The sequence below is a fragment of the Ochotona curzoniae genome, unplaced genomic scaffold, assembly GCF_017591425.1.
Source record: "Ochotona curzoniae isolate NIBS_2020 unplaced genomic scaffold, NIBS_Ocur_1.0 contig_3498, whole genome shotgun sequence".
Classification (NCBI taxonomy): Eukaryota; Metazoa; Chordata; class Mammalia; order Lagomorpha; family Ochotonidae; genus Ochotona; species Ochotona curzoniae.
The window spans coordinates 31,329,738-31,401,826 of NW_024465885.1; the positions used below are offsets into that span (position 1 = coordinate 31,329,738).

Genomic DNA, 72,089 nt, shown 5'->3' on the forward strand with positions numbered 1-72,089 from the left:
TAAAGAGAATTGGGGTTGAGGCATTGAATTGTGGGCTACATGTGCTTAAGTAATTTACAAAATGAGAGTTTTGATAACAAAGGGATAGATTTATTGATATGCATCAGAATAATGGCTGCAAGGACAGGATCTTGTCTAGAACCTTTGAAGCATAAAGATCATCTGTGTTCTGGTTCATTTAACTGGTATCACATGACTTTTTGGATTTATACTTTTTTCATTCAGACAGAAATTCTTCAGCACAAAGACAGCCTCCAGGAACACCTGCTGATGCTTATAAACCTGGATGAATGGGACACCACGTCAGAGTAATAATAAGAGCACATCTTGTAAATAGAACCTGGAGTTGCTGAGTGCTGCAGTTAGTGGTTAAGAACCCAGATTCTTTTGCCCAGAATGCCTGATTTCATACCACTCTCGCAATGTGATCAACTCAGTCTTGTCTTGCTTTGGTTTCCCATATACAAAGTAATGTTTTCTGTATCATTTACATTTGCTGAGAGGACAGACTCTGGTAATGTTTGGGACGCATTAGAGCAACATGTAGCACATGATGAGTGCTGTATAACTTTTTGCTGTTACTGTTTTCCATTTATTTCAAAGTCCTCTGGATTTTCTTTTTGTACTACTGTTACCCAGAAAAGATCTAATCTATGGGTTCAAATACATTATTCTGCTGAGGGAGAGAGAGAAAAAGAGAGAGAGAGAGTGAGTGTCAGAGAGAGACACAGGCAGACCCAGAGTGAGAGAGAATTAAGTGTATGTCTCTAATGAAGCAGTCTCTCCTTCAAATAATGGAAGGGCAGGCACATTCAAAGAGGTGTTCATATCTTCTTCCCTTGCGGATGGCTATCCGAGCTACTGCAGGTGCCTCCTAAGCCACCAAATTCCGCTCCATGCCTGGAGTGAACTTTCATGGTACTGTTAGGATCTCTTTGGGTTAAATGTCTAAGGTCATCAGATGTAGTCAGTAATTTACATTTCTCAAAGAAATGGTTAGACAGGATAGATTGTTTTAGGCTCTGTTGACACAGGTCATCTCTGACAGATTTTGGGGTGTGGTGACTCATTAGCAGGTATAATGGTCACAGACACAGACTCTAGGCCAGAGAACAGGAGTGCTTCGCCAGAAAAGGTACTGTTTTGATAGTGATACTAGGTTGCCATTCCTGATCGCAATCGGCATTACATTTTCCTTTTGTAAAAAAAGATTTTTTTTATTTGAAGGATGACCCCAGAGGGAGGGTGGGGTGGTGAGAAGACAAAAATTTCCCATCTGCTGGTTCACTGCTATAATGGCTCTATGGCTGAGCCTGACTTAAGCTAGGAACCAGGAGCTTCATCAGGCTTTCCCATGTGGGTGGCAGGGACTCAAATACTTGGCTAATTTTCTGTTGCTTTTCCAGGCATATTAGCATGGTGTTGGGTTGGAAGTGGAGTACCCAGGACTCCAATCAGAGCCCGTATGTGATGCAGGTTTTATAGCAGTGGCTTAACTCATTATGCTACCACACTATTCCCTATTTGTTTATGTTTTAACAATCTTGCTAGGCCTGCGGCGTGGTTCCCTAGTGGCTAAAGTCCTCACTTTGCATGTGCCACGATCCCATATGGGCGCCAGTTTCTGTCCCAGCTGCTCCAATTCCCATCCAGCTCCCTGTTTGTGGCCTGGGAAAGCATTTGAACATGGCCCTAGGCATTGACCCTGTACCTGCGTGGGAGACCCAGAAGATGCTCCTGGATCCTGGCTTCGGATCAGTTTAGCTCCAGCCATTGTGGCCCTTTGGGTATTGAATCAGCAGACGGAAGATCGTTCTTTCTGTCTCTCCTTCTCTCTATAGACTTGCCTTTCCAATAAAAATAAACAAGTCTTTTTTATATATATAAAGAATTTTGCTGTTCTAAAACAAAACAAAACAAAAACATCTCCTTCTAAAGCTCAAAATGTGAACATGTATGTGCAGTCTCCACAGGGCCTGAGTCACTGTAGGTGCAATCACAAGCCCCTTTGCAGCTTGATATTTGATCAATGAACTGTATATAAAAGTGCAGCAGGTCTGCCATGTAGGGAATTTAGAGAAGCAAGAATAGCTCTAAAAAATCAACTACTTCTCTGAAGTTAAAGGCTACCAAAATTTGCAAGCAGTTTATTTTCAAATTCAATTTATTCCCTCAGCATACGTTTAGTGAGGCCTTACTAATTACTTATCTCTGTGCAAAAGATAAGGAAACGAAGAGAAGGGGATCCTGTTCTTGGTCCTAGTGTGTTCTCAGTCATTAGCTCAGACTAGCCCTAAACAGAACTATGTAGGAGCTAGAAGCAAAGTGTTCAGAAGTACAGGTTTTTGAGGAAAATCTTGGACACTTAAAATAGGTCTCAGGAGGGAAAATTAATTTGTGGAGAGAGAAGATGTGGCAAGGAATTCCCAAAACATCCATAAGTTCTATATAGAGTTGGAATGAAAGGATGGTGTGGGCTGCTCTGGGGAACTGACTTGGGGAGCACCTCTCAAAAGGAACGGTACTGAGCTTTGAACATCCCCCTCGATTTTATGCAGTCCAACCCAAGGCAACAAACACTGTGATCTATTTTTTTTTAAAAGATTTATTTATTTATTTATTATTGGAAAGGCAGATGTACAGAGAGGAGAGACATAGAGGAGAGACAGAGAGGAGAGGAAGATCTGTCCGATGATTCACTCCCCAAGTGGCTGCAACGGCCGGTGCTGTGCTGATCTGAAGCCTGGAGCCAGGAACTTCTTTCCGGGTCTCCCACCCGGGTATAGGGTCCCAAGGCCTTGGGCCATCCTTTACTGCCTTCCCTGGCCACAAGCAGTAAGCTGGATGGGAAGTGAGACTGCCAGGATTATAGAACCAGTGCCCATTTGGGTTCCTCGTGCATGCAAGGCGAGGACTTTAACCACTACGCTATTGTGCTGGGCCCTTGTCATGTATTTTAAAGTAGGAGCTTGACATAGATAAATCTGTATTTGGAGCTTTCTGGGGTAGAACTCATTGTGGGACCGCTTTGTCTAGCGACAGGAATTAGATGGTACCAAATCATCCTGAATTAAGTGACAAAGTTAGAATTAAGTTTAGATAGTCATGGTGAAAGAGAGAAGTCTCAGAGGTATTTCAGGGGACATGGTTAATACGACTTAGATATCTTAAAGACAAGAAAGAATAAAATTAAGGATTCGATTTACAGAGTTGAATTGTTTGTGTATTGACCAAATATGCAGGCACAAGAGCTAAATTATCTAGGGGTTTGGGCCTTGGGGTTGGGGATGGCTTGCAGCTCCCTGCAGTGTGGCAGCTGAGGCGGGTGCCACTGCTGGGCCGGACCCAACGCTGGGGACTCGAACCAAAGGCACTGCTGAAAGGCAGTGAATGAGTCCTTGGCTTTCTCCAGGCCTAAGAGTGATCTTCCCTCAGGGTAAGTCCACCATGAGGGAACTTGGAAACTGGATTAAAGTCCTAGCTCCGCCTGGCACCAACACCTTGTGGCAGGACCAGTCTGGGAGGGGTTCAGTCCTTGGAGTTGGGGGTGGCTTGCAGCTCCCTGCAGTGCGGCAGCTGAGGAGGGTACCACTGCAAGGCTGGGGACTCAGACCAAAGGCACTGCTGAAAGGCAGTGACTCAGTCCTTGGCTTTGGGTGGCCAGTGCACCAAATGGTGCCAGATTCTGCCTGCTGGCCGCCCAGTGGCAAGCTCTGGGGTTTTCAGGATATGAAATTGCTACCTTGGGACACCCATGAATAAAGCCAGTTTTAGTGTAGGTGAGAGATGAATTTCGGGTGATTCCCAGGATCATGAAGCTTTCGGGCAAACCTGGGGACTGAGACCTGATGGTTTGGAGGGGGGTGTCCTGTCCATAAGTTCTATTTGGGCCAGATTGATTCACCAGCCAAATTAGGAATCCTGAGGTGGGCTGTTAGCATAGAACATTACTGACTACCACACACCAGTCCACACCAAAGCTATGGATGGGGGTCAGTCTGGCAGGGCTAGGTACCATTACTTGACTGGGTGGTGGAATAGTGGACTGGTCACATTTGGCAGGGTCAAGACACTAATCAGCACACAAGACAACTTGGCCTGGGGGTAAACTCTATGGGGGAAGTGTGGGCCCAACCCTGTGGAAATACAAGTCCTGCAGGTTAGCTTGCAAACTGGGGTGGCAATGGGCTAAGCTAGGAGTGACCATGGCATCTGCCATCACTTATGGGTAAAAGAACTGATGGTAATCTGGGCAGGTCAAGGCAGCACCTACATGCAGGTAGGATTTTATTATATACCCATAAACAAAGAGCTTTATGATTTGACAATTTAGTCTCACTTCATTCAATTTGCTAATTTTTGAAATGCTAATAATCAAATATTTGTTGAGGACCATTATATGATTATTTTTTAGTAAAAGCTTTATCATTTTTCTAATTTAAACCATTGCATTATCACTAAATAGTTTTAGTTATTATTTTTTTTCTAAATTCTATCAGTGAGGTCCAGGAATAACACAAGGATTTTTTACTGTTTTTCCCAAAAGAATGTCTTTGTAAATGTCATGCAGTTATACCTCCACAGAATTTTTAAAAATGAAAGTAAATTCTTGCATAATACAGTTTTAAAGGTGTAACACTCGTTCTCTCCCCTTGCTTCCTTCTCGTTTTTCCCTCCCACTGTTTCATGTGAATTATGATGCTAGTATAGTCCCTATGGTTAACAGTTACAAATTTAACATCCTGCTATTTAAATGTGTGGTGGCATGGTAGGTAGAAAGTAAAAGATCTAGTATCGTGCTATAACGGTGTTATTAAATGTTTCATTCAAAGTCCTGCTTTATTTGAGAATAGTACAGTATTGCTGTGTACAGCAATATATCTAGTATCCGGTATGCTATTCTCCATTATATAGTTTATCTATGAGAATATATACCTATTTATTTTGTACTTTGCATGAAGGCTGTCTTACACCAAAAAGAACATATATTTGTCCTATGTTATTGGCTTATTCCATGAAGCATAATGATCTCCAGTTGGAAACAGTTTGTTGCAAATTGTACGATTTCATTCTTTTCCATGGCTGTGACGTATTCCATGAAGTAGATATACCAGTTTTTTTATCCATTCCTGTTTTGACAGGCATATGGATTGTTTACATGTCTTTGCTCTTACTGGTTGTGCTGCTATAGATATAGGGTGTCAGGTCACTTTCTCATATGTGAATTTCACTTCCTTTGGATGTATTTCCAGGAGTGAGATGGCTGTGTCATATAGCAGGTCAATATTCAATTCTCTTAGCACTCTCCATAGTGATTGTACTAGCCTGCACTCCCACTAACAGTGAAGGATGCAACCTTTTTTCTCATACCCTTGCCAGCAGGTGTTGTTAGTAGACTTTTGTATATGGGCCATAGTTACTGGAGTTAGGTATGCCTTAGTGTGGTTTTTCCCTAACAACTAACCTGATCATTTTTTTTCATATGTCTATTAGCCATTTGAATTTGTTCTTGTGAAGAATGCCTGCTCATTTCCTTCACCCATTTCTTCACAGGATTGTTTGCTTTGAGGTTGTTGAGTTTCTTTTTTTTATTTATAATTTTTTATTATAGTTTTTTCAATCTTTACATAGTTAATTGGGGTAAAAAGGTTCAAAGGCTATAGGGAAGTGGGTAAGACTATTATTTCCATATTGTTTCCTTCATGTATCTGAGGTAATGGGGGATATTGAGGGAGAAGGCCCACCCAGTTTCCCACCCACCCAAGTCCTAGATGTGGGGCATGCTCTGAGATACTTGCTTAAGTGGTTTTGATAGTTCACCAGTTATGAATTGCTGCAAATCTCACCACTCCAAGCACTATGAGGTCTTTGAAGAATCCATTAATTGACACAGTCCCTCACAGAGTCTCCATTTGCCCAGGACTAGAACCGGCACCCACATGAGATCCCGCTGCATTCAAGGTGAGGACTTCAGGCACTAGGCCAGGATGCCGGGCCTATATATAATTTCAAAATAACTGCCCCTAAGTAATTATTTACAATAGAAAATAGAATGACTATGATGATGAAGGCTGGTAGGGTGTACTTCAATCAAATAAAGTTGGTGTGGGAGAGCAAACATTAGGATGGGGTAGGGAGAGGCATAAGATTACCATTTGCAAAATTAAAATTCACATTCAAACATAGGAAAGATTCTATAAGACACAGGTATAGGCAGACTTCTTAGAAAAAAAAAAACATAGACAGTTAAACCAAAATAAACAAATAGGACTACAGCAAACTAAGAAGCTTTTGGAAACAGCCAAAAAACAGAAAAGTTAGCTAGCATAACAAGAGAAAATCTTTGCACACTACAGAACAGTTAGGGGACTAATATCTAAGATTTAGAATTAGCACTAGAAACTCAACGACGAGGGTGGGTCTCAGGACCGGGCGTCTCATGCCTGGATCCCAAACACCAGCCATCATGTGCACATGGTGAGCTGTCCCTTACCGTAATGATATAATTAGCTCAAAGTTTTTGTGGAGATGCAACCAGTAACAATATTGGTTATCTTTAGCCTGTGTCATTTCTAAACCATGAAGTTTTCTGGTGTGTGGAAAACTTGGGATTTGATTAGCCTTCTTTCAGGTTATTAATCATTTCTTTCCACCCTTGGCCATTTCCTGCTCAGATGCTGTTTCCAACAGAGTCTGTGGTACCATCAACAAGACACCATGTACCCCTGCTCTTCCTGCACACATATCCTTCTCGTATTCTTGACCTGAAACTTGCATCCCCTCATGACCCCCTCACAATGTGAGGCCCTCTGTCTACTCCTGCTGTGGCACCTCTCAGTGGCAACCCTCGCCCGATTCCACTCCCACACCCCATGGGTTCTTGTTTTTCTTGTGTCACTTGGTTGCTCTAGGATTTTAGGACTGAACTGCTTTAGAAGAAAAGGAGAAGCAGCAACTTTTGTGTTGTTCTTAGGACTTTTTGATGGTGCTATTTCTGGCAAAACCAGTAAGGAGATTTTGTCTAAGCTGACTAATGAAAGCAGCCTGGTACACTCAGAGGTGCGGGAAAGCTGCAAGGATTTCTACAGGCAAACACCAATTCTTGCTGAGCAACAGCTTCTGTTTCTCTTCCTGTCCATCAACACCACAGATAAATGGTCAGTGGGTAATTGCACAGGTCCTCCTTTCGCTTCTGATTAGCATTAAGTTAGCAATAACAGCTAAGAAGAGGACTAGTTGACTGACAGTTTCTGATCTTGTTCTCAAGTTCTTGTTTATAACTTGGTTTCCACTTCGGAGTTACTTAGGTGTGAGATTGGAATTTGGCTTCTTTTTTAAAAAATTTTTGTTATAGCTTTTTCAATCTTTACATAGTTAATTGGGGTAAAAAGGTTAAAGAGCTATAGGAAAGTGGGTAAGAGTATTGTTTCCATATTGTTTCTTTCATGTTTAAAGGGGGGTATTAAGGGAGAAGGCCCACCCAATTTCCTACCCACCCCAGGTCCTGGATGTAGTACATGCTCCAAGGTTCTTGCTCAAGTGGTTTTGATAGTTCACCAGTTATGAATCGCTGCCAATCTTGCCACTCCAAGCACTATGAGGTCTTTGAAGAATCCACTGATTGACATAGTCCATCATAGAGTCTCCATTTGCCCCATATTTTGTTACCAACATAGAGCTGAGATGGTTGATTGACCTGTTCTGTCTTCTGTGTTTTCTTGGTTAGGGCTCTGAGTCCAGCATTTCGATTGGGGAGATCTCCAAAGAAACTTTGTCTGAGGTGTTCTCAGATCAGATTCTTATATGTGCTAGCAAGTACAGGGCCCGGCACAGTCCATCGTCCCCATCAGTTGGTGGTTGCAATTGCTGGGTTGGTTCTGTTTTCAGACCCGACTTTCACTGGAACCAATGGGTGTTGCAGTCCAGCCTGGTTCTGCCCAGCACATACTCAGCCCATGTATAAACAAGTGGGAGCTGCAGCTTAGTTGGAGCGATCCACAATAACCCCCACCAGGCCCGCCCCCTACCCAGGTTTGCCAGTATGTATAGCAGTAATCTATTCTGTCCCACACCCCATTCCACCCCAGCTGCTGTCCTAGTTGTGCCCTCCCGTGGAAGTTATAACCCAACAGGGATGAGCCTACTATTTCTCTCCCAGGCCTCTCCCACTCCTGGGTTATGCACTCTCCAGGTAGTTCTGTGGTTTGACTTGAAAGAATTAGCCTCCAATACCAGCTTCTGCCAGCTGATGCTGTGGCTAAGCCCAAACAACCCTCACCCATTCTAATTTGTTTGCACCAGTAGGAATAATCAGCCCAGCCTGGCTTTTCCCTGATCTAGTCCACATGAGGCGCACAGGTGTCGTAGCCCTGCCTAGTCTGGTCTGCCCCCATCCCAGCCTACACTCTCCAGTGGGAATAGCTGTCCAGCAAAGGAACCACCCCTTATTCCCCCTGCTGGCTCTGCCCCCTCCCTTCCTGGTTCTCATGCATACTGATTGGACATTGCAGTCACATCTGGTATAGGCAACCTCACCTTGGAATTCCGTATTGTGCACTAGTTTTTGTTGCAACCGAACCTGGCTCGACCCACACTGTTCTGGTGCCTGGATTTGCCAGTGGATGACGTGGACAGATTCAGCCTGGTCTTTCCCCAACCCATGCCAAATGTATGCCAGTGGGTAACTTTCCATGCCCTACTCTGGGCTGTTTCCTGTCATGTTTCTTGTGCTTACCTGCCAGGTCTGTATCCTGCCAGAGGAGTTGCCCAGGCTACTCCATCAGAACCTCTCCCAATGCCAGATTTTGCACCTACCAGTGGGTCCATGAGCCAGTACTACTCAGTCTACCTCCTGTCATAGCAGGAACAGTGGCTTTTCCTGACTGGCCTTCAACCCAAGCTGGTCCTTGCTGTTGGATGGTTCAGCCCAGCTGTTGCTCATCCATACCCACATATGGCTCACACATGGCTCAATAGGGGTTGAGACCTTGCCTAGTCCATCCACATCTACCCTGGTCCTCCAGGACACCAGAGGGTGTTGGAGTCTGGTCTGGCTCACTGCATCCAATCACAGTTCACACTTGCGCCAAGGGAGACTACAACTGTTTCCCTATCAGAACGCAGCCGCAATTGCAGCCCACGCGCCCCTTGGTGGGAACCTCAACCTAACTAGGGTTGTCCCCTTGGCTCCCCAACCAGGCCTATTCCCAGTCATAGATCACTTACATGCCAGTGGTTGCTCTGACTCAGCTTGGCACAGCCCCTCACCTGTCCTGACCTGTGCCTTAGACACTATGGCTTAGCGTTCCTGGCTCATGCAGACCAGTAGGTGCAAGAGCCTAGCTCGGCATGACTTATGCTCCATCCTGGTTTCTAGTTTCACGTGTGGACTAAGGTTTGCTCAGTCCTGCCAGGTTCACCCTGTTCCATTACCAGTTGACATATTTGCCAGCTGTTGGAGCTACTTTTCCCAGCTTGTCCGACCCCCAGGTCTGGACTGCATGTTCACCAGCGGGAGCTATGACTCGCCAGGGGGTTTCCCAAGTGCCTTCACGTAATCCACTCCCAGACCCAGTTTTCATACATGCCATTGGGTTTAGGCTAGTGCCCGGCACAGTCTGGCCTTCCATTTGGCCTTGTATGAGATTGTGAACGTTGCAGCCCGGCCCACCCCACACTCTATTAGAATGTACATTTAGGTGCTGCTGCCTTGACCAGTCCAGACTGTTGTGGGTTCCTTTACCTGTTATTGATGTCAGGCTCCTTGGTCACACCTACATCACCATCCCAACTTTTGAACTAACCAGTATGGCTAGAATTTCCACAGGGCATGGCCCACACATCCCCCACAGAATCTACCCCCAGATATGGTTCTTGAGTGCTAGTTAATGTAATGGCCCTGCTTAATGTGACCCTTCTCCTCATCCATCATCATGGTAACAGGATATGATTCTGATGGACAAGCCCCGAGTAATAGCTTCTGCATGGACTGGTATTCAGTGGTCAGCATTGTTCAGTGATTACAGGTTCTACGAAGGAAGAGTTACTGTCTTAGGATTGATTCACGTCCTAGAAGCATATTGGGTTCAACTTGGAGCTATCTAAGCAATGAATCAAACAATCAAATCCCTGGAGGTCCAGGCCGGGTGGCCAACAGGCAGAGCCCGGTATCAAATGGCGCACTGGCTGCCCGGGGACAGCTCACCATGTGCACGTGGTGGCTGTCTGGGATCCAGGCATGAGACACCCTGTCCTGAGACCCACCAGCAGCCAGGAGACTACTGGAAGTTTAATCTTCCAGGCCCATGGTGGCACCCCTCCCCAGTCCCATTCACTGCCTAATGAGGGCGGCGGGTGGGTCCTGGACCTGCCCAGTCACGGAGACGTCCCCCCTTGGTGTACTCCTTCTGTTGACACAGGAAATCCCACCTACCCGGTGCACAGGTCCTACCTGGTGCACAGGTCCTTGAGTGCATGATTTCCATGATAGCTGACTGAGCTTCTGGGTATGGAAGAAACCATCAGGAACCATCAGGAACAGCAGCATGTATGTTTTCTCCTCCGTTCTCTCCTCCAAGTGGGCATTTACAGGCTTTGAAATTCCCAAGAGATGAATTTTGCCGAAACCGGCATTTTGATGTAGAAAACATACTTGCTGAGGCTCTAATGTGACGCACTGTTCCCATCCCATTGTCTGTGCTGGTTGTCTTCCAGCATGAAGCTGACAGAGGCACTAGGAAAGTAGAAAAAGCACTAGAAGCCTGTGGAGACACTTGCATGCTGAATTCTTTTTCCAACTGTATTGACCTTCCCTGGCTGTTTCCAAGATTCATCAGAGTACAGAAAAAGCCCATTGCAGAGAGGATCTGGAATGATAAAAAATAAAAACTATAAACTCAGTTGGAGATGGGATCACGGTATGGGGGCTCTGGAAACAATCAGATTTGGAGTGATTTGCTTCTTGACTCCCTTTGGTTACCTAAGAGAATTAACTAGGTCAACAGTTGCTGGGTAGTGCTTTTTAAGTGCCCAGAACCCTACAGGTCTCTCAAGCTGCCTCAGAGGTTCACAGTGGCAGTGCCATAGTGACTGAGAAATGCAAAAAAGTTTGACTTCATTGCTTCTCCACTACAGCAGCGTCAGCTCTGTTTTCATATTATACGTTCCTACCGCATTCAATAAGTGTGGATTTCAGGTTTTTCTCATAAAAAAATTATCTTCTCATTCCATTTCCATGGGCTTTGTGAAATTTCCTCATAATAACTGTTATGGAGTTTTTATTTTTTTGATGAGTATTTTTTATTTATTTATTTTTTTTTTTTTAAAGATTTATTTTTATTATTTTTTCATTGGAAAGGCGGATATACAGAGAGGAGAGACAGAGAGGAAGATCTTCCGTCCGATGATTCACTCCCCAAGTGAGCGCAACGGGCCGATACTATGCCGATCCGAAGCCAGGAGCCTCTTCCGGGTCTCCCACGCGGGTGCAGGTTCCCAAAGCTTTGGGCTGTCCTCGACCGCTTTCCCAGGCCACAGGCAGGGAGCTGGAAGGGAAGCGGGGCTGCCGGGATTAGAACCGGCGCCCATATGGGATCCCGGGCGTGCTAGGCGAGGACCTTTAACCACTTGCGCCACCGCGCCGGGCCATGATGAGTATTTTTTATATAAACTAAAAATCAAATCAAAGCTTGGACCTCTCAAAGGCTCCTGTAGAGACCTTTTGGTTTCCTATGACATTTATATGAGGTGTTTTTGGAAAGTGCATGGAAAATGCCTTTCTATGAGAAAAACTACACAGATTTTGTTTTGCACCAAATAAATCTACTTTCTGAAATGTTACTTTCTCCCTTCAGTGCACAGCATGTGTGTGCACACACGTGCACACGCACACACACACACACTGATTCACTTGTCTTCTCTAATCACACCATTCTGTATCCATTTGGGAAAGAAATTCCTTCCATGCTTTGATGAAAAGAAACATGTCCCTGCCGACTTTGAGTGTCCTCTGCCCCACACTTTATTCACAGGTAGAAAGATGAGAAGGAAACAGCAAAACAAATGCAGCTTTGTGTGTCACTAGCTCAGCACCGCGCTGCCTTTCTTTCAGATGCAGGGCTGCCCTAGTGCATGGGACCCCTACATTTTCCTGTTCACTGGAAGAAGTGGTGAGGTAGCAGCAACTGTGGAGAGAAACTTAGCAGGAGGCCTAATACTGCCTTTTCTAGTTTCAGAACTACCTAATCAAGATGAAAGCAGGACACCTGTCTTTGGTGCAAGTCGGCTGTTTAGTTAGTTCTGCAGTTAGTCTTGGGGAGATTTAGAGGTGTTCTAGCACCCAGGACTATGGAAAACTCTCGTAGGGGAGTGTGGGCTTTGGGTGGTCATGGCTGCAGTTGAGTGGTGTCTTTCTCTGAATTGAGGTAACTCTGTGGAGAGGCTTTTGAGTGATGATAGGAGGCTGTGAGGAGAGTATGAACAAAAGAGTTATTCAGTGATTTAACAACCTGCCATCATGTTTTCTAAAATGGCAGAGTATTAAATCTACTGAGGTCTGTGTGTATCTTTTATGTGTTTCCCCAAACTCAGATTTTAAATAATTGACCAATAGAGTTAAGAAAATAAAAGGATAATCAGCATGGAGATCATTAAAGAGTAGCGATAAAATACTCATTAAAAACACAGAAAAATTCAAAATAGTTTAAGAGTGTCTTGTGTCTGCAGAGATCATGAAAAGCAGAGCAAGTGTGAGTTGTTCAGTGGCAACCTGTCTCTGTCATTATCCCATTCATTTCATTAAATAACAATTGTTCATCGCCACCAAAGGAAAGACAAAATCTTAGAATAAAATCCAATTACATTGGTTGAATAAATTGTGTCTTATTAGACAGCTTACCATTCTATCTTTACATTTCTCATTTTCCATGCAGATGTGAAACTGTCCCCTGGACCAGCCGCTGGGAGTTGTGCTGTAGATGGCCTGACTTCTGCATGGGCGAATCACTGTCAAGTTGCTTCTACCACAGCCTTCTCCCCAGATACTTTTCCTTGATATAAGGATGTGTGGAAGTGACAAAGTATCAAAGCTTAATCAATACACAGGTAATACATGGCTGCGTGTAATCAGAGTCAGATTGATGTGGCTATCCTTTCTTTTTTTGACAGAGATAAGCATAAAAATAGTTTCCTGTAAAAGCATCTTAAAGTTTTTTTCTTAAAGGAAACCACATTTCCTTTCTATCTTCCTAGTTTGGCTCTGTTGTTCATGCAGGAACTGTGGTGGTTGTACACTGCAGATATATTAACATTGACTTGTAGAAGTTAGGTCCAGTACATACTAAATTCAATTGTGCTTTTTAAAGGTGAGAAAATACCTCAATAGTGGCAAAGGAGAATTACAATACAGCTTCCTTAACCCCCTGACTCATTGAAAATTCTTCTGCCTTCATCACTTTTTCAAGTCAATTGCCTGTTTCCCAGGATATGTCTTTTCCTTTTACATTGCTTGTGCTTTGCTTTAAAGATCCCACACCCTGTAATTAGTTGTGCCTTGGCTTTCTTCCACCTTCTGCCTACTGACTATCTTCTCCTTTTATCTAGGTCAGCGATTTCCTGATTTTGTTTTGGTGACCTTTGGTAGCAACTGAATTATGAGGCCTTGACCTTCTAAACAGTCTGAGTTTAGTTTTCTTCATAGGAACAGTTACAGAAGGGATCGAAAACAATAAGTTTAAAGCTACAGAATTTGTTTTTTTCCTCCACACAACATTTAGAGTAACTTTTCAAATTTCTTGTTTATCCTACAAGTGAAATTTTATCTGGGATGTGGAACGGGCCAGTCTAGTAGTCCTCAGAACCTACTGAGAGCTGGGTCCAGGGGTGGGCCAGGCTGGGCTAGACTGTAGCATCCAGTGGTGAGAACCAGAATGAGTGTGGGGTAGTCAGGCTAGGCCATAGTACCTGCTGGTGAGTGCCAGGACTGGGGGCAGGCATGTCAGGCTGGGCCACAGCACCTGTTGGCACAAGTGGAATCTGGGGCTGGGAGGGGGCTTGGCAAGGGAATTTGTGGAACCTCCCTACTAAGTCACAGCTTCTGCTGGTGAGTGTGACAACTGGGGCTGGGCTGGGCCTGGTCAGGCCAGGCCAGGCCAGGCTGGACTGCAGAACCTATCAGCATATATATGAGCTGTGTCTGGGAACAGGCTTGGTCAGCCAATAGAGCTTGGAAAGATTTTCTCAACCTGGTGGAACAAAGCTGATTATGTCTTAGTACTATGAAAATCACTCAAATAACACCCTTGGAACACTTTTCCTCACATCAAGGTCTCTAAGGCATCATCAGATGACTGTTCCTCCATCCCTAGATGCTGATGTAGTTTGACAGCAAGGAGCAGGCCCCTACTCTGTCAGCAGACACAGGAGGAAAAAAAAGGAGCTGAAGCATTTGTCCCACCCATCTTCCTCCATACCTCGATTCCTACCCTAATTGAAGACCCACACGAGTGTGCAGCCCTCTCAGTTACATAAACATTATTAAAAATAAACGAATAAAAGGGAGGAGGTGGGAGGGAAGAATCTTATGTTCTTTGTTTATATCTCTGAGCTACATGCTCTTGTTATATTTATAAAGAAAAAAGGGAACAAAATAAATTTCATCTGTTGGAGAGGTGTTTTCTCAGTTTCCTTTTCCAGTCACAAATTGATCTAAGTTTCATATCCTATTTTCAGCCATGCTCTGCTTACTCCATGTTGTCCATTTGCTTATTTATTTATATTATTGCTCTGGTTGTTTTCCTAGTTTTTACTCCCAATGTAGAATGAATCATACTTTTTTCTACTTTCCTCTCATATCTCATCTACAGCAATTCTCATGTAGTCTCTTATAGTTTTTTTTTTGCATGTTTCCTATGGACTTTTAAAATTGAGAATGATGGAAGTATCTGTTATAAAAAAGGGAGTTTCAGTGTCTTGAAAGGATTGAAGCAATTAGCCTTAAATAATATCTGAATTTTCATATAATTTAAAAAAGGAAATGGTTTTACTTCCTCTCAGATTCTTCTAAGTGCAGTTTTCTAAGTCAGTGAAGAAATGCAAGCTCACATTTCAATATATACTTAATTATTTTTTTCACTTTATTTGGAAATCCATCTATCTACTTACCTACTAACTTGCCACATTGGTCTGCTTATCTACCTTTCTATTTGGAAATCTTTTTCAACTGGCTCACTTCACAAACACCTCTAATAGCCAGCGCGGGACCAGATGAAATCCAGGAGTTAGGAACTCAACCCATGTCTCCTGTGTGGGTGGCAAGAATCCAAATACTTGAGCCATGACCCGCTAGCTCTCATAGTATACATCAGCAGGAAGCTACAATGAGAAATGGAGTCTGCACTCAGCTGCATTCTGATATGAGATGTGGGCATTACAAGTGGTCTTTTAAGAAACACTGTGGTGGGCACAGCGTGGTAGCTTCGCAGCTAAAGTCCTCTCCTTCTAGGCGCCTGGGAAAGCAGTCGAGAATAGCCCAAAAGCCTTGGGACCCTGCACCTGCATGGGAGACCCAGAAGAGGCTCTGGGCTCCCGGCTTTGGATTGGCACAATTCTGGCCATTGCGGCTGCTTGAGGAGTGAATCAACAGATAGAAGATCTTCCTCTCTCTTTCTTCTCCTCCTCTACATATATCAATAAAAATCAATAAATCTTACCAAAAAAAAAAAAAGAAAGAAAGAAAGAAAGAAACACTGTGTCAAAAGGCAACCTGCATTTGTATTTATGATAGTTTTATCTGTGGTCAACATTGGCCGTTAGTTGCACAATGAAGATAACTCCTATCAGTTTCACAATTCTATAATTATGTTTGCTTGATGTATTGAATCTTTTATACTAGATGTGTGTATATACAATGAATATTAAATTCACCTGCTGATCTGTATTACAGTGACCTTTTTTATGTAGCTGTAAGTATTTATACTTTTGGTTTCCTTTTTAAATAATGTATCTTTTTCCATGTCCTTGATTTCAGTCTATGTATGGGTTATTGGTGAAGTTTCTTGTGGACAGCATGTCTCTGTCTTCTGTAAACACAGCTAGTTTGCACCTCTCAATGATAGAATTTAATGCGTATGCTCATACATATATATATATACACACACACACATACTGCCTACATACAACATTGTAATTGATACAGAAAAGCATTCTCCTGCTGGTCTGTTTCTTTTCTGATTATCTGTAGTACTTGCTCTTTTATTCCTCTTGTTCATCTTTGTGGTTTGGCAGTTTTCTGTATTAACAGAATTTTCTGTAATAACAGGGCCTCAAATCACATCATTTTTCTCGTGTATCTACTGTAGAGGTTTGAACTTTCACATGTTTCACATGGTCATCATTATTCTTTCACTCTGCTTGTATAATTGCCTTATGCATTTCTGAAGTGGTGAATTCCTTGAGAATGTTCTGGTTTGCTATGGAGTTGCTTCATTTTCTGAAGGAGAGTTTTACAGGGTATAGTATTCTTGGCTTGATTTTTTTTTTCTTGCAAGGTTTTGGATATTTCATTATAGTCTTTCCTGGAGTATAAGGTTGCTATGTAGAAATCTGATGTTTTAACTGTAAAAAGATTCTCAGTGACTTAATGCATTTCTTTTGCTGTTTCCTCAGGTTGATTCTATTAGAGATTTTTTTGGGATTCTTGGAACTTAAGGTTGAATTTTTCCTAAAGTTTTTAAGTTTTCAGGAAATTATTTTATTGAGTAGGCTTTTTATGCCTTTTCATTCTCTTCCTCATGTGTAGGATCATTAAGATTGACCTTGGTGAATTGCTGGTTGCTAAATGCAGTGAGCATTTTAAAATTCCTACTGTTTAAGTCACCTTTGGCAGAACTTTAGTTCACTGAGTCCAATTGAATTTTGTATTCCTTGAACCCAAAGCTTTGTGAGCTTGGTGGAGTTCCTAGCACATAACCAAATCCCTTGCAGAAATAAGAAGCAGGACCCCCACCTGTTACCTACACAAAAATCAGCTCTAAATGGATCAAGGACTTCAATCTGCAGCCAGAAACCATCAAACTACTAGATGAAAACATAGGAAGCACGTTACAAGATATAGGCATTGATGAAGACCTCTTAGGAAAGTTATCAAAATCACAGGCAAGTAAGGCCAAAATAAACAAACGGGACTACATCAAACTAAGACTCTTCTGTACCACAAAGGAAACAGCCAAGCTAGATAAGAGGCAACTAGCAGAATGCAAGAAAAGTCTTTCTACATTATACAACATTTAGGGGACTAATATCCAAGATCTAAAAGGAGCTTGAGAAACTCAGCAACGCTGTGAAGAAATGGGTGAAGGAAAATGAGCAGGAATTTTTCAAAAGAACAAATTTAAATGGCTAATAGATACACACACAAAACAAATTGTTCAGGCTCCTTAGCTGCTAGGGAAACACAAATAAAAACCACAGAGGGTGCATGTAACTCCAGTGAGAATGGTCTATATACAGAAATCTACAAACAACACCTGCTGGCAAGGATGAGAGACAAAGGTACCTTCCTTCACTGTTGGTAGAAGTGTAGGTTAGTACAATCAGTATGGAGAGTGCTAAGAGGACTGAAAATTGTTCTACTGTATGACACAGATATCCCATTCCTGGATATATATCCACCTGAAATAAAAATATGAGAAAGCAACCCGCATGTTTCTATTTATAGCAGCACAATCCATAATAGCGAAGGCATAGAAACACTCCAGATGCCTGTCAAATGAAGAATGGATAAAAACTGGTGCATCTACTCCATGAAATACTTCAGAGACATTAAAAAAAATGAAGTCCTACCACTTGCAGCAAACTTTCCAACTGCAGTTTATTAGCCTCAGTGAAATAAGCTAGTCCCAAAAAGACAAATAGCGTCTATTCTCTATGCAATAAGGCAACCTTCATGCAAAATGCAAAGCAGATATGTAGGTAAATAAGTATATGTTTTACATGAGGAACTGTATAATGGAGGTTAGCATTTCCATGGGGAGTGGAAAGTGAAGATATGTTGGCAGTAGGCATCTCTAGTCTAGAATGACAGGACTCCCAATGAAAGTTAAATATACCTTGAAAATGATAGCAGATTTTCTACCATTCCTTATACCTACATGCCACGATGCAATTAAACTCAACTTTAACATTCTATACTATACTATACTATACTAATACTAATACTAATACTATACTATACTATACCATTCTACACTATGCTATACTACTCTAAAAACAGTAGAATATGGTAGGAAGGGGAAATAGGGAGGCAGGAAAAGGAGGGGAGAATTCTTGTTCTCTGTAATTCATCAGCATCAACATCACTCGGATACTTGTCAGGTGTAACGATTGTTGGGCTGCACCCAAGGGTTACATTTTCAGGAAATTCTGGAGATGAGTCTCAGTAACGTGGATTTTTGATAAAATTCAAAATTAGAAAATGAAGAGTCTTAATTTATCTTCAGAATCTTGCTGTAGGTTTCAGTTAAGCTAAGGCCATTACATAGTTCTGAAGGTTAACTTAGATAATGCAGTTGTTCTCTAAGTTGTGCATTTATAGAAACTGATTTCATATGATCCTGAGGTGGAGAGGAATGGCACTTGGCATAGTGGTTAAGATAACACTTGGGGGTCCAGTGTAGTAGCCTAGTGGCTCAAGTTCTCACCTTGAACGCACTGGATCCCATAGGGGTACCAATTCTAATCCTGGCTGCTCCATTTCCCATCCAGCTCCCTGCTTGTGGCTGGGAAAGCAGTAGAGGATGGCCCAAAGCCTTGAAGCTCTGTGCCCCTTGGGAGATTCAGAGGAAGCTCCTGGCTTTAGATTGACGCAGCTACGGTGGTTGTGGCCACTTGGTGAGTAGACCAGCAGATGGAAGATCTTTCTCTTTGTCTCCCCTTGTCTCTGTATAACTTCCTTTCCAAAAAAAAAAATCTAAACAATAATAAAGATCCCAATTGTAATGCCCACATTCTGTGTTGGAGTGCCTTGGTTTGAAACCCTGTTCCATTTTCAGTTGCAGCTTCTTGCTCACGAAACCTGGGAGGCGGCACGTGATGGCTTAAGCAGAGTTCCTTACATGCATACAGGAGAGCTGGATTGAGGTTAGGCTCTTGGTTTCAGCTTGGCTCAGCTGTTGCATGTGCTTGGTGAGTGAACCAGCAGAGGAAAATCACTTTCAAATAAATGAAATAAAAAGTTAAAAAAAATCGGGAGGAATCACAGACATGAAGTTGGGGGTAACAGAATTCTCTGTTACAAAGTTAGAGAGAGCAGCTAACTGATTGAGGCTGAAATGTAATTTGTTCACAGGGCAGAGAACACCCAGAAGGCTGCAAAACCGAGTAGGAACAAAGACAATTAATCCTGTACTAGATGCACAGTCACAAAGCAATGGGCACTGAATGGCATACATCAGTTTGCTCGCAGAGTTCGCCGAATCCTTGCTGTTTGCACTGACAGACATGAATATCAACACGACTCTGTCCTACCCAGTTTCTTTCTTTTTTTTTTTTTTAAGATTTATTTTATTTTTATTGGAAAGGCGGATATACAGAGAGGAGAGACAGAGGGGAAGATCTTCTGTCCAATGTTTCACTTTCCAGGCGGCCACAACGGCTGGAGCTGAGCCAATCCGAAGCCAGGAGCCTCTTCCGGGTCTCCCACGTGGGTGCAGGTTCCCAAAGCTTTGGGCCGTCCTCGACTGCTTTCCCGGGCCACAGGCAGGGAGCAGGAAGGGAGCAGGAAGGGAAGCGGGGCTGCCGGGATAGAACCCGCGCCCGTATGGGATCCCGGGCGTGCAAGGCGAGGACCTTAACCACTGCGCCACCGCGCCAGGCCCTGTCCTACCCAGTTTCTTCACTTCCCTGCTTAGAGCGGAGGGCCCTGGATGCAATGTAGTTTTAGATAGCAAGTCCTGCTCTTAGAGGTGAGGGAGGTTTATATCATCCAAATTTGGGACTGGGATTCAGATATGAAGGGACAGGAAGTAAAACACACAAAACAACAACAAAGAGAACACAAAAGCCTCCCCTAAAAGAAAACTGAACAAGAAAGAAAAATCTATTGACAAAAACTTGTAAGTTATTTGCAATTTTTAGGAAAAGACCTAAAACATTAGACTTCCACCAAACAAAACCTTTTAAAACATTTTTGTGAATCTACAATCTCATTAAATACATTGCATAAAGAAGGCATTTTTCTGCCTGTAGTTTCCCTCAAATTTCAAGCAACACAGTGACTCACCTATCTGCCACCCTTCAAGATACCTGAAAACAATGCTGGGTCCTGTAATAACATTAGAAAATACAAACAAAGAAACCATTTTGTCAAGTTTGGAAATCCCCAAGAGGCCAAGAAACTAAGTGGCAACAGAACTTAGTAAATTCAGGTTTGGAAAATTTAACATAAATTTCCTTTAATGGCATAAAGTACTTAAAGCTCAATGCGAGAACATCAGCTGTGCTCTGGAACTCTTTTGAAACCAGATTTTCTGGGTCTTCACTTCCTTTCCACAAAGTAGTATGACTTGAACTGTTAAATAACTCAAGAAACTTTCAAGAATGATTAAGCTTCTTCCAACACTCCATTAGATAAGTGCTTCAGCTCTCAAATCTTCCTTATTTTGTAATATGTCCTTGGTCTTTTGTACAGTTGTCTTTGTTTTCTAGTTTAAATTATTACCACCAAAAACCAAATTACTTTAAAAACTATTCATTGGAAAATGGCAATTAAATACTAGGGTTCATAAATGCGAACCACAGTTGATACTGATTACTCTTCTCCTCCTATTTTCATTCCTATTTTCACTTGATCTTAGCCAACAAGCGGAACAGGAATGCCTCATTACTATTTTTAAAAATATTTTATTTTCATTAGACAGTCATATGTATGGAGAGGAGAAGATACAGAGAGAAAGATTTTCTGTCCGATGATTCACTCATTCCCCAAACGGCCCCAGTGGCCAGAGCTAAGCTGATCTGAAGCCAGGAGCCCAGTGTCTTTTCTGGGTCTCCCACCAGGGTGCAGGATCCCAAGGCTTTGGGCCGTCCTTGACTGCATTTCCAGGCCACAAGCAGGGAGCTGGATGGGAAGCAGGGACATGGAGCTTCCAGGACTACAACCCATGCCCATATGGGATCCCGGGCGTGCAAGGAGAGGACTTTAGCTGCTAGGCTAAGCTACACTACTGTGCCAGACTCTGGAGTTTTCATTACTATTTAGAAAGCCAACCTAAATACATTTGTAACTGCTTTGTTCATTGCCACCAATTGAAAATATGAATGTCTGACAGGTGGTTTGATACAGAATATAGTATAATCACACAATAGACTATTAGTCTACAAAAACAGGAAGTGAACCGTGTTGATCCTTGCACTAACATGAATTTCAAAAGCATTCAGTTCAGTGAAAAAAGTCAAATAGATAATGGTATACACTATTAGGCTACACTTGTATAAAGCTCTAAAGCAGACACATGCAAATCAGTGACAAAGAACAATGAGTGAAAGATGGGGACAGAAGAGATCCATATAGGAGCCAAATAAGTGGTGGCTACACAACTATGTAAATTTCACCCCAGTAATACTCCTAAAACCTGTGTATTTAATGCACAGAAAGTATATCCCAATTTATTTTAAAAATGGCTACTATGACTGTCGAGATACTCCATTTGTTGGTTCAATTTCCTAGATGGCTGAAATGGCCAGGGATGGGTCAAGATGAAGTCAGGAGCCAGGCACTTAATCCAGTTTATCCACATGGGTAGGAGGAATCCAAGCACTGGAGCTGTCACTTCCTGCCTTTGAAGAAGTACATTAACAGGCAGCTACATTGGAAATGGAGGTGTTGGAACTTGACGGATACGCTGATATGGGATTTGGGCATCCGAAGCTGTGCCTTTATTTATTTTTAAGATTCTCATTTTTTTTTAAGATTTATTTTTATTATTTTTTATTGGAAAGGCAGAGATACAGAGAGGAGAGACAGAGAGGAAGATCTTCCGTCCGATGATTCACTCCCCAAGTGAGCGCAACGGGCTGATACTATGCTGATCCGAAGCCAGGAGCCTCTTCCGGGTCTCCCACGCGGGTGCAGGTTCCCAAAGCTTTGGGCCGTCCTTGACTGCTTTCCCAGGCCACAGGCAGGGAGCTGGAAGGGAAGCGGGGCTGCCGGGATTAGAACCGGCGTCCACATGGGATCCTGGGCGTGCAAGGCGAGGACCTTTAACCACTTGCGCCACCGCGCCGGGCCCAAGACTCTCATTTTAAAAACACTTGTTCTCAACACATTCAATATAGTTCAGATACAATCCTAAGAATATAATTGTATTCTTGGGGCCAGTGTGATGGCTCCTCTGCCTGTAAGACCCAGCATTCCAAATGGGCTCTGATTCGAGTCCTGCTTGCTTTGCTTCCCATCAAGCTTCCTGCTTATGGCCTGGGAAAGCAGTGGAGGAGGGCCTAGTTACTTGGAACCCCATACCAGCATTGTAAGCCTGGAAGAAGGTCCTGACTCCATGCCTCAGATCTGGTCAGTTCTGACAGTTGCAGACATTTGGGTAGTGAACCAGTGGATGGAAAATTTTCCTGTCTGCCTTTGTCTGCTATTTTGCTTTTCCAATAAAATATATATATATATGTTTCAAACTAGAATATAATGATATTCTCAGGCTGTCTAACCACTGTAACAAATAGGTGCCTTTACTCTAATGAATCCCATACACATCCAATGAGTCACCCAGTGTTTCTGGAGTTTGGGGACATGGTGAATATTAAGAATCATAGATAAGACAGGATTTTCACAAAAATTAATTCTAAGTATGGATTCCTAAGCTAGTAAAACAAAATCTTTCATTATACAGGTGAACCATGTAAAAGAACTGATATCTAAAAAAAAAATCCACTGAAACTAGTACATATCAAAATATTTGTTTTATTTTTGTAAAATTAAAAATAGTAAACAAGCATATATAGTTATGCTTCCAAAGCAGAGATACAAATATATAAATTATTGCAATTTTCAAGAAAAACAGCCAAATAATGTCTAAACAAACTTAAAAAATATTTTTTTTTTTTACCATGGCAGTTTTACTTTGTTTTTCCAAATGTCTTAGCACAATGTGAAATAATTTTGTGATATCAAAGAGAAAATAAGTTAAATAAGCACAGCATATACTGCTCAGATTTAAAGTAAGATTCACATAGAAACAAGACAAAAGTTGGAATGGCATTTGTAACAGAAATCACCACTGAATACATTATTACTTGCCTCTTTTGGAGATAACAGGAAGGGGAAAAACCATGAATGCAGACATGAAGTAAGAAACAACCACTCCCTGCGCTGTAGGTACAGCTGAGGGAAATAACCAGCTTCTGGCGGAGGGGCACTAGTCATCTCCCTGACTTTTTTCCTGTTTCATCTTGTTGAGATTAAAGTTGTGAATCAATTTTGAATGACTAGATTGTGTTAATAATGTGGGCTCTTAAAAAAAAATACTGCTGGAAGTCTCTACTGCTAGCTAGGTGTTAAACACCTGATAAGGTATGGGGCGGTGAGCACATGGTTCATATCAAGGTAATCACAGGCTGAAGTTGCTTACTAGATTAGCCTGCACTGAAAAGTTAGCGTAACAACAGCAACAGTGAAAGGCTGAAAATAGTGAGCTCCAAGAAGAACTCTGAGATTGCAGACATAACATTTAAACCTTCCTGCTAGCTTTGCTTTTACCAGACACCTTGTTATCATGGCAAATAAACTCTTTTCTACCCCATCTACATAAAACTTGGCAAGAAAAATTTGTTGAAGTTGTTATCTTTTACTGGTTTTCATCTCATTCTTCTTCACATACTTAACTGCCATTAACCTAAAGTTGAAAATGCAATCAAATGCTTAAATGAAATTATCTTTGCTTTACATCCATATTAACACAGGTATTTAAAGATTTTTAGCATGTTAAACTTTTGAGGTACTTAAAAATACTCAAATATTTTACTTTACATTATAAGCAATAACATTGTCAGTTAATGGAACTGACATTAAGTCTGAAAAAATAACACGAAAGAACTTTGCAATATATATACTATTTAAGTTTCCATGAACATGTGGTCACTAACCTGAACCACCTAAAAAGCTACATAAATAATTTATTATTCAAAATTCCTACATAAGTATAGAGCATATATATTTTGCATTACATTTTGCAACAGTAACAATGAAAGCAAATTTCTTCCAAAATAAAACCCAAACTGGTAAACAAGACAGAACAGATCCAAAAAGCTATTTAAAAAACTAGCAAAAATTAACTGGCAAATCCCAACAGTGTAAACACCTAGATAAAAAAAATGAACGACAACAAAAAAGTGAAAGCATTTTAAACCATTTTCAGTAGCAAAGGAAATGGAAAAATGAAATCCTAAGAAATGCCAAGGCATATTTAAGATGACAATATATTTTAAATATACTTCTGAATTCACTTTCCAACATAAACTTGACATTTAAAAAAATAATCCTTAAATGTATTATAAAAATGGGCACTTCTTGGTAAAAATAACACATATTTTTGAAAAATGAAGAGTATCTCTCTGTTCCAACATTTTGTACACAAGAAACGAAAGAGAACAAAACCCTATCCTGCTGCCTGAATCATCATTCTTGGCTTCCCAGTGCACACTTTTTTGAGATGAATTTAGATACAACATTAGAATCAAAGGATAAGATGATAACCTCAAGGTAAACATAACTGATTTTTAGTGGAATTATAAGGCTGAGCAGATTTAAACACTAATCTTTCATAATGGTCAAAAACACTTCTGATTCCTTTTTAAACTCCATTTTTCTAATTATGAAATATATTGAGTAAAAATTTTCTTAGTTGTATAAACTCTGAAAATATTAGAAATGTTTGAATCATACACGAGATTCTCTTCTAAATTGCCTCAGAAAGTACTAACAGCTGTATGGAAAAACAGCCAAGTATAGAAAGAAGTATTTGTGATATATCATGTTCCTCAAAGTTGGAACTCAACTCTATACCTGATCCTTATTTTGCATAAAGAATAATTGCATATTCAATTAAGAAAATTAACATAGGAATATGTTTATGAAATATTTGGATAAAGTGCTGTGCAAAACACTTGAAGAAATTTTTCTTTTTTCCTAGAAATTCATCTGAATAAGTACTAGTGTGAGTACCAGCACCACACATAGTTTTCAGGAGCACCTTTCCTTTGAAAAGCATAAGTAGAAATACTTATATGGAACAAATCAGTCACTAGTTAAGACCTAAGTACATGCACAATCCCACTCATTTCTTCCAAACTCATTAGAAAAGCTATATATTTGCCAGAAAACTCTTTGAAAGATAAGCAAACACTGTCTTTGGATAACACTGTTGTAATTTAGGCCTATACCATATGGCTCATATTCTGGAAATGTGTTACTACTGATATCAAATGCAAGAGATCTCAAACTTTTATGTCTGTCTCTAAGTCATCTAAACAGAAGATCCAAGGTATTTAAGCATACTGGCTGGTAACATTCTTCATGACTCACGTCAGAAAGAGTCAAGTCAAATATGAAAATATAATCCTAACAAGTAAGTATTGAGATACTTACTAGTACACTCTGGAAATATCTTTATTCAACTTGTTTATTTGAAAATTTCCATATTGTACACATCTCATTTAAAGCTTAACAAAACTGAGACATTTAATCCAATTCTACTCCTCAGATTTTAAATTCATTTTGGGTGACTGAAAGAATTTGGAGAAGTGAAAAGCATCTTTTCAAAGTTCTTTCCAAAAGGCTTGACAGTTAAGTCATAATCCCAGGAAAAACAAAATAAAATCAGTAGGATATCAGTTAATATTCTCAGCTCAACATAATGTATCTTGGTCTTACAACAAACAGCCTCTGACTAGATGGGAAGCATTTCTTAGTCAAATACTATTTGTGTTCAATCCAAATCCGACCGCAGCCAGTGTAGGTTGCCAAACTGAAGACAGAAGTCATTCTGTCTTTATGTGTGAAGCTGCCAGGTTTAATGGCCTTTCTGTGGATTATTTTAGGCCAAGGATCTACCTCCTACCTACGTTCCAAGCACCAGCTGAAAACAGAATTTAGAGCACATTTGAATTTTTACATTGGTTATACTTATATCAAAATATAACTAGCTGCTTATGATGATCTGTTAAGAACTCTTTGCAAACATCATAGGCATCATATTTTTTCAATGTGGGCTTTTAAAGCAATCTCCTTTGGATCCTGAAATTTAGAAAACTACCTTAAAATCTTAAAATGTTTTCTTTGAATAATAATTTCAACAGTGCTGATAACAAAATCTAAGACAGTTTTGGATTCTTGAATCTTCACCTGAAATGGTACAGAGATTTTAATGTTTCTCAAAATGGGACAATTCTGCAGCACTTTCAACATGAAGACAGGTACTAAATAAGATTTGGAAGTGGGACTTGGTTACTGTCCAAAGTCTAAAAGGTCAAAGTCAGTAGAAGGAAAGTGACAAAAAGCACAAATTTCCACTTCTACAGAGATAAATGGACACACATGAACTAGATGTGCATTTTCTTCCGCACTAACTCAGAACTGCTTTTCTTAGGAAACAACAGTGTAGTTTAATCTTCATGATAACTGCTTTAAAAAACATTAATTTTGCTTTCACAAATTATTAGAAGCTGAAGTAATTCAACTAGACAGGATTCTACTCCAAAATGCATTTTTCTTTGGAAAGCAAGAAAACAGTTGTAAAAACATTATATTAAGGAGAATAAAATGAGTGATCTAAAATAAGAGCAAACATATTCACACATGTGTATGAATATGCAGCTATTCAAATACATATTTATAAAGAGGATACCTAAATAGCATTTTATATATAAATTTTTTATATTAAAATATTGCTCATAATAAATAAGAGGTGATATTATGAAATCCATTTCCTTCTTAAAAATGATCTTTAGTAGTTCAGAATTAGTTTACTGTTTTGGCAGGTGAATTACATTAAAATATGGGTAGTAAAATCACACTAACAGTGTATTTAAGTAGTCACATGTGGTAACAGATGGGAAAGGATATTTAGCAATTTTAGGAAAGATTCTCAAAATGAAGTTAAATGATTAACCCTAAAAGACTAGACATAATGGTGATCTGCTTTATTGGAAAATGATGTTAAGTAATGCCTGTGTTTTGCAAATGTAATGACCACAAGAAAAAAATGGGCCCTACTTTCTTCAAACTTTTCAAAGCTTGCATGCCTGGCAGACCAACGCTGGTGGAGAAAAGGAAGTCAGGTGTGCTGCTGTCCTCAGTTGTTTATCGGTAGGTGTGACTTCATTCCTGCTCGTCCCACCTGCAGACATGGTAATTTGGAACAGTTCTTGAGAAGCTGTTCAATGGCAACGTGGCGGACGTGGAGCTCTGAGGCCAACGAGTCTTTTTCTTGCACTTGATGTGTTAGTTCTTCAAAAACTTCTGTACAGATTTAAAAGTAGTTTCATTTTTAGTGCATAGAAAGGTAATATTAATGTTTATATATTTCCAGTACTTACTGAGCCTGTTTTCACAATGAAGCTGCGCCAGGCAGACACTGTGCTCTCTAAAGCCTAGCAGCTTGATCGTCCTACTGGCAGTGGTATACTGCATCCTTCTGCAGCAAGTGAAACTTAAAAAAGTTCCTAAGCCATGACTATACAGATGCATAGTACATACTGTGGTTATTACTGCAGCTAAGTCATTTCTCAACTAAAATCTATAATTAGGACTCAGTGCAATGGCACAATTGACTAATACTCCTCTTGCAAGCGCCACAATCCCACATGGGTGTCAGCTTGTGTCCCACTGCTCCACTTCCCATCCAGCTCCCTGCCTGTGGCCTGTGAAAGCAGCAGAGGATGGTCCAAAGCCTTAGGACGCAGAACCCATGTGGGAGACATGGAAGAGGCACCTGGCTCCTGGCTTTGAATTGGCTCAGCTTTGGCCATTGTGGCCACTTTTGGGGAGTGAACCATAGCTTGGAAGATCTTTTTCTTTGCTTCTCTTCTCTGTAAATCTGCCTTTCCAATCAAAATAAAATAGATCTTTAAAAGGAAAAAAAAAGCAATAACTAGATTCGATCAATTTTTTTGTATGACTTATGGCTAGGAAGTATCCATCAGTATTCAGGTCTACAAACTTAACAGGCCTTTAGGTTAGATTATCTGGATTTTTGGATTCTTACTTTTGCTTGTTAGCATCTCAGGCAATTAGTTCTTATCATGTGAGAAACTGTATGGTCAAGAAACACTACTAGCTTTGTAGCTAAAAGGTAGGGATTAGAATTCTTAATCTTCTCCTGACTGAATGCATGATCTCTGTAAGAAGGTAACACTGCTGAAGTGCAATTTCCTCATATAAGTGGGAATAAACTGTAAAGAAAAGGAATCTGGAGAATTTAAACACTGTTAATGTCAGCATCATATTTGATGATGTAAACAGATTAACTTATTTTGGGGATAATAACAAGGTTGTGATTGTTTTATCAATTAATTATCCATTAGAGAAAACTTTGAAGGTTTTTGGGTAGAATAACATGTTTTCAGGGATTGTTTCAAAAATAATCCATGATGGCTGTGGGCAGGATAAGAAGAATGAGTAGAAGGCAAGAAAAATCGGCTCTGTTGGGTTAAGGTATCACTGGGCTCTCTGTATCCCATATCAGAATGCTGGTTTGAGTTCTAGCCACTTCTCTTTCAATCCAGATTTCTGCTAATGCACACTTGGGCGAGGGCAATAGATGATGGCTCAGGTGCTTCTGTCTCTGCTGCCCACACAGGAGACCTGGATGAAAGTATACGCTCCTGGCCTCCGTTTGGCCCATTGCTGCTGTTACAGGTGTTTGGGGAATGAACCAGAACACAGGAGACAGACTTCTCTCTGTTGTTTCTGCCAACAATAATATGGAAGAACAATCTCTCTCCATTGTTTTGTCGTTCAAGAGGAAAATGAATCAACACTAAAAACAAGCCAACAAAACAAAACAAAAACCCAGGGCATTAAAGAAATTAGCTATGTTTTCAATAACCATTAAAACTGGCAAAGAAGGGTCAAGGGTCCATGAATTAGTTGGATTACCTTACTATGTGTTTGAGCTAAATTCATAATTTTTTTTTTTTTAGAAGTCAAACAGGGCTAATACGATCTGCTTTAAAGAACTCTTAAGAAACATACCAGTACATTCCTGGTGCAAAAGCATACAATCAATGAAATGTTAGTAAGAGATAGACATTAATCTAGTTTAAAAAAAATTTTTTTACTTATTTCAAAATCAGAGTCACTGACAGAGAGAGAGAATCTTCCATAAACTGATTCACTCCCCAAAGAGCTAGGCTGATGAAACTAACAGGAGCATCTTCTGGGTCTTTCATGTGGGTGCAGATATGGAGAGCAGAGCCGTGCCTCAAAGATGGCGCTTGTTGATCATTGCTTCGTGGCACAAAGGTGGTAAACAGGTTTCGGGAAGTTACTGAGGATTGGGTTGAGCATGCAGGGAAGCTACATTATCTAAGTCACGATTGGTGTGCTTGCCACATGCTGTGAGGAGCTGTGTATGGATTGGTTTGTGTAATGCAAAAAAAGCAGTGGGTAAAAAATAGTTAAAAAGGAGATTCCCCCGGCAAGCTCCAAGGCTATGTTGTAACTGCTTTCACTGCGATAAATTTTACAACTGTTGTAACTGCTTTCGCTTTACCGCTAGCTTGAAGTCTGCCGCAATAAACTTTTCAAAGAGTCTATACCGTGTCGGAGTCTTGCTTGCGGGACAAGGGACCCTGACATGGAGGGACAGCTTCCACTGCTTCTCTGGGAGCATTAACAGAGAGCTGGTTCAGAAGTGGAGCAGCTAAAACAAGGAACCTGTGTAGGATGCCAGAATTGCAGCCAGTGGCTTAACCCTTTACGTCACAATGCTGCTCCAATCATGGTCAGTTTTAACTCAGGAAAGAAAAATAGACTTACTCTGCAGTTTACAAAGAAGTTTTTTTTTTGTCCCCTTTTTCTTGCTCTGGAAATTCTAGCAAACTACAAATATCCCAATTTGAAACTGAAATGGCACTGATGCTTTAAGGATATGCTGTCATAGAGGTTTTGGGTATCAAAATGTTTCTATGTAAGAAAACATTGAGATTGATTTTTTTTTTACCTTGGATTTGCTGTTGGAGCTTTACAGTCAGTTGTTCCACTTCATCAAGGGTCATCAAATTCACTGAAACACACAAGTGTACACACTTAACACAACAACCTGGGGAAATAAGCTGGCTACATCACTAACACAAAGTCCTATTAAAACCCTTTTTGACTTATTAGGAGACAACATTCAGAAGTACCCTAGGATTAACCAAATAAAGTTTTCTTTTCCAAAGTTGTTTTTAAATCTGGATCACAACCCACAGTTGGAAATGGGGCTTTCCAACTTTACTGGTGTACCACCACTTTCCACTTGAAACAAAATTTTATCCAAAAATTATACGGTAGCGGGTCTGCTGGTTTCTGATTATCTCCTATTCTGTCCTGCTTTAGAGAAGTTCAAGTCACTACATGAAACAGATTTTGATTAAGTATTACATAATACATGGCCTACAGTCTGAGAAGTACATGACCTGCAGTCTATGAAAAACATGAAAAATCAACCTTTCTTTCTAAAACTATCTCAGTTTCATAAGTTTTTGTACAAACTGTCACAGACAGAATAAGTCTTTGTCTTCAGTATGCAAATTACCCTTAGCCTATAGGAAACCAAAGATTTTTGCTTTTGAAATGTAACTTGAGTCAACTGGTCTTCCAGGAATATGCAAATTTGCAATATGACAGTATATATTAGCCATTCAATAATTGAGGCTGCAATTCTAAACTGGAAACTTCAATTCACAGCTTGCTGATTCTAGTCAGCAATAATTTATGATGGCCAAACAAGAGGAGTGCAGAACTTCAACGCTTAGGACATATTCCAAGAGAATGGATGGAGGATTTTAAGGCATCTCATGTTTGCCAAGGTGAACTTATCTTTTAGTTACTATGATTCCTAGATCTCTATCAAAATTCTTGACACATCACACACATAATGAAATAGCAATAACAACAAATCCCAATACTGAAACCACTCAATGTTTCCCTTTCCTCTCATTTTACTTACATTCCTCTCTGCTGTAATGTAGATGCTGAGACTGGACACTGGCCTCTGGACTGGAGATGGTTTCTTCTTTCTTCTGTGCCTGGTTGTGACCATGAGGCCACAATACATTGTTATGGCAGATAGCAGCACCTGCACCTTGTAACACAGCCAGCCCAAAGGCTGAATGGTCCCTCTGATCCAAAATCCGCTGAGTACAGTTTGAGATGCCACCTGTACTTCCATTTATCCATTTTGCAGAATACTTTGGTACTTGGGAGTCAAACTGTGGGAGGAACTTTTTATCTGGCTTATGTCTGAAATTGAACAGATGATGTTGGGGGGTTTTAGAACACTCTGAATCTGAACCCAGATCCTTATTCTGTGCATACTGAACAATCCGGTTTATCTTCTTACTGAAAATAGTTTTAACTTCTTCATAAGTACTTTTTGAAAGCTTAGATCGAGGACAATCCTGGTTTGCAATTAAATGGTATTTTTCAAAGCAGTCTTTATGGCCCCTTAATGATTTGGTGTGTAAAAGATTAGATTTTGGTACTCCTAAGGGTAAAAGAAAAAAGAAACAAAAGATGAAAAAATATTAGGCTTTCATATGTCACTTTCAGAATTTATTAATCAGTAATATTAATGGAAAATATTAAAGAATATTGGCATAAAAACACGATGAATTGATTTGTTTAAATTTAGCTACTCACTGAACAATACTAAATTCTTGTGGATAAGAAAACCTTTCTAAAAACTTAGTGATTCAATTTTAACCTTAATTCATAGGCATATTGTTATATACAATTTACAAAAACACTACCAAGTCCAGCAATTTATCTTTATAGACTTCTGGCCTTTATTTAAAAAGTGCTTTCTCCACTAATGCTCCTAAAGTGCATACTTACAAAAATTTCCAAAAAAATTTCAGTAACTCATGTTCTTGAATGTTATGTTTTTACTTGGAAAATATAACAACCAGAAAATTATACATTTGTAAAAGTCTTGAGAAATCAGAGGACAATTTAGATAAATTTTACAAAAAGGAAAGTTATTAGTTTTCACATTTCTACTTTGAATTTTTTTTAAAGATTTATTTATTGGAAAGTCAGATATACAGAGAGGAGAGACAGAGAGGAAGATCTTCCATCCGATGACTCACTCCCCAAGTGAGTGCAACGGCCAATGCTATGCTGATCCGAAGCCAGGATCCAGGAACTCCTTCCGGGTATCCCACATGGGTGCAGAGTCTAAAGGCTTTGGGCCGTCCCTGACTGCTTTCCCAGGCCACAAGCAGGGAGCTGGATGGGAAGTAGAGCTGCTGGGCCACGCCGCCGGGCCCATAAATATATTTCTACTTTACAAACACTAAAATTTGATCAACATAGTTGTTTTTTCGTAATAAATTTATTACCTATTATTTTTCAAACAGAAACAAATACAATCTGCCAAACAGCTAAGCTAATACATCAACTCCAAAGTACTTTGAAAATGTACCAAATTAGACTTTGTATCTCCCAACTCCTAAAAGAGTTTATGTGATCATAACCATTTTTTAAAATGTAGAATACATTTTCAAATATATAACACATTTCAAAACATAAAATACATTCACATTTTCATAAATTTAAGTCATTTTATTAAAACTGAACACTAAGCAATGCTTTCATACCAAAGGTGATTCGGGAATTTCTAGCTGAAATGGAATGTCTGCCATAACAAATCAGTCTAAATCTATGGTTTTGAAAAAGGAGTGAGCAGGAAGCCACATAAAAAAAAATCATCCTTGTTATTTACCCTTTGACTTAAAATTTTAAAGTAACTCAAAATTGGGTAAAAGCAAGACAACAAAATACATCCACCTTAACGCAATTAGTAAAGCTGCTTGAAATTTTGTTCTGAAGAGATAAAACCATCAGCCTTTGGTGAGACTTGCTAAGACTGCTGATTCTCGATTAGTTTCCTCACAAGTTTCCAAGCACATCTCCCGAATACTAGAAGTATCATGAGCATATGTGAAGCGCAGGTGAACAGCTGCTCTTACAAGGTAATCTCAAGATTTGAGGTTTTTCACGGAGAATAAAAATTGTTCAAAAAAATTTAAAGCAATTTCTTACACATTTACCAGTTTTCTACCTGTACCTCATGAATGTGAAAAAAGGCACCATGTGCAAGAAGAGTTCTGAACATACACAAAGTACAGCACTTTCCTGGGAATTACTTGCATGCTTCTCAAACTCGACCTGACTATGGAAACTTCCTTCATCCTCACCACTCAGACCCCAAAGCTGATCATCTTATGGACTCTAGCAATACCAGTTGCCCAAAGAAGAAACCTTGGTGCTTTCTTGAGAGCTTCTACTCCCCCTGTAATTCCAGATGTTTTGCAGTTCATTTTGACAGATGCTTCTGCATACACTCTGGCACCTACAACATCTTAAATCTTTCTGCTTCAAACCATTATCACTTCCACCACACACATAGGTAATCATCAACCATGCCTGTCAACCTGCCTCACGGCTCTAAGGATGCTTTCCAATCAACACAGCTGGATTCGACAGATTCCATACAGATTCCACAACTGCCTCTCGTCTGGTCTTTTACCTTCTACTAGACATTCTGTTAAAAATGCAGATCTCTTATTCACAACCATTCTTGGTGCTTCAGTGCCTGATACTCAGGAAAAAGTTGTTAAATGAATAAAGGAAAACTAAGATCACATCTACAAAGTCAAAGTCAAATCTTAGTACCAACTGTCAGCCAAGGTCTGCTAGGCTGCCGTTCTGACCATCTTAGCAAGGGACCAGAATGTGCAGTTATGCCAGAATGCTCAAAGAATAATTAAAGGTGACTATACTATCTTTCAAGAAAAATAATCAACTTCTACTCAACTATACAATTTTGAAGTAGAAACATACACATTGTAAATATAAAAGGAGGCTTTTATTTCAAGTATAAGCTCACGTATCCTGATCTATAATGTTTTCACCTAAATCTTACACTAAAATTTTAAGACTTGATGTCATTTTAATTAAATTTCAAAGTATTTGTTCCATAAACATACTTTAAAATATCTCATGTGGTAGACAAAACAAAAAAAGCTGAATACACTATTTCACTTGAAAAACTTTTACTTTGACACATTTAAGGAATATGGAGTGTTTTCTGATACAAGCATACAATGCTGAATGATCAAACGAATGTAATAAGTATATCTACCATCTCAAATTTTATCATTTCTTTGAGAAAATTCAAAAGTCCCATCTTTACACTTTGAAACAGACATTATAAACTGTAGTCACTCCAGAGTAATAGAGAATACCAGAACTTAATACTCCAATAATTTACTTTTAGTCCAGAAAAGACATAGTCTATTTGCACCAGCAACATATGTATGTTTATTTTATAAACTGTGAAGGGATTTTCTTGCCACCTCATCCTCTCAATTTAAAATGGAAGAAAACAACCAATGCTTTATCAATAAGCTGACTTCCATTTTAACTGCATTTACAAATGCAAACACCTGGTCCTGGAGACGTGGTCTAGCGGCTAAAGTCCTCGCCTTGAATGCACCCGGGATGTCATATCTAGGCATCGGTTCTAATCCCGGCAGCTCCACTTCCCATCCAGCTCCCTGCTTGTGGCCTGGGAAAGCAGTCAGGGACGGCCCAAAGCCTTGGGACCCTGCACCCATGTGGGATACCCGGAAGAAGTTCCTGGATCCTGGCTTCGGATCAGCATAGCATTGGCTGTTGCACTCACTTGGGGAGTGAATCATCAGATGGAAGATCTTCCTCTTTGTCTCTCCTCCTCTCTGTATATCTGATTTTCCAATAAATAAATAAATCTTAAGAACAAAAACAAAAACAAATGCAAACATCTCCAAACTCTACTTTGTTTTTGAAGCAGCTTTTGAAATGCGATGAACCTAAATGCAAGTAAATTAGTGACACTTTTGAAGGGTAGAGTAATAACGAATTTCTAAACCAGTCTAAAAAATTTCCCTACAATTTTCTTGCTAATAAAATTTTAAAAGCCAATGCAACTGAAATTGCAAATGTTTAATGTACTTCTTTAAAATAAGCCTCAAAGTTGTCTACGTACTTCTCTCATGAAGTCATTATTAATAAAGAAATAATACATTAATTGGGAATCATATTGACTAATTTTTAAAGTAATAACCCCTCTTCTAGATAAGGGCTATTTACAAATTTATACTTTTTATTTTTTTAATCAACAGTGACTATTAAGAAATTAGCTGTTCCTACCCAATAATTTTTTATTGTTTTCCTACTTTTATTCTTGATTTCAATATATGTTATATTGTATAATTATATAATAACATATTATATAATATATACAAATTTTATATAATATACACAATTTTATATGTTTTGGAAACCCTCCCACTAATCCATCTGGCTAAAATGCCACTTCTATTTTTAAGCTCCCTCTTTAAGATCAATTTGCTTTATGAAAATGTGGTTAAAGCTACTCAAATGGAGATGTTTATGTCTAGCTACAGCAAAACCCTTTTAAAATAACGAAGTATTTCCAAGATCACATATATAATTTGCCTCACATGATGTCATCACTTTTTTCTGCTAATAATCCAAAATGGCATTTAAAATCCACAGCAATCTACCACACCTCCCATTAGCGTTGCTTTTATTTCTAGCCCCTTGAAGAAGACTATGAGTTGGTGGTAATGAGCAATCTTCTTCCTGATGATTTACCAGCTGGTCCCGTCAAACACCAACATCTCTCAGTTACTACACAGAGACTGCACAGCTATACTTCACACATTCTTGAATCATATCATCTGATTGCCTTATGCATGCTCAGTACTTGTCAATTAGACTTTATTTTGAAATTGCTTACATATTCTACCTTCCAATGAAAAGAAAGGCTCTTCCTAGAAGATGACAGTCATGTGATGTTTCATAGGCTAAACAAATACACTGCAGTGGTTGTAGGTAAGTCAAGTCACAGCACACCTATATCACATCAGTTTAAGCCTTGAAAGCACTAAGAGTGTGGACTTCAACTTTTATCTCAGACTGGAATTACATAACTGACAGCATGGGTTTTTCAAGTGCTATATTCGTGTATTCTTTCTTAATGTTTAAATAAGGCAAGAAAATTTTGCTATGATTTCAGTTTCAGATTTTTAAGTTGTAGTGAAAGAAAAATTTAAGCATACTGCCATCAAAAATGACAGACATTTATGCAGCATTTCATGCAGTATTGCTTTAGAATTTTTATGGAAGTTCACATTTTTCCCAGCTTAAATAATTTTCCAAGACTGAAGGGGCTTTTCCTTTTGTAATAATCTGTGTTGTGCTGTAGTAATTTTATACATTTAAACCAAGTGTTAATTGTTAACGATGCAAGGATAAGCCAAATTTTGTCTTACTAAGAAAGCCTGAAAGAAATAAAATGTTACTTCTTTGTTTTTAGATAATAATCATTTCTGATAACAGATGCAGAGAAAAGGCTCTGTAAGTTTAGGGTACACACACATAGCCCAAAATTCTGCAAGCATGTTGTAGACAAGCTTTACATATATTTTTCAATTTCTTGGTTTCTCTTAAAATCAGATGTAATGGCAGCAAGTGGCACTTTCTGTAGAGCAGCTACCTCTCTGAAAAAAGGGCATTCTTCAATTCAAAGCAGTTGTATCACTTCCTTAATTCCACGTGTTCTCATTAACTCCTGGGCTCGGGTGTCACACCTGCACACATCGATACAGGACTGGATTTCTGGACTCGCTCTCTGTCCCAGGAATACTTCTACCATTTTGACTAGACATTTGATGAGCCAGCAGCAGCCAAGCTATGGTTCTCAAGAAGTAATCGTCACTATTATTTCGATTGTCACTCTCTCCCACTCTGTGAGAGGTTACCCATATTGTCTATCCCGTCATTGTTATTCAACGTGTGGGATCAGACCACAGGTGGGAAGGCAAGAATGGACCGAGGATTTACTTGCTTCCTACAAGATGACAGGATTTTGTCTTTTGGAAATTCTTATCAGTTGTTCTTTGTGCCTTACAAAGTACAGTGATAAAAGTGCTTATTGACCCTTTCCATCACACTTTTCCCTAATCCATACACCACTTCAATCAGGAAACACAGCCACGTTCTAGGTCTCAACATAATGCTTTACGAGAGGTAATTACTTTTCTCTGCTTTGGTAACAGATGGAATCATTGGCAACCTCACTAAACCAAATCACAGATGGGGTTCATCAACTTGCTTTTCTACATTTTAAGAATTGCCGCACTACAGAAAGATACATACCAACAGGTGGTTAAAGACAGATTGTGGTTTTGAGATGTTTGTGCCATTTTAAAGCTTTTTATGTGCTAAGAATTAATGAAAGCAGTTTAATCTAATAAATGAACAATAAGAAGAAATTTCAGTCGTCCACAGAGAGAATGACAAAGGACAAATTTAAGATATAATCCAGATATGCATTTATACATTGATAGGATGTATAAATTATAATGATTTATCAAAAAGAAAACCTCTTGTAGTGATTTCCACTTTTTCATTCTAACAGTTGGACATTGGGGAAAACACACCTACATAACAACTGTTTATTACTGAAAGGGTACGAAAAAATAACAATCCACATTACATTCTATTCCCCAGTTTAGCTACCTGCTTTTTCAAGAACAACACGGAACAGAACTTTCTGTGACAATGGGTATATTCTGGTGAAACATCCAAAATGGTTTTGACCAGCTAAAATGTAGCTAGCATGACCAAAAAATGAAACACCATCACATTGTGGGAACTGCTAATGAACTAGAGAAGAAAGCTTTGTCCACAGGCATCTAAGCAAAGAGTACCTAGAAGGAAAACATGGATGGGAACCATCAACATTTCTTTCAAAACCTTACTGATGGATTAATATGGGATGCCAAGTTCACAAAAGCAGAGATAACACACAGATGTATTTGGTTTTCTAGTACTTAAAGCACACCAAATTTAGATTCTAATTCTTCCTAATTTTTAAAAAATTTGTTTTTATTTATGTGAATGGCAGGGACATACAGTGACCTTCAATTACTACTTCACTTGGCAAACACCCATAACAGCCAGGGTTAGCCTGGCCAGGCCAAAGCCAGAGGATTGGCATCCACTTCCAGTTCAGGTTTCCTTCTAACTGTGTACTCTGAGAAGCAACAGGTGTTAGCTCAAGCACTTGAGTTCCTGCTCCCAGGACCCAGGGTCCTGGTTCAGCCCTGTCCAGCCCTGGATGTAGCAAGCATTTGGAGAGTGAACTGCAAGTTGGGAAATTTGTCACTCTCTTTCTGTGTCTGCCTCTCAAATAAATAAGACACAAAAAAATTTTACAAATCCACATTCATGTGGGATATGGAGCACCGATTTGCAAGGAAAACTGAAAGCTACGAGGCAACGGGAATTTAATCAGACACACATAAAAAATGTCATGGTCATGTGCCATGTTTCAATGTTTCAATCAACTAGACTGTGTATATAAATAACCCCATAAGATTATAATGGAGCTAAAAAGGTCTTACTGTCTAGCACAACACACTCTATGTTTGTGATAACGCTTCAGTAAATAAATCTGTTCTGCCAATTCTATAAACGTATAATATATACAATTCAGCAATTTTGTAAAATACTTAATAATGATAATAAAAAATCATGATACTACATGTATTTACTACACTTTCTACCATTATAGTAGACTCCATTACTTACACGACATTATGTTATGTCAAAGATATCATAACCACACACTGGTTATGATATCTTGATTGCATCAAGAGGCCAACTGAGTGATCCTCCTTAGCATTCAAATTTACGTGAGTACACTCTATGGTAGCAAAACAAAAGCACATCTTGGAGGCTGGTTTTGTGGCACAGAAGGTTAAGCTACCTACCTGTGATGCCAGAATCCAAAATGGATGCTGGTTCATGTCCTAAATGCTTCACTTCTTATCCAGCTCCCTGCCAAAGACCTAGGAAAAGCAGTGGAAAACAGTCCAAGGTTTTGGGTTTCTGTCACCCACACGGTGGACCTGGATAAAGCTCCTGGCTTTCTGGCTTCTACCCGGTCCAATCCTGGCTGCTGTAGCCACCTAAGGAATGAGCCAACAGATGGAAGATCTCCTTCTCTCTGTAACTCAAATAAATAAATAAAAGAACCACCAGATGCTACATGTATCAGAAAGTACCCTTATATTGATTAGTAACACATGACTATATATCTAAGAATGTAATAGAACTGAAAGCTAGTCAAACATTCTTCAATGGGACACTAATTAACAAATTATGGTACAAGGGAATACAAAATTAAAAACTGATGTGTAACTTTCACATACTGACATGAAAAGAAAGTTTATAGTTGAGAAATGTGGTTATTAAATTGTATATATATACACACACATACATATATTTATATCTCTCTGTTTCACACGTTAAATAATAATTAGTCCTCTCCTCAATGAAACAAGCACAAGCCAGAAATATTAATAGATGGCTAGCAAATAGGATTATTAATCTTAACATTGTTTCCTATATGTTTAATTTTTTTTAAAGATTTATTTATTTTATTTTTACTGGAAAGTGAGCCAGAGAAAGGAGGAGGAGACAGAAAGATTTTCCATCTGCTGGTTCTGGTTCACTCCTCAAATGGCCACAAGGGCCAGAGCTGAGCCAATCTGAAGCCAGGAGCCCAGGGCTTCTTCCAGGACTCCCATGTGGTTGCAAGGTCCCAAGGCAAATTCCTGTCCTCAACTGCTTTCCCAGGCCACAAGCAGGGAGCTGGATGGAAAGTGGGGCCACCGGGATTAGAACTGGGGCCCATATGGGATCTTGGTACATGTAAGGCAAGGACTTTAGCCACTAGGCTTCCTCACCAGTCCCGTCCCCTTATTTATTTCTTTATGTATTTTTTTTTATTTTTAAAGATTTATTTTTATTATTTATTTTTTATTGAAAAGGCGGATATACAGAGAGGAGAGACAGAGAGGAAGATCTTCCGTCTGATGATTCACTCCCCAAGTGAGCACAACAGCTGATGCTATGCCGATCCAAAGCCAGGAGCCTCTTCCGGGTCTCCCACGCGGGTGCAGGTTCCCAAAGCTTTGGGCCGTCCTCGACTGCTTTCCCGGGTCACAGGCAGGGAGCTGGAAGGGAAGCGGGGCTGCCAGGATTAGAACCAGCGCCCATATGGGATCCCGGGCGTGCTAGGCGAGGACCTTAAGCACTTGCGCCACTGCGCCGGGCCCTCTTTATGTATTTTTAACTTGAAAGGCACAGTGACAGACATGGAAAAACAGAGATTTATCATCTGATTGTTCAATCCCCAAATGGCTACAATGAATGGGCTATGATAAAGCCAGCAACCAGGAAATCCACTTGGGCTTTCCAATACATAGCAGGGGCCCAAGCGCTTGGGCCATCATCTGACCTTCTTCCAGACACATTATCAGGGAAATGAATTGGAATCAGAGCTTTGGGGAACAAAATCATCATTCTACTATGGGATTCTGGTGTTTCAAGTGGTGACTGGACCTGAGGTGCCAAAACACCAACCCATTTTTATTCTAAATATTAATAACACCTAGAATTTATTTCACTGCCCCAGAAGTTCGAAGAAAATTCAGCTTTCTCCCCAAAAAGGCTGTTGTTCACTTATTTCTATACAAATGTAAATTTTTTGTATTCTACTAGCACAATGTAGTCTCTCACAAACATTTACTAACTATACATATTATGTATATAAAAATTTATAGACGTATTTACGATAATAAATGCATTCATTGATTCTTTCTACAAATGTATATATACTTACTATATGTGGACAATGAACTAGGCCTTCCACATTACAATAGTGACTCAGACCAGGAGGCTTATATTTCAGAGGTAGTAAGAAACTATATATAAATGGCCTGGTGCAATTGACCTAATGGCTAAATTTTCATTTTGCAAGTGCCAGGATCCTATATGGACACTGGCTCATGTCCCAGCTGCTCCACTTCTCATTCAGCTTCCTGCTAATGGCCCAGCAACGCAGTACAGGATGGCTCAAGCCTTGGAACTGTGCAGCCAAATGTGAGACTCCAAAGAAGCTCCCGGCTTTAGACTGACACAGTTTTGGCTATTGTGGCCATTAAAGTAGTGAACCAGGAGATGGAAAATCTTTCTCTCTGTTTCTCCTTTCTGTATACCTGATCTTCCTTTCCAATAAAAATAAATAAATCTGGGCCTGGTGTGGTGGCCTAGCAACTAAAATCCTCACCTTGAATGCACCAGGATCCCATATGGGTGCTGGTTCTAATCCTGGCAGCCCCACTTCCCATCCAGCTTCCTGCTTGTGGCCTGGGAAAGCAGTTGAAGACTGCCCAAAGCCTTGGGATCCTGCACCTGCATGGGAGACCTGGAAGAAGTTCCTGCTTCTTGGCTTCGGATCAGATTGGCTCAGCTCTGGCCGTTGCAGTCACTTAGGGAGTAAATCATCAGATGGAAGATCTTCCTCTCTGTCTCTCCTTTCTGTATATCTGCCTTTTCAATAAAAATAAATAAATCCTTAAAAAATTAAAAAGTAAATCTTTAGAAAAAGAGAAAGAAACCATAGAGCAATGCTTACAACAGGGTAACTAAAACCCTTCTTGCTGTGACATTCAAACATGCTAGAAGAAATATGACACATTTTAAAATGCTGGATATTCAGCCTTCCAATAAAGGAGGATCCCAAGGACCAGGTGTTAAGCTCGAAGTAAAAACTCAAGAGATTCTTGGGGACATCTGTTCTGCCAAGATACAACCTGGATTCCAATTTCTGGTACTTTTTAAATTTTAAGAATTGTATTTATCCTGAGAGGCAAGATGGGGCGAGTTCCAATCTTTTCACTCACCCCCCTCCCCCACATGCCAAAGCTAACCAGAACTTGGCCAGGCTAAACCGTGAAGTTGGGAATTCAATCAACATCTTCCATGTGCAGGCCAAGGACTCCCCATGTGAGTTGGGAGCTGCCCAGTTAGCATCTGCAGAAAGCTGCAGGAAGCAAAGTTGAGACTTGAACCAAAGTTCTGACTTAAGCCACATAGGTGTCTTAAGTGCTAAGCCAAATACTCACCTACAGAAGTCTAAGAGCCAAGCCAATGTTCACTTCTGTTTTGTGTGTTTTGATTTTTTCTTTTTTTTTTTTTTCTAATAGGTATCTTTTGCTTTTTCAATAAGAAAGGAAATTTTATTTTGGAAAAAAAAATGTTTTTACCTTATCATTTTTTTTAAATAGTGAAAATTTAAAACGTTAAAAAGAAATTCCTGGGAATAGGCATTTGTCAGTTGGTTAAGGTGTCCGTATCTTGCAATAGAGCTCCTAGGCTCCATTCTCAGCTCCAGTTCCTGACTCTAGTGTTCTGCTAATTCAGATCCCGGCAGCGATGACTGAGATAACTGGGCACCTGGCACTGATGTGGGAGACCAGGGAATGCATGCCTGACAGCCAGTGCCAACCTAGTCCCTTCTACAGGCATCTGGGTAGTAATAACAATAAAAATCCCATGAAAAATGCATTAATTCAAACCACCTCAATGTCTATAAACCACCTTAATATATATATATTATTTTGCTAATGGACAAACTGCTAAACCAATCACAACAACACTTTCAACAGCATTTCATTTGTTCAGATGAGATAAAAAGAAACTTTTCTGTATTCCAATTTAGTACTTAAATTTGCTTCATGCATTTTATTTGCCTATGTTTATGTAGAATTCCTTACTCATCATCTTTCTCACAGCATCACCTGTGACATAGACAATGATATTATCACACTTTCTCATTTGCTACTAGTACTCCAAAAGTTAGAGAGTTACATACGCAGTGAGAATAAACAGCATTTAGGATAGAGGAAATCATATAAGCAAAGGCAAGAAAATGTGACTGAAAGGGGTGAATGTGAGGAGGGCATAAATGGCTTAGAAACTATGTTTAAGGAATAATGAGAGATGAAGGAATGCGTCACCCAAGAAGGCATTCTTGATAGTTTAAACTATCAAGAACATAACAGGTAACTTATAGACAACAGACTTGAACCAGTGTTAGACAGTAGCAAAACTATAAAGACATATAGGGGAATCAAGAGCGATCCTGACAACCTCTTAATAGGAAGTCATATACACAGAGCAGGGGGGGACCCCAGAGCGCAGCAGGGGCACAGGAGGAGGCTTGTATCCCAACCCTGGAGACTCCCAGATCCTCACCAAGGACTATCAGTACCGGCACCAAAGGCTATATTCCAATTGCCAAGGAGACCACTGGGAATTGGAGTATCCTTGTAGGCCAAGAACTCTGAGGTCATCTACTCCCTTTTGGAACTCCGACATGAGATGGCAGAAGCCCAGATCCTTCCTCACAGGAACTAATGTCATTGGTACAATGGCTGGGAGCCCTGAGCGGTCCTCAGGAACAGAAGAACAATCAATTTCTTTCGGGACTCAGGAGGGGAGCTTTCTCTGGTCCTTACTTAGTTTCAACCTTGGCTCCCCACCCTCTCTTGCAATGACCAGCAGGGCCGCTCTGGTGCCCCACCCCCCAAAAAAATTAAAATTAGATTAGATAGACAGGAATAAGGAAAGCTTACACCCAGACAGGAAACGGACAGCTTGGACTACCACATACCTTACTAGGTAGGACAGAAAGAAGAGTTACTTCTCACTAAGCTATAGAAGAGTTCCCTGCACACCCCTCCTAAAACTGTTTGGTGCCTCAATTATTAACATATGCCTAGTTAGAGTTACAAGTCAGACTGGATTATCCTAAAGTTCGCGAAGTACAGTAAAAATTATGCTTCAATACTATAAATAGCTAAATATAAAAATGAAGACAGACATGAGACAGCTGAATAGTACCCTATAACCATTTTAAGGAGTATAGCAGCCGGTTTTGTATAAATTAAAATGGAAATGTCAATGAAGTAGTACAGGATGTGGTTAAGAACTTGTATTTTCTAACATATTGGTTACTCAATAACATGTCAATTAACTCCATTATGTTGTAAATTGTTGTTATTGTTATGTTATGGCTTTTCATTGGACGGGATGATATTCTACTAGTTCTACTTTGAGACCAGGGATGGTCTCCCAAGGAAACTGTTGAATTTATCTGGACAATAAAATGCTGGACTCTATGCATGTTACGTGTTTGCAATCAAAGAACCATGACTGGATTTGAACTGTACTACTGCAACAATGTGGAGGAATTCACCATGGGGGGAGGACATGGGAAGGGAATGGGGGAATCCCAGAGCCTATGAAACTATGTCATAAAACAAACAAACAAACAAAAAGGAATTAACATGTCAACCTAAAAAAAATGTTCAGGGAATCGCTGAAATGTTTTAAGAAAATGAATACCATGATCAAATTTGCATTTTAAGGATTTTTCTGGAAAGCAAAAAGAATTTCCAGGTGGTATTATATGAGAAGACACTGGAATATGGGGCAGTGATGAGAGAGATGATGGAATTAAGTCCATGCTTGCCAGTGAAGTGGTCTTGAGGCAATCCATGTCATAATGGGTTGGATTAGGGTGCGACAGAGGAATGCCAGTCAGTCTGGAGAGAGGCAGCAGCATCAGAGACACACTGAATGGAGATTGGGTGAGAGCGAAGTCATGAGCGTGTTAGGGCCAGCTCGCAGCATACAGCCCAATTTACTTTCATAAATTAGAAAACCACCCCACCACAGCACAGGCACACACACCATGAAAAGCAGATCTTAGGTTAGATTTCAGGCTGAAGTCATTACTGTAACTACACAATTGTACTTGTTAAGCCCTGTAGAATTTCAGCTTATGAGGCAGTTGGGATTATTGCCAAAATGCAAATATCTAAATTCAATCTTCCCAACAGCACATGGAACATAGTAAAGAACAGATAAACTGTTAGAAACTGACATCAGATGAAGTATCTTTTCTGACCACCATGCAGCAAAACTAGAAATCAGTAAAAAGAAACTCTTTAATACAATCCAAGGGTTCTTTATTAAGCTCATGGAAAATATTATTAAAAATTTTTGCACAAAACTTTTTTGTCCCATTCTCCATGAACCAGAATGTTCTTTATGAACATTCAGTTCAGTATGAATGAAACAAACTGAAGAGGACACACAACACACAGCATTGCAGAGACATCCTGTTTTCACGGACTTTAAGAATCAATATTGGGCCTAGTGCAGTAGCTTAGTGGCTAAAGTCCTTGCCTTGCATGCATTGGGATCCATATGAGCACTGGTTCGTAACCTGGCTATTTCACTTCCCTTCCAGCTCTCTGCTTGTGCCCTGGGAAGGCAGTAGAGGATAATGCAAGGCCTTGAGACCCTGTGCCCATGTGGAAGACTGGAAGAATCCTGGATTTGGATTGGCTTAGCTCCAGCTGTTGCAGCCACTTGTGGAGTAAACCAGTGGATGGAAGATCTTTCTGTGTCTCTCCTTTTCTATGTAAATCTGACTTTCCAATAAAAACCAAATAAATCTTAAAAACAAAAAGACTTACTGCCAATATATTGTTCCTATTACCCAAAGTGATATATGGATGCAATTCAATCTCTATTAAAATACCAATGATATTTTCCAAGAAACCAGAAAAATCACAACTGAAAAATGTATAAAACCCTCAGTAAAGATCCTCAGTAGTCAAGCCAATATGGGACATTACAAGGAATTTATAATACATTCAAAAGTTATTGTAATTATAACAGTATGAAACTGGCATAAAAAGGCACAGAGCAATGGGACAGATTAAAGAACCTAGAAATAAATTCATGCATCTCTAGCCAACTTATATTTGATGAAGGTGCCAAGAGGTTAATTGGAAAAAGGACAGTCTTTTCATTAAAATGTGCTAGGAAAAAAATGCGTATCCAAATGAAGAATAAAACTGTACGCTTTTCTCTCTCATCAGGTGCAAAAATCAAGTCAAATACCTCAAAATAAGACTGGAATTATGACATTACTAGCAAGAAACAGGGGAAACGTTTCAGGACATTGGACTTTGTAAGTAATTTTTTGGATCAGATCCTAAAAAGCACAGAAAGCAGAAACAATAGACGAAAGGGATTTCATTAAACTTAATGTTCCTACAAAGCAAACAATCAAGAGTGAAGAAGCATATTGTATAGTACATACATATATATTATATTTTCTTTAGCAATGTCAACTATGTCATCAGTTGATGGACATCTGGGTTTATTCTGTATCTTAACTATTAGGAATTGAATTGTAATAAACACATGAGTTCAAATGACTATGAAATACTACTCAGCCATAAAAAAGGATGAAACACTGTCTTCTGCAACAAAATGGATACAACTGAAAACAACCCATGTTTACTGAAATAAGCCAGTCTCAAAAAGGTAAATATCAGGTTTTCTCTGAAATACAGCAGCAGCTAATATACTATAAAAAAAATAAAGAGGTATGAAAGGAAAACTTGGGAAAATGACAGTCATTTTTAGTCCATGTTTATACTCCAGTGGAAATGTAGTCTTCTTACTTTTTGGATATTATGATTTTATGGATATTATGGTAAATTGAGCCTGTGAAAATAGAGTGGAATAAAATTATACCTGCAAAAACTGAAGAGGGGATAGAAGAAAGTGAACTGTGGTGAAGTAGGGGAGTAAGGCGATGGTTGTCTCTTGAGCTGTACCTATGGCATGCATAACATTAATTCTCTTTATATTAATCGTTTTTTCAAAAGAAGACAATCTACAGAATGGGAGAAATTATGAGTTACAGATCTGACAAGGTATTAACATCTAGAATAAATAATGAACCTGAGCAACTCAACAGCAAACAAAGAAAAACAAAACAAAATAAACAAATAAAATTAACCAACAAAACAAATAAATATCTAGGTAACTCAGTTTTAAAAATGGGCAGATTTCAGAGAATTATGCTTAGTAAGGGTAAGTTAGTCCACAGAATACAAACATATTTTCTGATTTATCATAAATAAAATTACATTTACAAAAAGTGTAATATATACAAGTGAAGTTAACAATCTGAGATTTGAATATTGTCTATAGACCTTGTTTATACTCCTGAGGAACACGAGTTTTTCCACCTACTACTTGTTAAATTTTTTACTGAGTTTAGTTCTTTCTTTATTTTATATTAAGCTTGCTAATATGTTATAAATTGAAAGTATGAACAGAAAAAAAAAAAACAGAAAAACAGAAAAAAGAAAAAAAAAAAGAAAGTATGACATCAACATCAATTTACAACATTATGGAATTAATGGACATGGTATTGAGTAATCAATATGTTAAATTGTTGTTGATGTTATGTTGTGGCTTTAAATTGATTGGGATGATATTCTGCCAGCTCTGCCTTCAGACCAGAGATGGTTTCAAGAAATTATTGAATTTACCTGGACAATAAGATGCTGGACTCTATGCTTGGTATATGCTTGCAATGAAAGAATCTTGACTAAATTTGAAATGTAATACAGTAACAAGGTGGAGGAATCCACCATGGGGGGAGGGTACAGGGAGGGATTGGGGAATCCCAGAGCCTATGAAACTGTGTCACATAATACAACGTAATTAATAATAATAAAAAAATATAAAATAAACTGAAAGTATCTATCAAAAAATTAAAAGAAAGGAAGTATGAGGGAAAGTGGATAGAGTGGGAAGTATAATTATATTGTTAAAATGGTATATATTAAATCTGTTACTTTTATATAAATAGATAAAAATTTTTTAAATGGGCAGATACAAACTTTTTCAAAGAAAGACATGAAAGTTGGTAACAGGCACATGATAAAATGCTCAACATCCTTAAACATTAGGGAAAAGTAACCCAAAATCACAATAAAATATCACTTCATGATAGTCAGATTGGCTGTTATCAGAAAGAAGATAGAAATTGTTGGTGAAGATGTAGAGAAAAGGGAACTCTTGTGTACTGCTGGTGGAGATGTTAGTGTAGCCATTGTAGAAAACTAAACATAGAATTACCACATTAAGTACTGTACCATTTCACTTGTGCAATCTAAAAACAGGTTTGTATCATAGAAGGTGAAAAGTAGAATGGCCCTCACCAGCAGCTGCGGAACGTGGAGGCAGGGTATGGGCGGTATAAGGAAAGATTTATTTCTTGGCAATTAATAATGAGATAGGAGTAAGAAAGCCTGGTGTTGTGTTACTAAATGGGATGACTACAGACAACCACAATGGACATTTTTCTAAAAAAAAAAAGCTAGATCCACCATGGGGGGAAGGTACAGGGAGGGGTTGGGGAATCCCAGAGCCTATGAAACTGTGTCACATAATGCAATGTAATTATGCAACATAGTGGAGTACTTGCTTAGGTGTCACTCCTAATTCCAGTTTCCTGTTGAAGAGCATGCTGGGAAAAAGCAATAATGTTTCTAGTAGTTTGGTCCCTGCCACCTAACTATGAAATCAGGACTGGGTTTCCAGCTTTTGGCTTTGGCTCCTGCCAGAGGTTGTTGACGTTAATCTGGAAATGTGCCAGTAGACGATAGCTTCCTTTGTCTCATAAATATACTTCTAAAAACTTAAAAAAAAATTAAATACAAAAAAATTGCATGGAGAGATTACGAAATAGTTGTGAAATACTACCTGCTGCATAAAAGAAAAATCTGGCCTGGCAGTGCAAATTCATGCAGTTCTAGCATAACTTCTCAGTTTACCTGGGTATAGTTGAAGTTACAGTATTAACATGACTACAGTATAAGAAAAAAAATGCAAAGAGGGACCCATAAGTAAGCAATAAATCTAAAACATGATACAGAAGTGAGCAGACATACAAAGCTAGAGCTACTTTATCCAGAATTAAGAAGAAGTGTACTTCAATAAATAGGGGAATATTAAGACTTTGAAAATACCAAGACGATGAATACTATATGTTGCATAGACAGGCAGATGTTCACTGGAGAAAAGTGAAGAGGCTGGCAAATTATGGTGGATGAAGAATTTGAGAATTTAGAAAAAGGTGATACTGCATGAAACACTGTTCCAAAAACAACTACGGTTAAGGCGAAAGATTTACTTCATTGAATTGAGAAAAGTAGGAAAGAAAAATGCTTAAGAAGTATGAGAGTCAATTGTTTAAGTTTCAGCACTTGAGACCTGCAAGATTTTAAACTGTTTCCGAAGAGACTTATATTTAGTACTCATCAAATTGATGAAAAAATGTGCTGGTAGTTGACACTAACTTTTTGGGAGAACTCTCTGATACTTAAAAATCATTTTATCTATATTGCATTTATTCTACTGGTACTAGAACTGTTATCAAATGCTGATTGATCAGGATAAATAGAAAACACTCCCTTCAACCAAAGTTGTACTGTGAGTTTTATAAAGCATAACTTAATAAAATTAACAGAAATGTTCTCAGGGCAAACACTAACAACATCTACAAGAAAGAAGAAAAAAGTAAAGACCATTAAAAAACAGTTTCCACTATTCTAATATCTTAATAAACAGTAAAGAGACTCTTTACCAGTGGAAGACAGTATTTCAACATAGGGGCTCTACTTTCAAAAAACTGGTTAGCAATTATGTCCTTAAAGCTCATGACTACTACTACATCAGTTTTTATGAGTTTGAGACATATACATTAAAAATATCATTTAATATGTTTGTGTACACTAAAGATATTGAAAACTGCTTCCAATATCTTAGTCTTTCCTTAAAAAACATTAAGTATGCATTTCAAATAGAGTGACACATGAAAACTGCAATTGAAACTACACAAAGGCAAAGGTTCCTGCGCCATCACTCTCTTTTTCTTCCTCTCACTTAAGTGTGATAATGGTAGAGATTTGTCTATTACCTATCAGAACAAATTCTGGCATACAGCATCTGCTCAATATTTACTGAATAGCAATTATGTTTAATTCTACTATGAACTGTATCTTTAATTCTGAGATATAGATGGCTATACATGAATTGCATTTCATTATTATAATATAATTAGTAACCGTGAAGAGCTACAGAAACAGATAAACAGATATACTAGTTTAAAATTATTTGTAGTAAGAGACTTTTCTCCTGTTAAAACTATCAACTGAAGCTTCACTGTTTAAATGAGTCTGTTCCACAGATATGCCAAATTGGATTACAGCTAACCTAAATCCACTACAAATCCACTACAGCTGGTAACATTTTGATCATTGCAATATCAGCTTTTTCAATAATTGTACATTTTTCATGTTCTACTTTACTTAAAATTCAAATATAAAATTCCATCTTCATGATGAAAACTGAAGACACTGGAAGTACCAGAAGAATTAAACCCATATGAAGTTACAGTTACTTGGTTTATATCATTGTCATTGATAAACACAGGAAATTCCTTGAACATTTTTTTGTATTGTCAACAATACGGTGGTTCAGTGTTTCTAAAACTGCTCTAAATATTCCTAAAATGTTCCACTGAAAAAGTAAAGTCTAATGCTCATTTCCTTTTAAAAAGGCCTAATGGTCTGAACTGTGCAGCTGCTCTACTTCCTAGCCAGCTCCCTGCTAATGGGCTTAAGAAAGCAGCAGAGAACGGCCCAACCCACTGCACCCATGTGGGACAGCTGGATGAAGCTTCTGTCTCCTGGCTTCTGCCTGGCCCAGCCCAGCTATTGTGGCCATGTTGGGAAAAGATCACTGGATGGAGGTTATTTCTGTCTCCCACTCTGCCTTTCAAATAAATAAATAGTTTTAAAAAAACTCAGAAATCACAAAACTCACCATAAATGATCCATTCCTTTTAAGTCATGGAACTTAAACTGAGGATACTGAACAAATAGGCCAAGGTTTTCAGTTTCCCATCAGGACTCAGAGACTTGGCACTGAATTCTTAACTTGTGTGTTTTGGAGGCTAGTAACACAGACACTCTACGTAACTTTTCTTACTTCTCGAACTGAGACAGCACCTCTTCATATAGCTGCACGGAACGTGTCTCAGCACACTGTCTGAGAAGTAAACAGTCAACTAGGTGACCATCATCGGATGAATGGATAAAAAAATGGGTATGTATACAGTGGAATATTTTCCAGTTATAAAAAAGAACTAAATTCTAACATCTGTAGCAAAACAGACACAATGAGAAGACATCATGTTAAATGAAATAAGCTAGACTCAGAAACACAGATATCACCTGCTTGCTCTATATGTGAAAAATAAAATTTAAAGAATGAAAAAGAAAAGAAAAAAAAAAAAGAAAGAAATGTCTATATGTATCAGCATGGCTGCAAGCACAGTTTTGTCAAATCTTTGGCTTTATTCTTTATCAAACCAATAGTTAAGATTGTTGTATTAGTTTGAATGATCTATGGTTACTTTTAAATCTATTTAAAAATAACTACAAAATTGAAAAAAAATAAAAATGTAATGCATGTGAAGTAACTAAGCCCCAAGAAACAACACTTAACCCTTACCTTCTTCACAGATCATTATTTTCACATAATACAAAAATTATGCTTTATTTCTTTGCAGCCAATTTCAGTATCAACTCTGTAGTAATAACTGCTATAACTTATTTTAATTATAAAAATTATATCTCATACTTGGAATAATTTTTAAGCAAGTGTTAAAGGCCTTCAATCTTCATTGGTTACAGCATATTTCATGAAATATTTCATCTATGACTCTCTGGATGAATGAACAAAATTTTGACCCCAAATATCATTTTAATTCATCCTAATAAGTCCATGATTTCTAATTTCTAATTACTGTAAATTTATTAATAGGACAGTCTGGGTTATTTTGCTTGCTTTCAACTTTGAATCACTGATTCAAAGAACATTTTCATCACTGACTTAGAAAGTACTCAGGATCATCAAATGCCTTGGCCTAATCACGAGGAGAATTTACTACTCAATTGTGGTGTCCAAAAATAGTGACAACATACAACATAAATTTAGAAACTCTCATCCCAAAACCAGCCCTGTTAAAATAATTTACTTTGTGTCTGGGGCAAAATGACATGCTTTTGTTCCTGATTAAATAATATAACCAGATAGTGTGCTGTTGGTATTGACTGTATGTGATTTATTTTTTTTAAAAAAAGATTTGTTTTATTTTTATTGGAAAGTCAGATATATAGAGAGAAGCAGACAGAAAGATCTTCCTTTTGTTGATTCATGCCCCAAGCAACCACAATAGCCTGAGCTGAGCCAATCTGAAGCCAGGAGCCAGGAGCCTCTTCTGAATCTCCCATGTGGGTGCAGGGTCCCAAGGCTTTGTGTTGTCCTCAACTGCTTTCGCAGGCCACAGCAGGGAGCTGGATGGGAAGCAAGGCTGCTGGGATTAGAACTGGCACCCATATAGGATCCTGGCCTATGAAAGGTGAGGACTTAAGCCTCTAGGACATCGCACTGGGCCATATGTTTTTCTTTCAAATAAGAGAAATGCTCTTCTATTAGCTAGATCCATAAATAACTTTAGTATACTCCAGAGATATTTCATGAAATTCTGTGACTGTGCAGGAAAATAGCAGAGGAGGCTCACCATGGGCAAGATTGAGGACAAATTAAAAGAAAGGCTATCTCTAAAGTCTCCTTGATGCGAGTTCACTTACCAATCAGGAAATCATCATCACTCCTTACCGGTACTAACTGTTGATTTTATACCACAGATAAAATAAACTAATCCATGTCCTTACCTGATCACAGTGAGGGCACATGAAACAAACATTTAAACAAATTACTAAAATAATCCATAATAGCAAGTCTCATGAAGAGAAGGATGCTGCAAGGAGAATAATATTGGGGTGAGTAGGAGGGCAGGAAGGCTGCATTGAGCAAGCAGCTTTTTAAGATTTGGAATAGGTAATCTCTACTTCCAGCTGCAGTAATTTTTATTGCAAGGTTTGATGAAGTGGGGATGTCACATATTTTACCTACAGAATTTAAAATTAATAAATGGTTAGTAAAGCAACAGTGTAGTTTAAGAGAATATGCAAGTGAGGGGAGTCAGAACAACGGCTCAGCACGTTGGGCTGCCCTCTGTAACGACAGACAAGTCCTGGATGCTTCACCTCTGTGCCAGCTCCTCAAGTATTCATGGCCCTGTCTCTACATGAAAGGTGCAGAGGCAGTTCAGGCTCCAGGCTTTGGCCTGGCTTAGACTCGCCATTGAAGTCATTGCAGGAGTGAACCAGCAGGTGGAAGATCTCTCCCTCTGTTAACTCTCCCATTCAAATAAGTAGATAAATGTTTTCAACAAATAAGCAAGATGTCTACAATTAGTTGCATTTATATACATGCAGCCTGGAAGGCTTGGGGAGACAGAGAGAAATAGATCTGCTAGCTTCTAGAACAAACAAGGTGAAAGAAGACCAGCGAGAGCAAAACTGGAAAGTCTAGCACAGACTCTGCCAGTATTATTAATAAAAAGAAAACAAAACACACACAAAAATAAACCATAAAGGGGCCCCTATCAGGACCAATCAGCGGCATCAGAACAAATGAGGTCCCCCGTCAGAGAAGGAATGTAAACTTGGAAAATGCTACAGAAATGTCCACTTGCCACAGCAGTCAATGGGTGCTTTAACACCTCTTGCATCAGAAACCTTGACTTCAACAGCTTTCTGTCTCTTCTTTTCTACATGACTTCAAGGCAACTTTATGTCCGTGTTTTCACTTCACCACATATAAATGATAACTGTATTACTACTTCTTGATAATAGAGATCTATAAACATTAGCTGTAATAAATGCCTGATTGTATTTAAAAACTGGTTTGTAAAACAAGGATTTTTAGCCTTCCTATTCAATCTCAAATGGCACCAACTGTAAAGAAGTAAACATCAATCATTTCCTATTTAAAACTTACATGAGCACACACCTCTAGCCAAAGTAACAGAATACATAAAACTTGCTCCAGGCCACACAATAAATGCAGATTGAAATCCAGACTGGCTCTGCAGGCTGGCCCCAGCTGCAGCTTCTGGATCTCACAGGAGTGGAATAAGGAATTTATGCTAACTACTATGACTCACTTACTCTTCAGCTTCATTCTGAACATCAACAACAGACAAAAATCTGGGCTCCATCGTTCATACGGTCATGTATTCTTGAGCCAAATGACAACAACTGAAGTTGCCTTTTAAATTAGATTCTGGCACTGCAACTTTAAGATTACACAGTAAAATTATAATGCTGTTCTTAACTGTGAATCAGCCTCACAATAACAACTTAGGTATCCTGCAGTGCGTGTTTGGCACAGTGATGACAATGCTGCCTGGGATCCTCAGATTCCATATTGGAGACTGGGGGTTTCAGTCCTGGCCCCACCAGAGGATAAAAAATGTAACTCTGCCTTTCAAAACAAAACAAAACCATGGCTTGCCAAACAAACCCAACCAGTGAATTGCAGGGTCCACATTTATAACCTATATTTAATCACAACAAAAGCAGAATGGTGACAGATATGCCTCGCTATTGATAGCTTTCTCCAATTAAGGTACCAAAAAAGATTTAGTAATTATTATGTTAATTTATCTTGAACAGAAGCTGGGAGAATGCAGTTTTTAAATTTATAACATAGTAACTTGCATAATCACATAAATCTAGATTAGAATAAAAAACGTGGGGACCTCTTCATGTCTTGATTAATCATAACATGGTTATATGTAATAAAAGGGGTCAACATTTAAATTCCTACAACTTGCTGGCAAAAAGTCCACATGAAGTTTGGCTGCATAACCATCTTCAGAATACAACACTACTTGTTGGTCTTGGTTGTAGATCAAGAGCTTGCAGTAGATTGAGAGCCAGCAAAAAAGACCTGTCTGCGTCCATTTTGGAAGTTGTCTATTCAATATCCCTTGTCTATTTCTTTTCAAAACACTGCCTTTATGTAGGGCTACTGTGCTTTAATTTGAGGTTAATGAAATGAAGAAGAAATTGTTAAGTTGAACTTAAGGAAAAGGTCCTTCTTAAGTGCAGGAAATAGTTCTGACTTGTTAGATGTTCTCTCTTGATCTGCCTGGGGAAAGAGTAGCAATGGCTGGAGTATCAGAAGTCACAGTGTCTCATGAGGTAGCCTTGAAGGTGGAAACTACGTATTAAGGTGATCTGGAAAAACAGAAGTGATCCTAATCCTCCTCATGGAACTGCATATCAACTCCCGATTGTCCCAGCTTTATCTAAGTGAGGTATAAATATCTATCGGATTTTATCCCAAGAGCACAACGAAATTGCTATTACATATAGTCAGACCTTATTTCTAACAGACTACATTCATCATTAGAATTTAGACATAGTCTAAAATTTAAACATACCTTAGAATTTGAATGAGAAACCTTTACAAAGAGTGAAGTAAAGCTGGAAGTAATTACGAAGACACCACTATAATTAGGACAGGGATGAGAAGTGGGAAGCCGGCTCCTTCAGATCATGTGCCTTTCTCAGGTGCTGTCAGCCTTGTTTCAAGCATTTTCTTACAAAGTCTATAAACTTGTCCTGCAATCAGCCACGTTCCCCTCCCTCTCTTCCCTAGTCCTGTCAGACGGTGAGGTTTTACTATCAGAGTTATTTCCATGGTGCTTTATTTAATGCAATGTTTACAAAATATGTCCAAGCACATCAGATACAGCTCCAGAGTCCATTAGGTTTTCTAATGTAAAGTACAAATTTTACTAATAATTTTTTCCAGTACAAATATATAAAGTTTGCCACTATGGAATGGGGATAGAGAAGAAGCTAATGTCATTGGACTCTCTTACTTAAGTGGAAAGACACTTGTAGGTCAGAAGGAGGACGAACAGGAAGAGTGACAGACCTTTGTGGAAATTCAGCACTGCAAAGGATGATGGAGCTTAAAGAGTACTGACTGTACCCGGCACAGTAGCCTAGCAGCAAAAAGTCCTCGCCTCATACACGCCCGGTTCTCCTATGGGCACTGGTTCTAATCCTGGTGGCCCCACTTCCCATCCAACTCCCTGTTTGTGGCCTGAAAAAGCAGTTGAAGACAACACAAAGCCTTGGGACGTTGCACCTGCATGGGAGACCAGGAAGAAGCTCCTGCTCCTGGCTTCAGATTGGCTCATCTCCGGCTGTTGTGGCTGCTTGAGTAGTGAATCAACAGACGGAAGATCTTTCTGTCTCTCCTCCTCTCTGCATATATGACTGTCCAATAAAAATAAATCTTTAAAAAAAAAGAGAGAGAATTAGCCAATAGTTTATAGTGGCTGAAGGCCATGGTTAGACCATAGCTATAAGTAACTTGCTACGTTAATACTGTTCATCAAGAAATCCCTAAATTTTTTATTCTAATATAAACTTACGCGATTGTGTTAATTACTAAGGCTATGCATTTGTCTCCTAATCCTAGAAGTAAATAAATTATCCTAACAGTGAAATACAGATACAAAAAATTAACTTTATGAATATTTATAAATATATGAGCTCTCAAACTGTATTTCCCAGGTACCTGGGGTATGTGAGGGAACAGAGCTCTTGGGACTGATGTTAGGCACAGAGCAAGTGAGGGTCATGCCCAGAATACAAACTCGCCAATATGAGCCTGCCTTTTGCTATTCTTCTTCTTCAGGCTCATGTTACAAATATATACACACATACAAACCAGAGGTCACTGAGTGGAGAACTTGATGTAAGTTTCGATCCAGACATTATGAAATATTTTTCTTCACAATAAATGTGTGAACTCGAAATCAGCATGTTTATATTCCTCAAGAAAATTTATTTTGACTAAGCCTCTGCAGAAAAAAATTAAAGCAGACTGCTTGAAATTTGGTAACCAGTAATTAAGAAATTCAGCAATAGAAATATTACCATATTGGAGAGAAAATGACACCAAACTAGTAAGGCTAAGCGTCATTTTGTGTCTCTTGTTGTAATGTACTGTCAGACAAAACAAAATTAGTTTTCTGATAAGTCATTACTTTTTAATTTATCCATTGATGTAAAAAATTTATATACTGATATAAGGTAAAATTTTGTAGAATTCAAGTTCATTTCTTTCCTCTTTTTTCCTACAATAATCTTATTATGCAAAGTGTTAATAGTGCATTAGCATAATATAGCATCACAGTAGTAAGAATGAAAATGTGTTATACTAGTGAAAGCTAAGAACCCACACCATATAAGCTGGCAAGAAATTCTAGCTATGATTTGTTAAGCAAAGCTGTAATTTTAATAGATAAAACTTGGCACATATCAAGTATTAAAAAGACCCATTCAAAATGAGAACTGTTTTGTCTTCAGATTGAAGACAACTAGCATTTCAGAACACAAAAGACTTATGTCTGCACACAGAGAAAGTATCAAAGCTAAAAGGTCGACAACGGTGCTACCTGAGGAAAGTTTGTCTGTAATAACTGGGAGCCAGTTAAGCCTTTAACCTGTTGAGCATATTTTCAAAGGTTACAGAGGCAATTATGAAAATTTAGGTTTCTGTGAAAAATTTCATCACATCACAGTATGAACCACACTAATGATGAGTTAGTAAGATCCCTGTCTAGGAAAAGCTGGCTGGCTGAACAAATAGCAAGGATAAGTAATTAGGATTCAGAAGGACAAGTTTCTAACACGAGACCTATCAAAACAACTATAGATGGCAGTTCAATGGAATGAAGACCATTTGTACCAGAGCCAGACAGCCAGACTTCAAAGCCTAACACTGTCACGTAACAGCTCTGTGACTTTTTAAGGTTCTTACGGTTCATTTCCATTACATTGAAAATATTCAACAGTAATAACTCACCCAGAGCTATTTTGAGTTAAATAAGATAATCCATGCGAGAGACTTAGTACAGTGTCTGGCACATTGCCACAGCTTGCTATCGCAAGTCCAGTTAGCTGGCCATTTGTCTTCCTAAGTGGAAAACACTATAGGGTTTGTTTTCTTAAATGGAAAACAGTAGCAAGTTTGGGATGGTTAATTTCTAATGCCCATCTAAAATTTTGCCTCAATCCAGGGTCAAAGAACACAAATTTAGACCTTTAGCTCTAGCCTGCCTAAGGATACTGCAAAGCTACACAACAGTCATTTTCTGTTACACTATTGAAATAGTTACTATATTTATCAAAACCAAAGTTATAATAAGCACACATAGGAACATTCATGATTTCTCCCATCACGTACACGAGGCTAATACAACAATTTCAGAATCACAAAACTTACATATATCTTCTACTATCACAGCATGTCATATATCCTATTTACTACATGATCCAAAAAAGGCAATATTATTTTGATTCTCTACAAAATTGGAAGGTCTAATAAAGTATCTCCACTAATAAATTTTACCTAAAAGTCAAAAATACAGGAAAAGGCTTTTTTTTTTTTGCAAGAATACCCAGAATTTTTTAATTGACTCACAAACATCTAAAATGAATCAGTTTTAATAAGATTGCAAGATTAAGGAGCATGTCCTATGCGTCCTGAAAGCACATTCGCTGCACACCACAGCAAGGGAATACCTTTTTTCAATATTTGGAGAAATTCTGAAAAGATATTAATAGCAAAATATAAAAAAAAAAAACTTTTACTTAAAAAAAAATTACTATAGGTGAGTATGATCACCTAGAAGTTTTTTTGAGTTTTTTCCCAGATAACAGAATGCAGGGAGGGGAAGGAGGAATTACTATGCTCACCTCAGTCGTATTAGCATCTAACCCAGAAGGAATAAAATTACAGGGCTCATCAAAGTAAATGCCTAAGCTGTTACTATGCGACACAAGCATGTGTTAAAATCAGACACCCTAAGAAGCCTTCAAGCAGGAAGCATGTTCACCTGTCAACACTCACACCTCATTTTTGTATTAGTAAAAAATGGAACTGTTACTTTCAGTTTAAAAGGCTAAGACCTCCTTTGAAACTCCCATGTTAACCACAGCTTCATTTCCAGAAAAGTCTCTTTTAGGCATATCCACACTTTGCAGTGCCCAGTCACCGGAGGCATTTTAGTCTATAACCAGTTCATCACACAACGCTTGGGTCAAGTTCACTGAGAGTCGCTTGTGTTCTTACCCTCAATATTCAGCTCAAAACAAATGTGGCAGAAGGAGAGTGTTTCTTCCTCTGTTCCCAGTTTACAAACACTGCAAATGTTGTCATCATCCAGATCAATGTTTACAAACTGCTCCTCTTCGTTCATAGTGCCCCTGTCAGGAAACAGAAAAGGAAACTCAGGCAATCCGCACAACAGGCAATAACAGAGAACTTCTAAGAAACTCGGGTGTTGTTCTGTCTCCCTAAAGCAATAGCCCCCGAAACACAAGCATCGCCACACTTGCACTTCAACATCTTACTGTGCAGACCAGCAAACTTTAAAGCCCGGCTGGACCTGTTGTGCCCACGTGTCTTTTCTATTTTGTGTGTTTCGTTTGGCTTTGAGGATCGGACAGAAAGCTGTCTGCACGTATTATTCCTCCGCTTCCTCCCCCTGACACAGAAAGAAGCTTAGCAAGAGAGGCCTTTGTAGCTGTCGCGCGGGGTCCACCGAGTAAGCGCTGTCAGAAGTGGGGCAAAGCACCCGCCAGGGCCACTGCCGGGCTAACTTGCTCTTGGAACCTCAGGCGCGTCCCCCGCCTCGACTCGGCGAGGCTTCCTGGAGGAGGAGAGCGCACGTGGACACGCCAGCATCCCGGGAGGGCAGCCGACCGCGTCCCTCGCTGCGGGACGGTGCGCGTCGCGAGGTCCCGGAGCCTGTCGGGCGGGCGCGCCGCATCCCCCTCGCCCCTCAGGGTCCTCCCACGCCGGGAGCCGCCGCGTCCTGCCCCGGCGTCCGGCAGGCCGGCTCCTCGCCCGGTCCCCGGCGTTGGGAGCGCGCGCCTGCCTCACACCCGCGTCCTTCTGGGCGCTCAGGCACGCGATGGCCGCGAGGGGCAGCCCGGCTCGGAACTCAAAAGGCGGCGGCGGAGGAGCAGGGCCGGCGGCCGGGTGGGGTGGGGCGGGAGAGGAGCCAGGGGTCTTTACCGTCCGGCCCCGCGCCGGCCGCCGCAGCGCTTCCCTAGCGGTTCGGGATCCTCCACTATTGTTTCCGGCCGGAGCGGAGGCCGCCGCCGCGCGCCCGGCCCCGCCCTCTGCCGCCGGCGCCATCGCGCCCAGACGGCGGGGAGGACGGCGCGTCCGAGCGCACCGCCGCGGCTCGCGGGCGGGCTGGCGTCCGCTCCCGGCCGCTCCGGGATGCCCGGCGACCCTTACTTCGGAGTTCCGCTGCAGCTCCCCTCGCTGTGCCCGGCTTTGTTACCCTTCTGCGGAGCGCGCGTCCTCACCGCCCCCTCCTCCCGGCGCCCGCGTGGACGAGCCCGTTACCGCCTCCCCCTCCGGCGTAGTGGAAACTCCCGCCCCGGGAGCGGGCAGCCCGGCAGCCGGTGCCGGAAAGTGCCCGGTAGGTGCCAGAGAAGGGACTGCCAGCGTAGGGACGGGTTTGAAATCTCTCAGGAACTTTTTCAGGTGGCTCCCGGTTGACATGTATGACGAGGGAAAAGTTCATGGTCTAGGTGTCTTGATTTAGGCGTGGTGTAAAATACAGAAGCTGCTTTTTGAAACCGATTTTTTTTTTCTTTTTAAGGGTAGTGTGCTCTCGTCCCATGTATGGTACGGTCCTTGCACGCCCCAGAGGGGTAATGCTGCATTCACACCTCTCAGTTTTAGGCCCCACTCTTAAACTTTCTGCCTGACTCTTTAAGTCAGTCAGAGTCAGTCTCTCTGTCTCTCTCTCTCTCCACACCCCCCCTCCCCATCTCTGTCTTTCCCCTGACTTTTTAAGTCATTCTGTATCATCTGTCTGTATCTCGGTTTCACTTTCACTTGGGTTTTTCTATTGTCATACAACACTAGGGAGGAGAAAGGGGAACTGTTCCGTGGTTATGTAACCCAACACCGACTACCCCAAGTTCTACCTCAGCTGTTTACAGACTGATCTTCCACTCCAGGCTCAGAGCCAAAGAGCGCTGTGATTTTCCACATCACCTAAAGCACCTGTTCCTGTTACAGTCACAGACACTAAAGCTGTTAGACTGTCCGTCTACATGACAGTAGTTTTGAACTGATGGTGGCAGTAGCAGATTCTGTATCCTGGAGATGCTGAATCCAGATGGCACCAGGTGTAAGACATGGATGTGTCATGGATTACTGCTCTTTGTACTGGAAGAGTGTAGTGTGTGGGCAGCAACCATGACATCAGCTGACACCTTCCTAGAATTGTACAACGCCAGGTTCCTCTGAAGATTGCCTAATTCCGAACCTGCAGTTAACAAGTGATTCCACCCCAGCTGTAGGTACCTCCCTCAGTTGCTTGTTACCTAGGCAGGTGAAACACTAGTGGGAAAGAAACAGCTCACGACTGGCGTGCATCCTGGGCCAGGTTAATGCCACATTTGTGTTAAGTTTACCAATGTGCCGGTGTAATCACGTATTCTAATTTTTGTTTTTCTAAAGATATGTAGGGGGCAGATGCCATCAGACAGGGTCTGGGGACCCACGTGAGTGTTCATGTTCGTGGGTGGTTCTTGGGTAGGCAGGAATGACCCCAGGCTGGTATGGCACCACCAGACCACCAGGCATGGGGGCTATGGATTGCTCAGGAAAGCCGGTCTGGAAATGTGTGGGAGGGAATACTGATGAGAGAATGTGACAGGTGAGGAGTAACTTTGATGGGACTTCCACCCAACCAGCTACTGTATCTGCAGGTAAATGAGGGGCCTGAGACTGCGTGGTTTAGAGGAGGAAAAGCAGGGGAACTTTGGGGGCCAAACAATAAACCTGCCCATGTGGGAGCCCTGAGCTGGGTTTGTTGGTATCAGTCATTGCCTGCTGGCATACAGAAAAGCTGTAGCCAAGGAACCTGCTTGGCACAGCTCAACCACAGTACCTGGCACTGAGTTTTGGGGAGAAGGTAGACCATGTTAGGCTGGGTGATGACACTAACCAGCCCATGAGGGAACTGGGTCTAGGAGCACATTCTGTGGAGGATCATGGGCTCACCACAGTGGGACTACCATACCAGCTGGTTTACGCCAGGACTGGGGTAGTGACAGGATGAGCTAGGCATGACCTTGGAACTTAACAGCGCTCATGGGTACTGGGATCCTGAAGATGCCAGGCTGGTGCAGGCTGTAGCATCTGCAGGCACACCTAAGAATTAGGTGTGGGGCAGATTGGGCCCACAACATCCCCCTAGAAAGTACAAAGGCCAACACTGGAGGGCAGACTGCCAGGTAATTGTGTAGCATCCACTGGAACATGTGAGATCTGGGTCAGGGAGTGAGGTTGGTGGGGGGAGTTGAAGAATTCCCCTGGTAGGCTATTGCTCCTGCAAGTGAGCATGTGAGTCAGGGCTGGGTGTTGGGCAGGCTGGGTAGGGCTACTTCAATTATTAGCAGGTGTGTGGGTTGGCTCTGTAGGAGGTGGACTGGGCAGGGCCAAGCCAAACCATAGCACACTGGCACGTGTGGGAGCCAGGATGGGATGTGGGCCATGCCAAGCTAGGCTAGGTTATCAAACCTACCAGCTTGCATGAATGCCAGGGATGGGAGCAGGCTGGGCCGGGCCAGGCTGTAGCACCCATAAGCATGAGTTGAAGCTGAGGGCAGGCTAGACCAAGCCAGGCCTCTCCACCCACTGGTGAATGCCGAGGTAAGGTGAGCTGTGCCAGTCTGGGCTGCAGTTCCCATCAGCACACATAAGACCTGGGAAGGAAGGTAGCAAGTACTGCGGGGGTCCCCCTCCTGAGCTGCTGCTTCTGCTGGTTAGTATGAGAGCTGGGACTGGGGCCAGACCAGGTCAGGCCTGTCTATAACACCCGTTGGCCTGCATGTGAGTTGGGTTAGGTGGGGAAAGCCAGGCTGAGTTAAACAACCATATCCACTGGTGCATGCGTGAGCCAGAGTAAATGCAGGCTGGTTGGGCTTTGCAAGTCTTTTCAAGCCAGACTGTAGAACCACCTGGAAATGGCAAGATCCGGGACTTGGAGTGGACCCAGTAGGGCTGTGAGCCCCTGTATGATGAGCTGCAACTCATGAACCAGGGCTGGGATGGGCCTGTTAGATAGGTGGTTGCACCTGCTGGCATGACAATGGGCTTAGTAGTGGGCTCAGTTGGGTTGATCTGGGCTACAGCACCAACTGATGTACAGAAAAGCTGAATAGGATGTGGGACAGACCAGACCAGTCTGCTGTACATGCTGGCATGCACAAGAACTAAGGATAGGGACAGGCCTGTTTGGGGAAAATTGGGGTTCTCCCCTGCTAGACTGCTCTTCCACTGTTGTATGTGAAGGCAGGGTTTGTTTTTGTATGAGATGGGGCTGGGGACAGAACTGACCAGTTGACTGCAACCACCAGTGTATATGTTGACTGATGTGAATGATGGGCTGAGCTGGACCCCACAATAGCTGGCATATGCAGGAATCAATTTTGGGGTCACTTCTGGCAAGGTTTCTTTGGGGAGCCCCAACTGGATCACTGGACTCAGAAGTGCAGTCAAGGTGAAAATCACAGGATATGTGGTCTGATAATGGAGTACACGTGTCAGAACTAGTTCTCCATGGTTGCTGAAGAGTAGTGGACAGCATGCCCAGGTGCTTGTAGGGGATGTGACAACCAGTTCATTGAAGCCTGCAGAGGACATCCAGTACCATGGAGGGCAGAACAAATTGGTCAGCACTCTTGGACAATATCTGGGTGAATCAAGACTCTAAGGTGAACCATGTTAGCCAGTGGATCTTGGATTAACAAAATCAACAGCATCTCAGAACCATCAAAACCTTGGGACATGCTCCATATTGGGGACCATGGGATGAAATTGGATGCCCCCTCCCATTCCTAGGTACTGATGTGGTTGGGTCGTTTGGAGTGGCCCTCCCCTCTTCATTCTCCACTTTCCCCAGATACCAGGAGGAAAAAGGAGACTGGAGGCAGTTGTCTGATCCACTTTCCCTCATTCCTCGATCCTTCTCACCTTAATTGGTGGTTCACATGGGCACGCGTGCATCTCAATTATGTAAACATCATAAAAAATAACATGAATTTATTATTTTCTTAAAAGCAAATGATTCCTATGCAGGTTCACATTTGAGGTGCACTAATGAAGGTATTGAGATTTCTTATTTTAAGAAAATATGATGAAAATGTGAAGCATTTTGGATTCCACCCATCTTTTAAATTAAAAAATACTTCCTAAAATAACAACCTGCTTATCTTATAATTTGTCACAATCATTTCTCTGCAGTTTATACAACTTGATAGCATTTCTTGAAACTTCTCGATTTTTTCAGTCACCATGGCAAGATGTAGTTCATAGGAAATTTTCTAAATTTAAAAACACAGGTAATGCGTTATAACAAAATTAAACACTTGTACAAGGACCAGTCCAATCAAGACACAGAATGTTTTCACAGGCTTCAATATTTTTTCTATGCACTTCCCAGAAAAGCTTCTGGTTTAGCTTATGTTACTAAAGATTAGTTTTATCTGTTCTAAAAATCACACATGCAGAGAAAGCTGATGTTCCTTTGTGATTGACAAACTTTGAGCCTGTTTTTGAGATTCATGTTGATGTTTAATAATAGCAGTTGCTTTGTTTTACTTAATAGTATTTTACAGTTCTCTCTCAAGGTTTTGGACTAGAGGCATTGCAAACACTCATGTACGAGTCTTTTCTGTGTCCTGATGTCTTTTCCTTCTGTAAATACGCAGAAGTGGGATTGTTGGATTGTTATTTGATTTTAAAGAAACTGCCAAACTGCCTTCGAAGGCGAGTTTCACTAGCTTGTTGTGGTTTGGATGTTTGTGCCCTTACAATTAAGACATCAAAACATTAATCCTTAATGTGGTGGCATCATTAAGTGATGTCCTCAGGTGATTTGGCCATGAAGGCCAAGAATAGTGCCCCTTTTTATAAAATAGGCTTGAGGAGGCTATTTTGTTCCTTCTGTCAGTTGGCAGCATGGTGCCACTAAGCAGCAGAGAGCCAGCCGTTGTGCAGACACTGAATCTGCTGATACTCCAAGTGTAGAGTTTCCATCTCCCAGAACTGCAAGCAGTAAATTTTAGTTCTTTGTAAATTTCCTTGTCTAAGGAATTTTTCTATAGCAGTCAGAATGTGCTGAGACAGTGTACATCCTTGCTATGTATATATCATTTATGTGTATGTTATGTTTGTGTATTTCATTTATTTTTTAGGTTGCTATAGGATTTAGTAAGTATGTATTTAATGTCTACATTAAATAATATAACACTTCCTGTAAAATATAAGAAATTTATAATAGTACATTTTGCTTATTGTGTTCATTTAAATTTCCATATAGGCTACAAATTTATTTTTTGGTTAATCAGCTATCTTTGGAACAAATTTTGGAAAAAAATTAAGATTTTTTTTCTCTTTGTGTCTCTTCTCTATTTCTTTGTGTAAATCCACATTTTGATGTGAAATTACTTTCCTGTATTTGAAGAACTTCATTTACACTTTGTTAAAGTCCAGCTCTGCTGGTAACAGTTTGTCTGAGAAGTATTTCACCTTCACTTCTGAAGGCTCTGTTGTGGAGATCTAAGAGAAACCTTTAAAAAAGTTCATAGAAAATGCATATTATTAGGAAAAAACTATGCTTGAAATGAAAAATCTTTTTTAGCAAAGCAAAGTTATCTTTTATCCTTTTTTTTTTGGTTTAAAGAAAAGACTTTAATGTGAATACTAATTGAATGCAAAAATGATCATTCCACCCATATATAGTTAATTATAAACTAATCAGATAATGGAAATGTTAACAATTAGTATGATGAAGATATAAAATCTACATTTGTTCTGTTAAAATCCAAAACACAGAAAGTAACAAATTCTGGTGAGCATTTGGAGAAAGGGAGATGCTTACACACTGTTGTTGGGAATGTTAGCTGGTACAACCACTGTGGAAAGTAATGTGGAGAATTTTTAAAAGTGAACAACTAGAAATAGACTTGCCATGTGTTCCAGCGATCTCACTACCAGGTATATACCCAAAAGAATTGAACACAGTGAACCAAAGAGATACCAGCACCCCCATGTACACAGCCGCACTGTTCACAATAGTCAACTTATCTTTTATTAGTCTGTTTTTCCATGAATGAAATATCATTGTAGACTTCTAGGAGGACACCTTTTTTTCCCCCAAGCTGTTTTTTTGTTCATTTGTTTGTTTTGTTTTGCTTTGCTTTTTTTTTTTTTCAGATTTCTTTATGTGAAAGGTAGAGTTATGAGACATGAAGACACACACACACACACACCTCAAAAGCTGCAACAGTCGTGGGGGTGGGGAAGAGTCTGGACTCCTTCTGGATCTTTAAAGTGTGTAGCAGGGGCTCAAGCACTTGGCAGGCTTCAGCTACTTTACTTTATGCTCATTAGCAGGAGCCTCAATCCTGCATTCATATGGGATGTGGCCATCAGGGCCTCATTTGCTGTACTGTAATGCCAGCTACCCCACAGCCTTTCAAAGATGTCCCATGTGTTTGGGCTTGGCTTGTTTCTGATAAGAGGTCATTAGTAATCCTTAACTTCCCCATGTGTATATGTCTTTTTGTCTGCCTACTTTATGGTTTCTCCTTTATCATAGTTTGTGATAATTTGATGCAGATTTGTCCTTGTTGGCTTTCTTTTTTGTCCTCTAGGGTGCTTAGATAAGGGGTTAATATTTTTCATCAGATCTTGAATTCTTTTTCTTTCTTTTTATCCTTGTGTTCTGTGACTATAGTCACATGTATGCTAAATAGAGTAATGTCATTCCAGAGGTCACTAAAGCTTTGTTCATTTATTTTTTTCAGGATTTCCTCTCTGTCCTACAGATTTTATAGTGTCCATTGACAAGTCTTCAAGTTTGTTGCCTTTTCTTCTGTAATGTTTAATCTGCTTTTAAGGCAGCCAGACAAAATTTGTATTTTTCATTATAGAAATTGTTTTTCAGTTCTCCTTGATATTTTCTATTTCTTTCCCAAATGTCAGTATGTTTTTCTTTACACTTTAAATTTATTTATAACATCTCTTAAAATTCTCACCTGCTAGTCCAAATCAAATGATGTTAGAAAAAATTTCCCTGCTTTCTTAAGACTCCCCAATCATTGTTTGGGTTACTATTATTTTTGGTGTTTTTTAATAGTGTGGTCCCATTTTTCTTTTGAAGATTGATATTTACTTTTACTCAAAAGCCAATTAAACAGATATGTCTTGACAGTATGATACTAGATTTCCTACCATTGCCTGTACCTGTAATGCCATGATATATTTAAATAGCAAAATGCTAAAATTGTAACTGTCACTAAAGGACTGTACTACTGTGATAATAAGGGGGAAAGTGGGGGGATGCGGAAAAATGGGGAGGGAGTGTGTAGGGGGGCATTCCTATACCTACAAAAAAATGTGTCATGGAAGAAATAATAAGTCAAAGCAAGAGAGAGAGAATCTTTCACTAGTTCACTCTCCAGATGGCCACAACAGCTAGAGCTGGGCTCATGTGAAGCTGGGAGTCAATAGCCAGGAGCTTCTTCTGGTTCTCTCTAGCAAGGGCTGGGGATCAAGGACTTAAGCTACCATCTTTTGCTTTCCTAGGCCTTTCACAGAGAGCTGGATTGGAAGTGGAACGGCTGGGACTTGGGACAGTCACATGAAATGCCAGTGCTACAGGTGGAGAATTAGCTTGCCGTGCCTACCCCAAGCGTGGCCCCATTTTTAAAGGTAAATTTAGCATACTAAGTATTTCTGTCCATCCATTTGTCATTCTTTGTGTCTTGTTTTGTTTTGTCTTATTTCCTACTGGAGATGTACTTTTTCTGTTTAACCAGAAAGACTGCATGCCCCACATCGGGGGCCTGGAATGGGTGGGAGGCTGGGTGGGGCTTCTCCCTTTACCCCAGATACAGAAAATAATAATAATAACAACAATAATAATAATAATAATATGGAAACAATGGTTTTATCCAGTTTCCTGTAACCCTTGACGCTTTGTGCCCTAGTCAACTATGTAGATTATCAAAATAAAATAATTACAAAAAAAAGTAAAACCCAGAAAGGCTGGCATGTGTGGATCTAGATTTACAACCTTCTTGTACTTTAATCCTAAAGAAACTGGATTAAAGATATTGTATGCATGGTTTTGTGCAGCTTCTTGTGCCAGCTGTGTTGTGAGAATAGTGATACCCAGGTATATGCTTATCCAAACATGATGAAACATGAAACAGACTAGTGACCAACTCGCAACCTAAGGTTTGGCTCAGCTCGTCCGTAGAACAAAGAATCATTTTAATTGTTGAGACGCCGAGTTGTGGATTATTTTATTATGCATTTTTGCGGTGGTTGCTGAAAAATACAGTGGGGTTCAAATGACCAATTTTAATGTATGTATTTGTTCCATAATCAATTATAATAACTAGTACTTTGATCTCATGGGAGAAGACTTTCCCCAAAGGAAATTCGTTTCAGTCATAGAGAAATGGAGTTGATCTGAAATATAATAAAGGAAAAAGTGAGTCTTTTATAATCTACACTGATGCTCTTTATAAACAATATTCAGTCCTACTCTATCTTATTCATCCTGTATTTACTTTAACACAATATGTCATAACCTGTGCTTTCATCTATTAGGATTAGGCTTTTTCATACTACTACTACTGCTGATTCAAAAAAACCCTCAAAAATAATACCTTTAAAAGGTAGGGCCTTTCCTCTTTAGAAAGTCCCAGAAGTGGGCAGTCTCAGCAGCTGTGGTGGCTCTGGCCCACACAATACTCAGTGCTTATTTTACCTGGAAGTCAGAGTCGCACAGAAAGAGAGAAAGAAAGAGAGAGAAGAGAGAAAGAAAGAGAGAGAGAGAGATAGATTGATATTGATTTTTCATTTAGTGTGCAGGAACCCAAAGCTTTGGCACATCCTGTTTCTTTCCCAGGTCATAAGCAAGGAGCTGGTTGGGAAGTGAAAAAGCTGGGACTGGAACTAGTGCTTGGATGCTGGTGCTGCAGGTGGAAGATCAGCTTGCAGTGCCACTGCACTGGCCACTTACCTGGTTTTTTACTCTGCCATCCACGGGATATGGTCTCATATCTGGATACAAGATATGTCCTTTTAGTATAAAGAAAACCACATTAAACAACTGGAGGCAGAGGTGGGAAAACAGGTATAGAACATGTATTATCTGCTCCTTAAGGATGTCACTCACAACCTGCCACAAAATGTTTCTGGTTGGTCCAAGTGCCTAGCGTCAAGGGAAACTTGAAGATCACATCTTTATTCTGTGATGGTCATATATTTATTCTGTGTTGTCAAGTGACAATTCGGAATTCCGAAAGATTAAGCATGGACATAGGAATTGACTCAGTTGTCTTTGTAGCAGTGCTCAATAACTATTTCTTAAATGAGTGTGTAACTAAATAAATCACACATTAAAATTAAAAAGATTTAATTTTCAACTCTAGACTCAATACTGACTTAAAAAATATATTTGGGGTTAAAATATCTGTCCCAACCATCGTTTTAATAAACAAAGAATGCAATAGCTATTTGTTTTATATTTCATTTTGATTTTCATTCAACTTGAACACTGTGGTAGATTTAGTTCCATTTTGCTGATCCACTTCCTAAAATTCTAACTCTTTGAGAATTCTATACAGGGAGTCTGCTGCTGCTCTAATGGAGTCCTTAATGCTAAAGCAAATATCATTCTTAAAATTATGGCTTTTCTTAAGCTTAGACAAGCATTCTTTTGACAGTTTGGGATATGAATATTTGCATTGAGAGGATTTACTGTTTAGAGTTTTAGTAATGCTGACATTATGGGTAAGCTGCCTGCTGATCCATTGTCCTGTAGTGCAAGCAGAACAAACCAAACCTATTTCAGGCTGTGGATAAATTCTGTGTTGGCATTTCTAGGAGAAGATTTGGGAGTTAACTACCAAGCTATTGATTTTTTTCCTCGCTGCAGGTCAAATTCTGTGTTTACTAATGTGTACTGTACCCACTGTTAAATTCAAAGTGATAAAAAGAAAGTTTAGGATTGATGTCTGCAGTTAGGAAACAGTCTGTTTCATAATATTTTGCCAGAGTATATTTTTATACTTCATTGTATAAACATTACATGCCTGGGTGTAGAATACTGAAGCAAGAAAATGAGATCCAGATATATTTCTGAGTTAACTGTTGGTGTGCTCATTTAGTTCTAAAGATAATTTAAAATTTTGTTTTATTCAAAAATATTTGCTGATGTGAGATGATGGTGTAAAGGGTAAGTTAACTTAAAAATAAGACATCCTGTGTTTTTTGAATTTCCATTAAATGTATTTATCACAAAATACTGATAGCCAGTTAAAATTCAAATAATTTTCTATTACTATATTCATGCAAAGTATTTGTTGAATACATACTAAATATGATATATTATTGTGCCAGAGGTTATACAGTAGAAAGCAAAATACAGTCCCTCCTTTTGGTAACTTTGTCACTTCGTGCAAAGGAATGAACTCTAATTACATTTAGAATGGAAGGTTTAAAGAATTATTTTAAAGGCAGAGAGACAGGCACAGTTTCCCATCTTCTGATTCACTTCCCAAATGACCGCAACAGCCAGGTTAGGAGCAGGCTAAAACTGTGAGTGGCAAGGACTCAAAGCAGTTGAGTCTTTGCTAACTGCCTATTACAAAGTGTCTTCATGGGAAGCTGGAGTCAGAATGGAGCTAAGATTTAAACCCAAGCACTGTAATATCGGGTGTGGGAGTCCCAAAGTATTTTTGTAAAACAAAGATATTTTTTTTTTCTCTATTTGAAAGGCATTGTTAGGGAGGGAGAAGAGAAATAGATCTTCCATTTACTGATTCACTCCACAATTGGCCACAAGATCCAGGGCTGAGCCAGGCTGGGACAACTGTAGTCAAGAGCCATATCTGGTTCATCGCATGGTAAGGGTTCAAGGACTTGAGTCATCTTCCACTGCCTTACCACATGTATTATCAAGATGCTGGATTAGAAGTGGAGCAGTCAGGGATGAGACTGGTACCATGTGGAATGCAGCATTGAAGGCCATGGCTTAATGCTTTGTGTCACAATGCTGTCCTAGCAAGCATCATTTTCATTTTTTCTTTCTTTCTTTCTTTTTTTTTTGTTTTTTTTGGTAGGATTTATTTGTTTTTACTGGAAAGGCAGATTTACAGAGGGAAGGAGAGACAGAAAGATCTTCCATCTACTGGTTCACTCTCCAGTGGTGACAAAGGCCAGAACAGAAAATCTGAGGCCAGAAGCCAAGAGCTTCCTCTGGGTACAGAGTTCAAAGTCTTTGGGCCATTATCAACTACTTTCCCAGGCCACAAACAGGTAGCTCGATGGAAATTGGAGCAGCCAGGACTTAAACTGGCATCCATATGGAATGCTGGTACTTGCAAGTGAAGGATTAGCTATTGAGCTATCACACCAGGCCTGAACATAAATGTGTTTTAAAAAATGTAATTTGAATGGATGAAAAAAATCACACAACATATTATATGTATATACAAGAGGACTTGAAAAAGTTCATATAAATATATATTTTGAAAAGCCTATTCATGAATTTCAAAACTTGTTCTTAATCAGTGTAAATTTACCTTTTAGTTTCATTTTCCACAAATATTTTTGAGCCCTCTCATAAAACAGAATACATCATCTCGATATATATGGAAAATGAACTTGAAGTCCTTTATATATAGCAATCAAAATAAAGAAAGCAAAGCATTAGGGATTCCACATGGGATCACAGCACTTTCAAGAGGAGGATTTAGCTAATGGAGCCACTGTACTGGGCCCTTAAGCACCATCTTAATCAGGGCAGACAACTACCCATGGAATGGAAGTTTTAATGGGATTGAAATACTTTTACACTTTAGTTATTATGTGAAGATATATGTCTACCACCTTGGGGAAT

General features: G+C 39.8%; 1 protein-coding gene across 2 annotated transcripts; it reads right to left on the bottom strand.

Annotated features, from left to right (window-relative positions):
* Positions 1–22,974: 22,974 nt before the first annotated feature.
* CUNH21orf91 (chromosome unknown C21orf91 homolog) lies at positions 22,975–60,231 on the bottom strand. 2 transcript variants are annotated; one of them, XM_040980664.1, is made up of 5 exons: positions 60,155–60,231; positions 59,207–59,340; positions 31,212–31,748; positions 30,222–30,284; positions 22,975–27,517 (listed from the first exon to the last, which is right to left on the bottom strand). In XM_040980664.1, exons 2-5 carry the CDS (start codon positions 59,331–59,333, stop codon positions 27,351–27,353), a joined length of 894 nt encoding a protein of 297 aa, XP_040836598.1. In that variant the 5' UTR covers positions 59,334–59,340; positions 60,155–60,231; the 3' UTR covers positions 22,975–27,350. The 2 variants fall into 2 exon arrangements, with proteins under 2 accessions (XP_040836598.1, XP_040836599.1); XM_040980665.1 differs by lacking the exon at positions 30,222–30,284.
* Between the last annotated feature and the right edge of the window lie 11,858 nt (positions 60,232–72,089).

Excerpts from the sequence above, each read along its gene's own strand:
- CUNH21orf91 (XM_040980664.1), bottom strand. The coding sequence starts at position 59,333 with ATGAACGAAGAGGAGCAGTTTGTAAACATTGATCTGGATGATGACAAC. Across the intron at positions 30,285-31,211 it reads ACATTACAGCAGAGAGGAAT|TGAATTTGATGACCCTTGAT; the intron begins GTAAGTAAAATG and ends TGTGTGTTTCAG. Across the intron at positions 27,518-30,221 it reads GCTCCAACAGCAAATCCAAG|AAGTTTTTGAAGAACTAACA; the intron begins GTAAAAAAAAAA and ends AAATCTGTACAG.